Source organism: Centroberyx affinis, unplaced genomic scaffold (assembly GCF_046629955.1).
Source record: "Centroberyx affinis isolate AG114_WGS23_722 - 3 ecotype Tasmania unplaced genomic scaffold, CSIRO-AGI_Caff_v1 ptg002839l_1, whole genome shotgun sequence".
Lineage (NCBI taxonomy): Eukaryota > Metazoa > Chordata > Actinopteri > Beryciformes > Berycidae > Centroberyx > Centroberyx affinis.
In genome coordinates, this window is record NW_027280981.1 from 1 (window position 1) to 66,865 (window position 66,865).

Here is a 66,865-nt window from a genome sequence, read left to right on the forward strand (position 1 = left end):
GATATGATTTTGTCCAGAATTCCATGACTATCTGTACTGTAGGTAGAGAGATAACAGTGAAACTATGATCAAAATAGTCATTCTAAAATGACAAAATAATGAAGTTTAACAATTTATCAATTTGCTGGGGACCCCCTGGAATGCCCTCAAGGATGGTCCCTGGACCCCACGTTGAGAACCACTGGTCTAAATGCTGTTTCAGAGGCTTTTTCCATCCAAATTCTGGGGGGAAACACTGAATACTTAGCCTCTGAACTATTTAACTGTAATAGGGAAGGAAAGGAAGGAGGGGTTAGTGTTGGGAGGAAAGGAGGACTGATCTGATTGCAACTGGTAGATGCTGCCTCCTGTTGATAGATACTTACCTTTACACTTTGTTCTGTGCCATTTTCTCATGAAGTGCCAAATGCTATAAGTTTGATCCAACATTAGAATAATAAGTGCACACAAGCAAGGATGGAACATATTTCACTTTGGTCTATTTCAAGTTTTTAACACACATTCACTTACATATGTTTTCTGACTGAATACCGGCTATCCCTGGGTATCTTTACTAATGTTACTGTAAGTATCATTAGTATCATTAATGTAAGTATAGTGACTGAGCACTCTGATTTCACGGCACTGATTTCTTTCTGCGTTCTCTAGGGAGTCATCAAAAATTTTTAAAGTTCAGTGGCCAGTAATGAGGTTTGGTACTCAAGGACACATACAATTGGGTTGTATCAAGTTGTACCAAGGTGAATTGCAAAATTTTGGGCAGCAGCCATTCAATTTCTGACTACTGAGGATGATTTTGCGCTAGTTCTCAGGAAAACACTAATATCAGGTTAATATATCCAGGTCTGCATACAAACATTGTTTTATATTTGAATCAATCTCGGAACCGATCGTCTATCGGTCTGACGACGATTAGACTCTGGGGGCGACGGCCAATATTTGGGGGTTTCCGGTGTAGCCAGAGGACATCCGGGCCAAGACTTCCTCTTCCGGGCACCGGTCATTGTTTACAGTCCGATTAGCAACTTGAGACGCAAGAGTCGAACGTTTCTCCACACAATACACAAACATCGATACTTTTTGTCGGTGTTTTTTTTCGGCTAATCTCTATAATCTGTATATGAGAAGTCGTCTCTCAACTCCAACTCCATTCTCGCGTCTCAAGTTGCTAATCCATCCACCCCATTCATTAATTCAGTCATTCACTTTTGTTCAAAGACCTTCCTGCTGCTGTGAAATGGGTTTCACTCATTTTTTTCTTTATTTGGTTGCTGGTTCCTTCTTTCTTTTTTTTCCTTCCCTTCTTCCTTCCTCTGTTCCTACCACGACTGCTTAGCAGTGCTACATGTAGCATTTTTAAACATCAATATATCATTGTCAGATTTATTTTGATGCCTTGGTATAATTACCAAAAAACAAAAATTAGCAGCTGGTCGAGATGATTGGTAGTGTCCAGTATCTCACTCTAGTGGTATTGTTAGTGCTATTGTTTCTCAAAATTAAGACTATATTTCCCATAAACCCTGTTGCTTCCTGTCCTGATCCATCCAGGATCTTTGCTTCTTCAGTCAAAGGTTTTCTCTTTGTCTTTACTGAAGGATCAACATGTTGGAAGTGATTTTTCCATCTGCCTTTCACTCCCTCCACCATCTGCCATTGGCAGAAACTGAAAACTTTAGCTCTGTTCGCACTGGAAGAACTCTTCCTGTTTTGTGCCGTAAATCAAATCAGCAGATTTCCCGCCAAATCTGACCCAGTGGCTCACAATGTAAACTGCAGTGTAGAGGCCAGTAAAGACTGACAATAACTATCAGCGATGCTCTTATTTGTTTACGATCAATATACTAATGTCTATGAATGTAAATTAATGTGGTAATGACTTATTGATGTTAAAATGGATCAACTTGTTTCCCTTTATTGATTCGTGGGTAACACTTTACAATAAGGATCACTAAGTTAAGGGTTAGTTAATGCTTAATAAGCATTAACTAACCCTTAATTAACAGTTATCATTGATGTGTCTGGTAATCATTCACTAATGGTGTTCATGTTAACTAAGGTATTAATTTATACATTATTTAATAGTCATCTTTATAAACTATTAAATAATGTATAAATTAATACCTTAGTTAACATGAACACCATTAGTAAATGACACATTAGTTAACTGTTAATTAAGGGTTAGTTAATGCTTATTAAGCATTAACTAACCCTTATTAAGCATTAACTAACCCTTAACTTAGTGACCCTTATTGTAAAGTGTTACCGATTCGTGTTTGTATGTGCAAATGTATGTGCAATAAGTGTGTGTGTGTGTATGTGTGTGTGCTGGCCTGGGAAATTGTGTGTGTGTGTTTTCTTGTACCTGAGTTCATGTTTGTGTGGTTGAGTAGTTGTTTTTTTTTGTGCGTGTGTGTGTGTGTGTGTGTGTGTGTGCCTGCCTGCATTCAGCTGTGTGTGGAGGCGTGTCTGCCCACATATTGTGCACACATGTTTTTCTCTGTTGTTTGCCAGTGAATGAGAAAACCGCTAAAGCGATCGAGGCGGCGTTCCGACATGGTCCCCGAGCGTGAAGGGAGAGAAGTCATCGCTCAGGCAAAGTCAAAAACAGTGAGTGGACACACACACACACACACACACACACACACACACACACACACACACACAAGCATGGATGGACACATTGACTTCTATATGGGCAGAAATATGTCACTAGAAACTAAAACTGAATTATGTATATTTGAATTTGAATTGCTCAACTTGAATAATTGCATTAAAAAAAACTGAATTTGAATCACATCATTTGAATTTGTATTGTTTAACTTGAATAAATGCATTGGAAAACTGAATCTGAATAGCATAATTTGAAATTGAATTTATTAGCCTTTGGTCATGCTTCCACATGCTGAAAACTGATGGCGTTCAGCTCTGAGTATCATGTCCAGAGAACTGAAGGCATCTGGAATTTTCGGGCCAAAAACGTGAAAAAGGAGTTCTGTGAATCTGCACTCGATTGCTCTTCCTCAACGACCAGGATGTGTGTCTCAGTAAACTCAAATTGAATTGCAAGAACTGAATTTGAATTACGAGATCTGAATTTGAATTACGAGAACTGAATACAGTTTCAGAGCAAATGAATTCAATTTCATAATATTACATTCAGTTTAAAGTTCATTGGAATTCAGTTTCAAACTAATAAATTCAATTTCAAATTATGCTATTCAGATTCAGTTTTTCAAAGCAGTTATTCAAGTTAAACAATACAAATTCAAATTATGTGATTCAAATTCAGTTTTTTAATGCAATTATTCAAGTTGAGAAATTCAAATTCCGCAGTCTGCAGCATGAAGTGCGTACATTTATTACTGAGATTAAAACTTGCTTCATGTCACACTCTCCGTCCAGCTGCACTCTGCCATGCGCAATATTGCTTATGTAAGTAAATAATGAAGGACATGTTTTCACGTGGACAAATGATTCAGCATGCAAGAACGGATCTATCACTGTCATAGTCTCTCATTCAGTCATGTAACTCGCTCAGCCGATTTCAGACAGGGACTTCACAATAGATTATCATCGGTAATTCAAGTTAGCATGGGATTGTATCATAAAGAGAAAGTTCAACTTTGTTCAGGCAGTTTGAGCCTCATTACCAGAACTGTTTTCATTGGGCCCAAATGGATAGATCTAATTAGAAGGAGTTTGAGATGGTTTGAGGATCCGGATGCTCCACAGAAGCAGTGCTGATGCAGGATCAGAGACCAATTTGCTCTTTTCCAGATGTACTGATTCTACCTTCAAGGGCAAAACAGATTTTGAATGAGCTCTTCTATTGTGAGTTATAACTATAAGCTCTATGGACTTTCTCAGTAGATAATGGTCTTTAGAGGAACTATGGATACAGCCTCATTATCTCTATATATAGTACTCATTATAAGTCATCCGTCATCTATCTCTGTGATGTCAGTCCAGAATTTATAGTAGTAACTAATGTGTGCTATATATGGTCCCTGTAACATCTCTAAGGTCCACCAATGAACTAGGGTTTGTACGATATCTCAGGCTAATATTGCCTATTTATTAAAAATCTGATATGATAGACATGGTGCAGTGTGATTGATTACATATGTATTGTAGAATTGTTCAATACTATACTAGTTGTCTGTGGGAAGCCCTTAACCTGCACTGATTGACATTTTGATTCCATATATAGTTTAAAGTCATTTATAGATACTGAATAGCAGCACAAAATATCAGAAAGTTTACCACACTAAGGTTTTCGTTACTTTAGACTGTTGTATTCAACATAGGTGAAAATTGGTTATTATACTCTTATTAAGAAAGTAAACATTTGTGTAATTGGACTTTTGGCTCTAAAATATTTTGTTTCAGAGATAAAGCCACTGGGAAAACTTACCCAGCATGTGACAACTAGCCCCGCTCTCCCCTACTTACCAGACTGCACCCCGCTGCTTATCTTACATATTAATATTGTACTTGGTTTTGGTTCACTTTAGTACAATTATAATGACTTACAGAAGCAAAGCTCGATGGATTGTGTTAATTGTGGTTAGGGTCACTGTGGTGGTCATCTACTGTCATAGAAGGTTCTTCATTAGCCTCTTCTTCTGTAAAGTCACACAGATCTTTTTCAGCTATGAGGAAATGTAGCCTATGTATAAAAACTTCTCAGTAAACACAAAGCCTATTAAAATACACTTTGACAAACAGACGTGTATTTACATTGAAGCATTTAGGTTACATTCATTTGAAGTTACTGATAAAAACATGAATATTCCTAAAGCCCCAAATTTTACTTTTCGGTACCATTCAAGGTGGCAAATTCTAATAAAGAATATGTGTCTATGTATATGTCTGTAGATGATATTATGGTTCCATGCCCTAAAATATTTGTAGGCTATCAGTCTTCCAAAACCCATTATGGTTGAACCCTACAATGTTCCTTTGTCTATTGTCTTGTGACTTGTTGATGATTGTACAAGACACGTTTCCTGGAAGCACTGCCAGTCTTCTTTAGGTCTGTCAGCATTACAAAGTTATAATTTCTCAATAATTTAAAATACACAGGCAGCATTATAGCAGACCAGGCATAACACAAAGCAAATGTTCTGATCTGGATCACTGGCAATCTAAAAATACGTGGTTGGATGGGAATTTACAAACCTGGGAAAAGTGCTACATGCTGGTGTGTTTCCCACTCTTACCCCCACCTCTCTATGTCTATTCAAGCAGAATAGCCATGAATATTTAAGAAAACAAGTAATTTGTGATAAGATCCGGGCTGCGACCAGTTTGGTGCTTTCAGAAGGCGTGGCGGTCAGGTCACATTTTATTCATTTCAGTGTGTGGCTTCAGTGAGGAAACTGACCCCCTGGCACAATAAAAGGTTACTTTAGGCTGTATTTATAGGCACAGAGCTGAGCAATTTTCTATTCTATTTTCTATTATATAGTGACTTAGCCTATACTACCTGCTGGTCATAGCTGAAAAACTGAAATGCACACCTCAGAGGAAAAGAATGAATGTACAGTGTATCCCTAACCCATATTATCCATGCTAAAGGCCACTTCATGTTTTCAGCATGGGACGCACACACACACACACACACACACACACACACACACACACACACACTTAGCGTTAAGTTTCTTTAGAAATGTGGAACAACCGGTTTCAAATGCATGTCATCTTGTTTATGGAACATTGTAATTGGTGAGATGACAATGGAATAATGTTATTGTGATAACATCTCATTTGTTTTTTCCCCTGCTTGGAATTTAAAGTTTCAATTTGATTTCAGTTGCAATTGTTTAAGTTTTTATTTTTTTATTTTGTGTTTAGATAATGTCAGCTTGTTAGCTAGCTGGTCAGCTAACCATCACTGTCTTGTTGTTAACACATCTGATTAGCACACTAGCTAACGTATCTAGTAGCAAACCTTTCCAGATTTGTGAATCTTTTTATCTATTTGTGAACACAGAGTAAAGGCTGGTTTCACTGTTTTTTCTTTTTTTCTTGTGTGTACTGAGAAAAAACAGTGAAATCAGCCTTTACTCTGTTTTCACAAATAGATAAATAGATTCACAAATCTTGAAAGGGGTTTAAAACAATCTTTAGGCTCTCACTGACAATTTAGCCCAGGTTGGACCAGTCTAAATACAGTAGCTTTTGATCTAGACCATGTATTTTATTGTGTGTATAGAGAAAAAACAGTGAAATCAGCCTTTACTCTGTTTTCACAAATACATGAAATGTTTCACAAATATAAAATAGTGTTATACCTAGACTAAAGGCTTTCAATAATAATCTTGTCCAGGCTGGACCAGTCTAAGTAAAGTATTTTGTGATCTAAACCTTGTCTTTTGGTGTGTATAGAGAAAAAACAGTGAAATCAGCCTTTACTCTGTGTTCACAAATAGATAAAAAGATTCACAAATCTGGTTGGATTTGTGAAATCCTCTGTTTGAATTTGAATGTCAAACGAATATCAAATATCATGCTATCTTTACCGCGGTCCATTTGGCATCCTATTGACTTGAAAATGTAGATTTATCTAGGATGCTTGGGACAAGAAGCTTTGGGAACCCCTGATTCATGAAACATCTGTGACATGAAGCAGTGAGCTCATGTTGGACTTTCACCTGAAAATGGGTGACACTTACCACACACACACACACACACACACACACACACACACACACACACACACACACACACACACACACACACACACACACACACAGTGAAACACAAGTCGAGTCTCTGTTTCTTATTGACATTGTGCAGTCATCACACAACTGTCTCATTTCAGTAGTCTGGTTTCCACTACAGGATCAATCAGGGCTAGTCTGGTTTCCACTACAGCAGTGGTTCTCAACGTGGGGTCCGGGGACCACCAGGGGTCCTTGAGGGGGTTCCAGGGGGTCCCCAGAAAATGGATGAATCGTTAAACTTCACCATTTTTTAATTTACAAGAAGTTAACACAGTTAGAGAATGTAGAAGAATGACTGTTTTGATCATAGTTTCTCTGTTATGTCTCTACCTACAATACAGATAGTCATGGAATTCTGGACAAAATCATATCTAACAATAAAAATAGTCTCAGATTTGGGTCTGAGAGACAAAATCTCATCTCTAATGTGGACTGAATTTGGTATGAAAAAGGTTAAGAATCACTGCACTACATGACCAAACATGTAGCCTGCCTCAGTGTATTTATTATTCATGTTATTCACATTTACCCAAAAAACATTGCTGAATATTTTTTTTTTTTTTACTGCATTGTATGTGTCATTTTCGTGTCGCCAATTTAAAGTGGTAATCCCGGAGTTCCTTATTGTTTTTATTTTGTCTCCATCTTTGGTGCTCAGCGCTCATCGCTGTGGTGTTTTCTGCACTGCCCTCCCTAGAGATCACCTGTCAATCAAACGGTGTGGGCGGGACCGTGACGTCTTTTTCCTGTTGATGCAGTTTGAGATTCTGTTCTGAGTTTCTTTTCTTTCGTCTGCACAGCCATGGTGGCTTTTATTTATTTACATTTATTTACAGGACAGTCTCACGTAAATAAACAGTGCTTGGGATTCAGTATTGTACTCTTGGCCCTGACCCTAGCGAGCCTCACCTGGCCCTTCCAGCTCAGCCTATCAGATTACAGCGGCGGACAGGACGGCCCACAGTCGAGGCGGGCGGTGTATAAATAAGAGAGAGACGTGTGAAACGCACACCTGTCGCCTGAGACGAGCAAACACACAGACACACACACACACACACACACGCACACACACAGGAGAAGACATGAAGCTGACTGTGCTGCTCTGCTCTGTCCTGCTGCTCGCTCTGCCTGGTGAGTTCATCACTACTAATGATAATAATGATAATGAATTTTATTTGTAGAGCACCTTTCATACAAGGACAGTAGCTCAAAGCGCTTTGCAGGATGGCAAAAGAAAACAGATAAAAGTGACATAGTATCCAGTCAATGTATTGAGAAGAAAAAAAAAAAGAGAGAGAACAGAATGTACAGAGAAATCACATCGAAGAAACAATAAAATTGGCAAAGCAAAAATAGACAGTATTACTATTTGTAAGCTAAGGTAAACAAGTGTTTTCAATTTTTGTTTAAAAATATGGAGTGAGTCTGCCACTTTAATACCTAAAGGTAAACTATTCCACGGTTTCAGGGCATAGTGGGAGAAAGCAGCCTCTCCTATTTACTTGGATACTAGTAATACTTGTAGTACTAGTAATACTAGGATAAGATGAGCGATAAGAATGTATGGTAACGTTTTGATCTTAGGATAGACCGACCTAAACCTCTGTATCTGCAGAACAGTTTGCCACTTTTGCAGGCTGAACGTCTTTATGAGGTAAACTCATAGCAGAAATCATAGTCACTAGTATCAAACTGATGGAAATTATGTGACAATAAGGTCTTTAAAGGAAAAGCAAGTACAAATGAATGCTTCCTTGAAAATATCATTGATTTTTGTTAATATTGATGCGTAATTGTTTGCCTTATGATGATGACTGAAGCCATAGTTTACCCCTCTGTTTATTTAACATTATATCAGTGACAACAGTAGGGGAGAGTGGGGTAAGATGAGCCTATTATTTACTGAAGTTTATGTTGTGTCGACAAGAAATAATTATGCAGAAGTAAAACAAATAAATGTACCCATAACCATAGTGGATGGCGGTGCAGCTAATGCCTGCTAATTGGCAAATACACATTTTGATGCAAAAGAAATGGTGCATGTGATTTTTATGAGATTGATAACTTGCATTAACTGTGTCAGAAATTTGCCAGGCAATGGTGCATATTTGTATATTGCAAGACAAAGAGCGATCTGATTTGATATACAGTCCTGTGCAAAAGTCTTAGGCATGTGTCAAAGAAATCCATAAAGCGAAGATGCCTTCAAAACACTAATGAAATGAAAAGTTTCTGAATATCAAAATTTTACAATAAACAGCAGTCTACTGACACACTAATGCAGAAAACAAATAAATATCTAAGACTTCTAAGAAATTTATATAAAAAATCTAGGGTGACTTTTGCACAGTACTGTATATTTTTGAGTTGCATTTTCAACCAAGGTTATTATTGTTATAATAACGAAAACTAGGTGTGAAAAAACATTTTTGTGAACTGAAATAAAAATAAAAATGAGGCTTTACAAAAAAACGATAACTAACTGAAACTGTATTGTGTGTTTACAAAACTAACTAAAATAAACTAAAATTATAGAGAAAATGTCTTTAGTTTTCGTCTTTGTCAATTTATTTCATACATAAGCCTAGTATTTTGAATTTTTTGAATCTCGCCCCTGACAAATACCTCATATTACAAAAAAAGACTAAAACTAACACTGAAACTAATAAAAACTAAACTAAAACGAAGCATTTTCAAAAAATAAAAACTAAACTAAACTAGCAAACCCGCTTTAAAAACGAATTAAAACTAAACTGAAATCCAAAACAAGAAGCCAAAACAAAAATAAAAACTTACGAAAAATGCTAAACTATAATAACCTTGTTTTCAACACCACATGTATTTAGACTGCAGACTGTGGACTGTGACCAAAGAGTTGAAAACCACACTTTTGTCCCTGTGAAAACACACTATATGAAGGCTTTCCCAGGCTTTCTTCAGCCTTAAAACCAGGCTGGCGGGAGAAAAGGCTTTTTCTTTTTTTCCCCAGACAGAGAGAGACAAAGGAGGCTTTAACTGAAAGTAGCATCTTCAGTTTCACCGGTGTTTCACCCTCAATAACAGACGCGACCGCGACGGGCCGAAAAAAACAAGAAGAAGGACGACAATAAGAGGAAGAGCAGAGCAAGCTGAGACGCTTGCCCGGCTGCATTCCTCCGGACAAAAAAGCTTGTTACATATTTGTTCCACCCCCTCCAACAAAACAATGCTCGCTACTCACTTTATTTTGTTGGATGGGGTGTGGTCGACTTTTACGTTATAAGGCAGTGATTCTCAACCTTTTTCATGTCAAGGACCCCTAATTTAGTCCACATTAGGGCCATTTGACCCCCCATTTGATGAGATTTTGTCTCTCGGACCCCAAATCTGACGATATCTTTTATTGCTAGATATGATTTTGTCCAGAATTCCATGACTGTCTGTATTGTAGGTAGAGAGATAACACTGAAACTATGATCAAAATAGTCATTCTAAAACCTAAGCCACAGTGTGACCTACAGCGGTGATTCTCAACCTTTTTCATATCAAGGACCCTAATTTAGTCCACATTAGAGCCACGAACCCCCATTTGATGAGATTTTGTCTTTCGGACCCAAATCTGAGAATATTTTTATTGTCAGATATGATTTTGTCCAGAATTCCATGACTGTCTGTATTGTAGAGAGATAAAAGAGAAACTATGATCAAAACAGTCATTCTTCTACATTCTCTATTTGTGTTAACTTCTTGTAAATGAAATAATGCTGAAGTTTAACAATTCATCAATTTGCTGGGGACCCCCTGGAACCTCCTCAAAGACCCCACGTTGAGAACCACTGCATTAAGGAACAACTGATGATGTGTGTGTGTGTGTGTGTGTGTGTGTGAAGTCCTATCACAGGAGGAAGAGGCTGGGACTCAGTTTCCAGAGATGGATGACATGACCCTGTCTGAAGAGACAGAACCAACCGTGCAGCCTGAACCCCCAGTGGTGAGCCTGCTGAGTTTATCATCAGACTTTATTTTGAAACTTTCTATCCTGGGACTCCAATTTTGAAAAAAAAAAAAAAAAAAAAAAAAAATCAATTATCTCTTGAAAGCCATTTAGAGCCATTTGTTAGCAGCCCTGCTAACAAGGGTGATTAGGACAAAACAAAAAGCAAGAATCTCATTTTTGCATGTACAAAAATCCTAAAATCCCTGAAAAAAAATGAGTTTATTATTTATTATATTATATATTTATATTGTATATACTATGTAATATTTTGATATATTCATGAGGATTTTTTACCCTCAAATATTGTTTGCGTTTCATCTCTTTAGTGCATTTGATTTCAGTCGACCTACGCACCTGAAGAATAGAGTCCAGCTTCTCTCTTCTGCACTGTATCACAATGTAATAGATAATAATAAAGATAATATATAACCCAACAACTACAAGAAGATCAAATCAAATCCAAATGATCTAGAAATGGTCCCCAGATCTCGAAAAATCTCTTTTCTGGGAAAAGAAATGATGAAAAAAAAAAAAGATGCACATGATATCACCTGTAATCGTTCCAGCCTGGATGTGAGCAGTATGAGGAAGGAGTCTGCACCAGGGAGTATGAACCAGTCTGCGGCACCGATGGACAAACGTACCCCACCGAGTGTGTTCTCTGCATGTTGAACAGGCATGTGACACACACACACACACACACACACACACACACACACACACACACCGAGGCATGTAGATGTAATGTTATGTTCTGTTTTCTCCTACAGGAATAAGAAGCAGCAGGTGAAGGTGGGACAAAGAGGAGAATGTCCACCTCCCACCTCCACTGTGTCTTAAGCGGACCACATGGACACATCTCCCTCTCTCATTAAAGACAAATGCTGCAACTTGTCTGCTGTGTGTATGCTTCTGGATCTGGGTTTTGATGTAGTCCAGGTTGTAGCACTATAACTTTTCACAGGGATTCTCTATTTGGCCTGTTGTTGCTTGGGCTTTAAAGTATAGCCTATGTGTATATGTATGTATGGTATATATGTATAAGTCTATGGCCAAGTGATATAACACACTAATGATGAAACCTATATTCAGTTCATGAAATCCTTTACATTTGTTCTTCTTTCACATTTCAGTTTTTTCTTTGAGTAGAAATAAGCAGGTAGAGAAAATGAATGAATATTGCGAACCATAAAGCAGGACAAGTGTTTGAAAATGAATTGTCAAATGGCTTTTTCATTTAAAAAAATAAAAAATAAAAACAAATAGTCATAGAATGCAAATTACAGGAGCATGGAGATTCAAAAAGGTTTATTGAATTTTAATCTGAATTATGACTTAAATATTAATTCCGGTTGTTATAGGGTTCCAAACACGTAAGTGCTGGAATCCTATTGTATTTGCTGGAATTCTTCTTTCTTTTTCTCTGCTAAAAGTGTGTGTAGCTCAAAAACCATAAGTCATATTCATAAATTCAAATTTGATTATTGCACTGAAATTTTCATTTTGACCCAAATAGTGCATGCGTAAGTGGAAAATGAAAATTCTACTGTGGGATTGCAGTTTGATTTTCCAATATGCATTAACATTTGAATTCACTATATGCTTCAAAAGGTTGACCTAGTGATACCATTTTGAAAATACAATAAAAAACAGAAGTTAAGATATTGATTTAGTACTAAGGCAGTGGAGTAGAGAGTGGGAGAATGGTGCATACTGACAAACTGGTAAACTTAAGGCATAATGAGAACTGAAATCATCATTTCATTATGGTATTTCATATCAACGTGTTATTATTGAAAGTCCTGAGAAGTGAACCTGAAGCAAATCAAAACAAACAGTGGAAGAAAATATGGAAGAGAAATGAAATTAATGAAACTAATGATTGAAACTCATGTGATTTAAAGACACAATACAGAGGCAGGCTGATCATATGAGACAGCTAATCAACATTTAGTAGCTCATTATTTTCTTAGTCACTTCATTCTATTCAATTTTATTCTCAGATCCAATAAAGTAGAATAAATTAATAAAAAAAAAAGTATTGATTCTTTAAGGGGGGCGAGAAAGTAAAGTCAATTTAACCAGGGAAGAGGAAAAGAAAGGGAAAAAAATCATGCTTTCCTTTCAGATCATATCTTTATAAAAACCAAAATACTGACATGATTAGATCATAGTTTACAGTGTGGTTGAATCCTTGCTGTGATTGATTGATATGTGCCTCTCATATGTGATTTAAATATGTAGTCATGTGAAATATCAGGCACTTTTCTGGATAACAAGCCGAGGTTCACAGCGAGTACAAAGTGGTTCTTTAAAAAGGCAACCATTGCATTTCCTGAGCAGGGTATATAGCTTTGCAGTAAACAGAGGCATTTTAGAGTCTGTGTACATCTGTAATTCTCAGTGTTGTGACTCTTAACTTAGGAGCAAATTGACAAAGACTGAATATGCCCAGAGAGGTTTCACCTGAGCGTTCTTATTGCGTATTTCGTTTATATTCCATTTTTATTATCAGTATCTGATCTTTGTCTCTCAGGACTCTGTACTGGTAGGAAGCATGGGACCCACCCGCTGAATAGAAAATCACCTATTCTGAAGTACAATGATGAGAGATTTTCAATGTGCCAAGTGTTTTCAAAAGGCTTCTGTGAACCGGGTTTGAATTAAGAACGTCAGCAGAGGGACAGCGGTGCTTTTTCACGAGGATCAGGATGTCGGGGCAGGACATAAATGATCTAGCAGCTGTATGGACAAAGTTTAAAAAAAAAAAATGATATAGTTTAGCTGGCGTCCAAATATGGGACATCTTTTATGTCACTCTAAAGAAAAATGTAATATTCTAAAATTGTCCATTTGGTGTAGGGCTGGACGATAATCCAATATTATCGTTTATCGTCTTTCAGTGGGATTATATTGTGATGATATGGTGATTTTGGGATATCGTGATGCACAATTCTGCTCTCTGAACTGATGAGAACAAGCTCATTATATTTAGAAACTCAGACAAAATGAAGTATGGTAGGAATATTATGTGAAAATTTCAGTTTAGTTTGACACCACACCAAACATTACCATTCGGTTCAATATGATGAACATGAATTTGATTATTTAACATGATTTGGTAACACTTTATAATAACCATCATTAATAAATGGTAAATTGATAGTTAATTAAACTTTAGTTAATAGTTATTGTACTGTTAACAAACAATGAAATGATCATTAATAATGTTTACTAATTATTAGTAATGCTATAATTTATGTTATTTTATCATTCGTTTGTGTAATATAAAATAATTTGTTTATAAATGATATATTGTATCATAGCTTTTTACCCTTTTTACCGTCTTATCAGCTATGATACAATATATCATTTATAAACAAATTATTTTATATTACACAAACTAATGATAAAATAACATAAATTATAGCATTACTAATAATTAGTAAACATTATTAATGATCATTTCATTGTTTGTTAACAGTAAAATAACTATTAACTAAAGTTTAATTAACTATCAATTTACCATTTATAAATGATGGTTATTATAAAGTGTTACCCATGATTTTGCTTATGTGAGCCATATCGTCATAGATATCGATATCGAAAAAAATCCTTATGATTATCGTGATATTGATTTCAACCATATCGCCCAGCCCTAATTTGGTGGATGAAGTGCAGGTGATGGCTGACACTTTGCAATGCTCCAAGGACACATCCGATGATGGCGGACAGCTGTTGAGTCTCTACTGTCCTCCTCTAGACCGTGCCGCTCTGTTGACACCATGGGGTCCTTTGTTCTACGCCCCCCCCCCCTCTCTCTGACTCCAGCCTTCTTCCAGTCTGAGCTGCCCCCTCTACCTGCCGGCTCGACAGAAGGACTCGGGAGCCGAATCGCGTATTCGCCCACGACCCTGCGCGACCCCGCGTTGGATCATTTTATTTGGAGCTCCAGCGCGTCCAGAAGTTCCAGCATCTCTCCGTAATAGCCGTCCTCCTCTCCCAGAACCCTCTCGCCGTGGACCAGGTCCTGGTACTGGCCTCTCAGCGAGCCCAGAGAGAGCAGCAGGGAGCCGTCTGAGCGGTAGCGTTCCGAGCACACCGGGGCCATGGCCAGCAGGGCCCGCAGAGCCTGCGGCAGAACGGAGATTCAGTGAAACGTCATAGAATACAAGCGCACATGTAGAAGCTAAAAATAAGAAATAAAAATAGTATCAAAAAATAAAATAAAACAATAAAAGCAATAAACTAGACTGAACAATTTGTGGGGTTACATAAATGTAATGCTGCCGACAATTTCAACACATTAAGTAGACTGTAGAAGTGGGGAGTATGTGAAAGAAATGGATTAGGCTACTAACATTTGTTTTTTTCTCTCAATAAGAACATACTATTATAATGAATAAATATGAGCAATACAAAAATACAACAGCGAAAAGTAACAGCTGCTGTTGCCAAGGCCAGAGAGGATGGCTGGAGGGAAAAGGCAGATTGTGTAATGCAGTGTGAATGTGAAGGTAAATAGACTTATCACTGCCTGTCACATGCAATAGTAAATTTAATTCACTATTGATAACTACAGCCAACTATTGTAGGGCTGCAACTAACGATTATTTTCATTGTCGATTAATCTGTCGATTATTTTCTCGATTAATCGATTAGTTGTTTGGTCTATAAAATGTCAGAAAATGGTGAAAAATGTGGATCAGTGTTTCCCAAAGCCCAAGATGACGTCCTCAAACGTCTTGTTTTGTCCACAACCCAAAGATATTCAGTTTACTGTCATAGAGGAGGAAAGAAACCAGGAAATATTCACATTCAAGAAGCTGGAATCAGAGAATTTTGACTTATTTTTCAAAAATTACTCAAACCGATTCATCGATTATCAAAATAGTTGGCGATTAATTTAATAGTTGACAACTAATCGATTAATCGTTGCAGCTCTAAACTATTGTAAGCTACCCGCTATTTGATAGAAGCCCTCTTTTATAGCCAGAGTGGGCAAATCGCTTGGAATTATTATATCTCTAATATAATAAATCCTTATGGAAAGTGAAGGTGTTCTGCCGGTCTCTAAACACCGTTGCCCTGCAGAGTCTTCTTACCTTCTACTTCAATACAATCCCTTTGTACAGTTATTTTTTCATTTGAATGCAATGATTTTATTCATATCCGGTTTTGTTAATCTTGTTAAAGATTGTTTAAAACGATGACGCCAAATTGTCCAGGGAGCTGATTGGTGAGGAGGCTTTTTATCCGTTTCGATCCGGTCTCCTGAACATAACCTGCTAGCCGTTCAGCATGAGTTGCTATGGCGACATACTCCGGTAAAAAGTGAACCACCTTCGTGAGACCAGAAACCCTGAATTAAACCTGAAGTGACCTCGCTAACCCCAAACCCTGCTTCATAGTACAGGCCTGTGGTTCATGCTCCTATTTAACATGGTTATTTGTAAGGCAGCACCTCTTCCACTTTTCAAAATCTTCAAAGAAAGCCACACCTTCTCTCTCCAGTCATGCTCGGCAGTCTCCAGGAGCTCCGGGACCAGACCGCACCACCCCCCCTCCAACAGCTCCAGCTGCAGGGACACCTTGGCGTACTGACGCAAGCGCTCCTCGTGGGCGGAGTCCGGCGATGGGTCCGAGTCCGCCTGGGAGATTAACTCCTGGACCAGCAGAGGAGACAAGACTCAGCATCGACTCCATCCCACCAATGACATTACAGGTGTAAGGACTGTGACTTGGTGTATACAGACTCTGAACTTTATAGAGAGGAGAGGAGAGGAGAGGAGAGAGGAAAGGAGAGGAGAGGAGAGGAGAGGAGAGGAGAGGAGAGGAGAGGAGAGGAGAGGAGAAGAGAAGAGAGGAAATGAGAAGAGGAGAGGAGAAGAGAAGAGAAGAGAAGAGAAGAGAAGAGAGGAGAAGAGAGGAGAAGAAAAGAGAAGAGAAGAAGAGAAGAGAGGAGAAGAGAGGAGAGAAAAAGAGAAGAGAAGAGAGGATAAGAGAAGAGAGGAGAAGAGAGGAGAGGAGAAGAGAAGAGAGGAGAAGAGAGGAGAAGAGAAGAGAAGAGAGAAGAGAGGAGAAGAGAAGAGAGGAAATGAGAAGAGGAGAAGAGAAGAGAGGAAATGAGAAGAGAGGAGAAGATAGGAGAAGAGAAGAGAGGAGAGGAGAAGAGAAGAGAGGAGAGGAGAAAAGAGGAGAGAAGAGAAGAGAAGAGAGGAGAAGAGAGAAGAGAAGAGAAGAGAGGAGAAAAGAGGAGAAGAGAAGAGAGAAGAGAAGAGAAGAGAGGAGAAAAGAGGAGAAGAGAGAAGAGAAGAGAGAAGAGAAGAGAAGAGAGGAGAAAAGAGGAGAAGAGAAGAGAAGAGAAGAGAAAAGAGGATAGGGAGAAGAGTAAAGAGGACAGGGAGGAGAAGGGAAAACCAGGAAGTAAAGTTCATTACACTTTCACTGCTGCATCAAGAAAAAAAAAAAAAAAAAAAGAACCTGCATGGAAAACTGAATGAATAAAGTTGTTTAATCTTCTCGATGAAATAAAGCTTGGTTTGGTTTTACCTTCTCGCTAATCATGTCGTAGAGCATGGTGACGATGCGGAGGCGCAGAGCCCCGCCCCCTTCTGCTCTGAACAGCTCCGATAGGACCTGCAGCCCGCCATGTGACAGGAAGTGACTCTGAGCGTAGGGGAAGTGACGTAAGAGGGACGCCATCGCAAAGAGAGCCTGGTAGGAGGACAGCCACAGACAGGAAACGTTAACAACTGACTGACTGTGTGTGTGTGTGTGTGTGTGTGTATAAGCACCTTCTTCTCAACACTGCAGGGTTGTGTGTGTGTGTGTGTGTGTGTAAACACCTTTTTTTTGACACTGAGGGGCTGTGCAGTGGCCAGTATGGTCAACAGCCTCTGGAGGGCGCCGCTCTCTGCAGCCTCCACCTGAACCACTGGGTTGCTGCAGGACAAAAGGACGACTGTTAGAGATCTGCTGGTCAACCTAAGCCACAGTGTGACCTACAGCAGTGATTCTCAACCTTTTTCATATCATGGACCCCTAATTTAGTCCACATTAGAGCCACGAACCCCCATTTGATTAGATTTTGTCTTTCGGACCCAAATCTGAGAATATTTTTATTGTCAGATATGATTTTGTCCAGAATTCCATGACTGTCTGTATTGTAGGTAGAGCGATAAAAGAGAAACTATGATCAAAACAGTCATTCTTCTACATTCTCTAACTGTGTTAACTTCTTGTAAATTAAATAATGGTGAAGTTTAACAATTCATCAATTTGCTGGGGACCCCCCTGGAACCCCCTCAAGGACCCCTGGTGGTCCCCGGACCCCACGCTGAGAACCACTGACCTACAGTATGCACACAGACAAATACACACACTCCATCTTTGGTGCTCAGCGCTCATTGCTGTGTTTCTGCCCTGCACTGCCCAGAGATCACCTGTCAATCAAACAGTGTGTCCAGTGCTGTGACTTTGTCTTTTTCCTTGGATTTTCTGTTGATGCAGTTTGAGTTTCTCTTCTCTTTGTCTATCACTGCTCATGCTAATTATCCAGTTCTTCTTCTATTTATTCCAAACAAATCAGAAACACAAACCCATCACTAACTGGGGGACAGAGGATTTTTCCCAGGAAACACCGGGTATTTACAACAGCAAATGTAAAAGCTTCCATGAACTGGCTATAGATTGACTCACTATTGAGTTATAGCGATCAGTGATAGCGAGTAGCACAATGGACATTTATTTATATGAAAAGTTCACAGATTACTTTAATAATCAATTATATTTCAATAAAGAACAAGCATGATTTGTAGAAAATATTTTTTAGTGATGTACCACAACATGATGTAGTAGTGTAATAGTGTTCAGCTGTAGAGGAGTGATGTAGTTTGATAGTGTTAGCTATAGAGGAGTGATGTAGTTTGATAGTGTTCAGCTATAGAGCAGTGATGCAGTTTGATAGTGTTCAGCTATAGAGGAGTGATGCAGTTTGATAGTGTTCAGCTATAGAGGAGTGATGTAGTTTGATAGTGTTCAGCTATAGAGGAGTGATGCAGTTTGATAGTGTTCAGCTATAGAGGAGTGATGCAGTTTGATAGTGTTCAGCTATAGAGGAGTGATGCAGTTTGATAGTGTTCAGCTATAGAGGAGTGATGTAGTTTGATAGTGTTCAGCTATAGAGGAGTGATGCAGTTTGATAGTGTTCAGCTATAGGAGTGATGTAGTTTGATAGTGTTCAGCTATAGGAGTGATGTAGTTTGATAGCGTTCAGCTATAGAGGAGTGATGTAGTTTGATAGCGTTCAGCTATAGAGGAGTGATGTAGTTTGATAGCGTTCAACTATAGAGGAGTGATGTAGTTTGATAGCGTTCAGCTATAGAGGAGTGATGTAGTTTGATAGCGTTCAGCTATAGAGGAGTGATGCAGTTTGATAGTGTTCAGCTATAGAGGAGTGATGTAGTTTGATAGTGTTCAGCTATAGAGGAGTGATGTAGTTTGATAGTGTTCAGCTATAGAGGAGTGATGTAGTTTGATAGCGTTCAGCTATAGAGGAGTGATGTAGTTTGATAGTGTTCAGCTATAGGAGTGATGTAGTTTGATAGTGTTCAGCTATAGAGGAGTGATGTAGTTTGATAGTGTTCAGCTATAGAGGAGTGATGTAGTTTGATAGTGTTCAGCTATAGAGGAGTGATGTAGTTTGATAGTGTTCAGCTATAGAGGAGTGATGCAGTTTGATAGTGTTCAGCTATAGGAGTGATGTAGTTTGATAGTGTTCAGCTATAGAGGAGTGATGTAGTTTGATAGTGTTCAGCTATAGAGGAGTGATGTAGTTTGATAGTGTTCAGCTATAGAGGAGTGATGTAGTTTGATAGTGTTCAGCTATAGAGGAGTGATGTAGTTTGATAGTGTTCAGCTATAGGAGTGATGTAGTTTGATAGTGTTCAGCTATAGAGGAGTAATGTAGTTTGATAGTGTTCAGCTATAGAGTGATGTAGTTTGATAGTGTTCAGGTATGAAGTCAAGCCGTCAGCCTAACATTAACTAAACGTTGTTAACATGTTAACAGGTTGTTGTGAACCTTTCCCACCAAAGCCTTCCTACCTGGCCAGAGCAGATCCCAGGACAAAGGCAGAGCTTTCCTGTAATCTGGAGTCAGAGCTGTTCAGACCTGCTAGAATCATCTGAAGACCCCCCATGGAGCACAGGGTCTGGGCATTATCCACCTAACACACACACACACACACACACACACACCGAGTTAGTGGCCTAACCCCTAGGACAGAGTTATAGACTAAGGTTGTCGAAGTGGATGTATGTGTGTGTGTGTGTGTGTGTGTGTGTGTCCAGACAGTCTACCTGATGTACTAGATACTCTAGTTCCAGCAGTATGCTCAGTCTCTGCTCTGTGGTGGAGTTGGTGCTGTTGAACTGGGTCAGCAGACGCCTCATAATCTGGACAACACCACAACACAAAGCTTCATTCAGCAGAACAACAAAACAGAACCTATCAACTTCACAGGTCAGGTGGAATGAGATCTCATGGTATTGTTTAACAAAGGGCCTGTCAACATACCCCACACTGACAGTTTAGTGTAAATTTGACCAACAACCTTTGTGAAACTTTCTCTCTGGTTGTCAACAGAATCATATAGTTTTAGATATTCAATCTACTTCCAGGTGTAAATGATGTCAACTATAGCCAGATTTTGAAGAATGCTCTGATTGGTCCACAGTATACATAGCTAATGAGCAGATGTGGGATGTAACAAAGTAAAAATACTTCATTACTGTACTTAAGTAAGATTTTCAAGTATCTGTACTTTACTCAAGTTTTTTCAAAACAGACTCGTTACTCTTAGGGAAATCATCATCAGATTTTCTAAAAAAAAAAAAAAAAAAAATGTATTTTCAGCATCAGACGGCTTCCATCCCGGAAGCAGTTGATCAAGAGACCAGATGTGATCGGCTGCTTGTTCAGCAAAGTGACACCAAAAATTAGGGAAAGGGAGAGAGAGAGAAGCAACACGAAGAAGAGAGGCTTGGGTGGTATCTTAGGACAATTGTCCTTGCACCTGCTCTTTTTACCCACTGAGTCATGTTTGTGAGACAAGTGTGGCACTGACACATTTGGGCTCAAATTTTGTTGCATTTCATTACTATATTGCATTTCATTACTATATATATATATATATATATATATAAAAAAATACCAGTTTTAGGGATGCACATTTAAAAAAAAAAATTTTGACGGGCCAGAGGTCCCAGAGAAGACGCTCTGACGGGACAGAGGTCCCAGAGAAGACGCTCTGACGGGACAGAGGTCCCGGGGTGCAGAGGCACCACTGTCTTAGTGCTGTCAGCCTGGGAATCCTACCTGGTCTGCTCCCCACCAGTCCAGTGGATTCGTGTCAACTGGTGGAGGCATTTCTTGCAAGTAGCTCTCCACTTTGGTTTAATGGTCATTTGTGCATTTGGACTAACCGGCTGCTATTGCAATTTCGATAAAATTTTGATTAATTGTTCAGCCCTATTGGACATCCCTAACCAGTCAAGTCAAAAAAGTGTTTTAGTAGGGAGTTACTCTAAAAAGAAATAGTTCACCCAAAAATGAAAATTTGCCATTATGTAGTCACCCTCATGTCAGTTGAAACACTGGTGAAGTTTGTATGTCAATATAACACACAGTGAGCTAGCTGGCGCAGCTTCACTTCAGTCTTCTCCAAAACAACTGGAGAGAATGGAGACCGTTTCTTTTGAGTTCCAAAAAGGGCAAAAAATGACCAGGAAATGACTCCAAACAGCATAATCCAAGTGTCCTGAAGCCATATGATTACACTTTGGGTCTCTATTCACTCCAGTTGTTTTGGAGCCAGTTGTCCTATATTGGGATTAGACTGCCGTACCTGAACGTCCGTCTCCACCAGCAGGTCCAGCTGAGCCATGTCTCTCTTTAACTCCTCTAGGGGGCGATACCGAGATGACACCGAGTCCTACGGAGAGAATGGACAGCAGAAGATGTGGATGTCTGGAAATTGATGCCGAAGAGTGCGACTCAATGTGTGAGATCCAATATGGCATTATCAGTGTATGGGACTCAATGTGGCATTTAGCCCATAGGCGAAAGACCATCTCTTAGTCAAAGACGCCCTCTAGAGGCCATCTCACGAACTGGCATCTCACTAAGCGTTTTTGTTTGTAAGGATAGCTGGATTGCCAATTGGTGTATGTGTCAATGTTAGATTGTCTTACCTGTTGGTCTGTATCTTTGCTCTCTGGGTTCAGGTCCTCCTTCATCTTTTTCAGGGCCCGTTTCAGCTCATCAGCACTGAAGGAGGGCTGGACCTCCTCTTCCTCCTGACTGAGAAACAGACGTGAAAACAGGCAGACAGACAAAGAAAGAGAGAGAGAGAATTTTGCGTTGATATAATATAGGGCTGAACAATTAATCAAAATTTTATCGAAATCGCAATATGCCCTACTGCAATTTTCAAATTGCAGGAGGTGCAATATTTGTTAAAGGTGAAATGTGTCAAAATAGCATTTTAAAGTAAATATTGTGGTGCTGCAGAGAGGTCCTGGCCTACACATCATATTCTACAGACTTAAGAAAACATCTTTGTTTGGTACAGATCCCCGCAAAAATCACACCATAATCATTTTAATACGTTTTTCAATGAAAATGAGAATAATGATGTCAAAATTATCATTCCCTCTAATGTCGCAAATCATATCGCAATTGCAATATCAGTCAAAATAATCGCAATTACATATTTTTTCAAATTGTTCAGCCCTAATATAATATTAATACTTTGTCATGTGCCTACTACCTTGTACAATCTGCTTTGGCTATACTGTAAATTTAGTATGGTCAGGCCAATGAAGCCTCATTGAATACAATTTAGTGAGTGAGAGAGAGAGAGAGAGAGAGAGAGAGAGAGAGAGAGAGAGAGAGAGAGAGAGAGAGAGAGAGAGAGAGAGAGAGAGAGAGAGAGAGAGAGAGAGAGAGAGAGAGAGAGAGAGAGAGAGAGAGAGAGAGAGAGAGAGAGAGAGAGAGAGAGAGAGAGAGAGAGCAATCCATACACACGCACAAAGAGAAACAGATGGATAGATAGGTAGGTAGATAGAGCGGCGCAGTAATTATTCCCCCCACTCCTTAGATAGATAGATTTAGATAGATACCTACATTTACTGTCACTGTATGAGTACAATGAAATGTCGTTTGGAGCAAGCCTATAAATGCCTAATTAAGGATAAAAACTCTAAGAAAATATAAACACTATAGAGTATAAGATAAGGAAATATAAAATAGATAAGAACGAAATAATACTGTATATACACAGTAATTATTTCCCCCACTCCCTTGATAAAACTGAATGGAGAACATGAATCAGTTCCACACAGACTGAGCAAATACAATAAAATTAATTGAAATTGCCAATATTAGGAAGTAGTGCTTATACAAATTGCTGATTAGGTTGCACTGAAAATTCACTCATAGGCTAGTCATAGGCTAAGCTAAGAGTAAAACGAATGGTGGTCTCAAAATTGCGCGGCACACTTGACCTGCAGTACCTGTGTCTATGCGTCCCGTATTTCAGCTGCTCCTCTCCCAGTCTGACCTCCCTCTGGCCTGTCTGGAGGTTCAGCCTGACATGGGACCCTGCTGGCACCGCCTGGCCTGCACAAACACACAATTACATGGACAACGGACACAGACAGAGACAGAGTTCAGGGGCCGGTTGCACAAAACACCGTAAGTTAGATTTTCCTTAAAGTCCGAGTTAAGGTTTCCTTAAAATAAAATTGGTTGCACAAAACACCCTTAAGTCTTCTCCTTAAAGTTTCCTTAAAATGTTCACTTAAGTATTTAAGGTTTTCTCCTTATCTTGGTCTTATACTTAAGGAGTCCCTTAAAGTTAGTTAAACTGTTGCACAAAAGACCTTAGCAACCAAAGTAAGGAAAAAAACTTAAGGTACCTCTGACTCTATCTTAACCGCAACATGGCCGAGTTTATGGCGATAAATAAAGAAGTTGTTGTATTTTTTTTGGACCTCTTGGATGAACCTCTTCACCAGACTTCTTGAATTAATATTCGTTGCAATTTCCTCCCACATTTGTTGTTTTCTGTTTGCTGTTATTCGCGGATCAAATTTAGTTTTTAGTATGTGCTTTCTTTTATTGTATTCCTCCAGAAGTATAATCTTTTTCTCCTCTGACCAATTTGGTTTTCTTGTCTTCCGCCATTTTTTTTACTATCTATAGGCCAGCTTGAGGCAATAACAGATGAGGCGATAACAGGTATCACAGGAGCAAGTGCAAGCAAACAAACGGTCTCCATGGAAACTGTAGAATTTTACTGCTGTAAAATCTCTTTCAATGCAGTAAATGCCTTAACGTTTTTCCTTAACTAAAGAAACCTTTTAAGGGATTCTGTGCAACACCCTTAAGTAAGTCCCTCAGCTAAGGAGAAATTAAGCCTTAAGTGTCATACTTAAGGAGAAAACTTAAGGTGTTTTGTGCAACTGGCAGTCCCAGCACATCCCCAGTGTATTACCTGGTTTGAGGGTCTGCCACTGCTCCGTAGGTTGGACCACCTCTAAATCGCCTCCGTTTTCATCTTCGTCAGCCACTGTAGCCTCCTCCTCCTCACCACCTCCTCCTCCTCCTTCTGTGCTCTCCACCACAGTTAGGGCAGAGTCAGACTGCGCAGAGGCAAATGGGTTCAGGGGGAAATATTGTGTGCTTTGATTAGGGATGGGAGGATATAAGATTTTATCTTTTATCGCGATAAAAACACTCAAGATAATTTTATCTTGGTGAATTTCCATTATCGGGATAATTGTGAATATCGTCACATGAGCGTGAATATCCTCACGAGTGACTTGAAAAAGCTGTCTAGCTCACTAACGTACAGTCCTATTGATTTCCTGATTTCTTTTGAACCATGTGAATGCTTGGATATCAGGTTGATAGGTAGATTCTTTTTATTAATGGATTGTTTTTTGTCATTGTGATTACCTGCTGGGTGTTGGCGAGAGTCTGAATCTGTCTTGTTTTTCACTAAAAAGGATGTTCACAAAAAAAAGATATGTGTCCTATGATGCAATAAAAATATTTGTTTCTTAACAAAATGTAAGGTAAAGTGATTCCAGTATGTTTGAGTGCCATTTTAAGAGTTTTAAGCATATTTTGATGATTATCGGGATAATATCGTGAATCGCAATTATTGTGGCCAGGATAATCGTGACATGACATTTTCATATCGTCCCATGCCTAGCTTTGATGTCACAGTACTGTTAACAATATTAACAGGGAGAAGACCTACAGGTTCTCAAGGGCTGTGTGAAAGCAAACCATAGGAAAAACACTAAAATCCATTATAACTCACCTTTTGGCCGAGGATGGTTGCCAGCTGACAGCAATGCAGCAACAAGAGAAAAACCATGGTCAAGCAGCTGAATGAAGCTCCTCCGGTACTACTGGATATCACCACCATCATTACTAAAACACATTACAGCAATACATGAGTATTATTATCTTTGGATCCAGGTCGACCAGCTAGACAAGGCCTGGATCTGACCAATAGTTTCTAACAGGAAGGCAGTATTAGGGGGACGAGAGCAACATTTTATTACTGGAACACAGTTCGTGTGGAGAATAAACCCAAGTCAGGCCAAACTCCATTAAAAAAACTGGTATTTTAAAGTTGTCTTGCTTATGGGCAAAGTTATAGAACAGGTAGAAAATATTTTAAGACATTTTACTCATTGTTAGGGTCTTTTGGGAAATTCCCCAACATGTGACCCATCAAGTAACACTTTATTTCAGTAAAATCTTAACTTTTAGAGTAGGTTCGCTAGCTATTCCTACAATAATCATCGAGCAAATCATATGTACGCCGTTTTTTGTTTTTTTACCAGAGGCTCGTACCGATTTAGAAAAGGGCTTAAATAATGTTCTACCAGGTGTGTACGTTTGCAGCATTAAAACAGCCTAAAACCTTTGAATGGAAGTTTTTGGCATGACGTTCTGCCCATGCATATCAGGGCTAGTGGGGCATGACCTGACAGCTGTGTAGCTCCAAGCTAAAAGATGGTCTGACTAGCTAACAAAGTACAAGGAAACGTAAACATAATAACCGCAAACCTACAAATATTATAGACTAATTCGTAAAAAATGACGGCTAGCTAGGTAGACGTTTCTACCAACCGACACTGGCAACCACGCAATGTAACGTTAGTGCCAACGGATAAGCTAATTCTTGATTTCAGTTTGGTTGCTGGCAGCTGGTGTTGTCAATGTAGCTAACTATTAGTACCTTGAATCATTTTCACTCACCTGTTTCACTAAAATCAAAGTGGTGACAGAGAAAGTGTCGCTTCGCTACAGAAGTGTCTACTGTCTCCTCAACTGATATATTGTAATGGTAAATCTAGTAATAGCGTTTTATTTATATACAGTACGGTTGTATTCAGTCTTTGGCAGAAGGGACGTGGCTGGTAGCGCGCGGTAGTATAGCGTCAACATCCTGCCTGACAGCCAATGGCAGCCAAGAGAGTAGACTTTGATGATACTCGGATTGGCTGGCCGGATGGGCTTGACACGTGACGCAATATTACCACTAGTTGAACTACTAATGATGCTTTCAAAGCCTCTTGGAAAGACGGTAGATATGAGCTTCCCCACTAGAAAGTACTGTTCACCTCAGCTTTCAGATGGTAAATACTAGAAAATACAGTTCACCTCAGCTTTCAGGTGGTAAATCCTACTTGGGAACTCTGGGTTTGGTTATAGACTGATTTCTCTGACAATTCTGACATCAACAAGAAATCAAGTTGAAAGAAAGCAGCACACCAATATTATAATTCGAAAAGAATATAACAAAAAGACATAATTTTCACTAATAAATTTTTTGGCCATGACTGCTAACAGATGTGACGTCTTTTTGTTATATTCTTTTTCATAATAATTGCTGTGCTGCTTTCTTTCAACTTGAACTCTGATCATTGATGTCCAGCACCCAGCTACAAAGTAGCCTTTTGGAAGAAGCGCGCCTGTTTCTATTTTGTATTTCATCAATAAGGAAATATCTGCAGTCAAGTGCAGGTAATATATTCCTTTAAACAAAAAAAAATGATGAAATGATCAAATTTCATCACATAAATCATTTTGTAGTCACAACTTTTAACATGCCATGGCGAGACACTACATTTTCTGCAACAGTTGCACATTATTCATAGTGGCTCAATGAATCACAGCAAAACATGTAAGATGAAACTGTATGGCTGCAACAAAAACACTTCATTACAGAATGAGGTAAATTGAAGAATATTCATGCGTTTTGGAAAAAAATTACAGAATACCATGTTTTTCAATCATTTAATACTTCTTTATTCTTATTTAATAGTACATAAAAAATGCATAGACATCTGTTACAATTTTGACAGCAGGTAGACCGGTCCAATACGATGTTCCAGATGAGTCCTATTGCTGGGCACACTGGTTCTCCGCAGTGTTGGTGGAGCGAACATGGATCACCTCCACTTTCCTCTGCTTCTTCCTCCTCTCCTCTTCCCTCCTGTTGTGCTGCTGGTTCTCCTCCTCCTCCTCCTCCTCCTCCTCCTTCACTTTACAGTCAGTCACAGAGGAGCTGAAGGGAAGATCATAACAATAGATTCCAATATGATTTACGCCGTCGTACTGGGTATACTGGCAGCCGTACCAAAATAGGATCTCAGGTTTAAAATGTATCCATCAATAATATAGCTCAAATTAAGTATTACCCTAGGTTCAAATGGAACAATTTTTTTAAAAGCAGCACAAATGCATGTTTGCTCCATCATAATGGGACTATAGAAAGATATCAACCAAAACCACTGATCGTAAAGACTGGACTATAGAAAGATGTCAACCAAAACCACTGATCATAAAGACTGGACTATAGAAAGATGTCAACCAAAACCACTGATCATAAAGACTGGACTATAGAAAGATGTCAACCAAAACCACTAATCATAATGACTGGACTATAGAAAGATGTGAACCAAAACCACTGATCATAATGACTGGACTATAGAAAGATGTGAACCAAAACCACTGATCATAAAGACTGGACTATAGAAAGATATCAACCAAAACCACTGATCATAAAGACTGGACTATAGAAAGATGTGAACCAAAACCACTAATCATAATGGGACTATAAAATTTGTCAACCAAAACCACTGATCATAAAGACTGGACTATAGAAAGACGTCAGCCAAAACCACTGATCATATAGACTGGACTATAGAAAGATGTCAACCAAAACCACTAATCATAAAGACTGGACTATAGAAAGATGTGAACCAAAACCACTAATCATAAAGACTGGACTATAGAAAGATGTGAACCAAAACCACTGATCATAAAGACTGGACTATAGAAAGATGTGAACCAAAACCACTGATCATAAAGACTGGACTATAGAAAGATGTGAACCAAAACCACTGATCATAAAGACTGGACTATAGAAAGATGTGAACCAAAACCACTGATCATAAAGACTGGACTATAGAAAGATGTGAACCAAAACCACTGATCATAAAGACTGGACTATAGAAAGATGTGAACCAAAACCACTGATCATAAAGGCTGGACTATAGAAAGATGTGAACCAAAACCACTGATCATAATGACTGGACTATAGAAAGATGTGAACCAAAACCACTGATCATAAAGACTGGACTATAGAAAGATGTGAACCAAAACCACTAATCATAATGGGACTATAGAAAGATGTGAACCAAAACCACTGATCATAATGACTGGACTATAGAAAGATTAGAAAGATGTCAACCCAAACCACTAATCATAATGAGTGGACTACAGAAAGATGTCAATCAAAATGACCACTAAAAATCCACTTGGCTTCCTGTCTGACCGTACGGTTAGATCAGCCGTGAAAGAGTAAAGTCATGACACTGAACTAGGATATAGCTCAGTAACACAAAAGCAAATATGCGTTTCATGAGCCTCAAAAGCCAGGAAATTAGCTGGACAGTGTGTATACTGACCTGGGAGGGTTGGGAATTACAACAGGAAGCTCCTCATTGATTCTCACGCGCTTGGCAGGCCGGGCGTCGAGCTCGGCACCTACAGCAAATGACAAGCGGAATGAATAAGGGTGCCATCACATGGGAGACATTTCTCACTCATGACGCCAGGAGTGAATATGTTTTCACAACTATTATCCAAATGTCAAGGAGATGGAATAGAAAGCGAGAACAGCACAATTCAGTGTTTCCCGCAGGTTACTTCAGCAGTGGCGATAAGAAAATTCCATAGTACGATTATCTTGACTAAAATAAATTCGATATAAAATGATTACTAAAAATATGAAAACTTTAAAAACAGTACTGCAATATGCTATCATATCAGTCACAAGACATTTGACAAAAAAAAAATACATACATTCAAAAAATAAACTAAAATGCTGGTTTAGTTTATAGAAACTATGAGGATCCGCATCTCTACAACAGTGGCCAAAAAAATCATTTTACTTAATTGGAAAGACCGAACAAAATTATCAATAAAACACTGGTACAACTTACTAACTGAACACTCAAATTTGGAGAAACTTACATTTACCATGAAAGATAATATCAACTATTACAACAACATCTGGTCCCCATTCTTGCGATTTATCCAGAGCTGATCCCTCCATTATTTTTTTAATTTTTTTTTAATTATTATTATTTTTTTATTTTTTATTTTTTTTATTTTTTTTATTTTTAATTTATCTATTTTCTTTTCTTTCCCCTCAACAAATTCAATATCCTTCAACATGCCTGCTCAATACCCCTTATTACAATGACACCCCCTGTCCGTTGTCTTGTCTTGTCTTAGGTTGTTTGCTATGTAACTGCCCCTTATTGCATACAGTTCTGTAATTGTCAAACTACCATGTCCCATACTGTCCTGTACTTGTTTAATGTTTGTTTAATGTGTGCATAAATGTTCAATGAAAAAAAAAAAAAAAAAAGAAACTATGAGGATAGTTTTAACAACACAAAAATCCAAATAACAGCATCTAAAATAAAGTTCCAATTCAGAGACCTTGTATAGAGCTGACAGCCGCAGTCGTGGGATGGGAGCCGGCCTCAGGTTCTGCTGTCCTGCTATTTGTCACATCCATCTCCAAGGCAACAACAGGCTCCACCTTGGTAACCGTGGTAACTTGGACGGGAGGCGCGATGTCGACCGGAAGCTTCTCTTTCCTTCTCTTCTGGATGGGGTTCCTTTTCACCTCTGGAGACAAAAGACAGCAGCAAGTAGCGGTAACGTGTTCATACTGTGGAATTTGAAAAAGTTTGGGTATACCTCTAGTTACCTTCGGGTTCGTATTTGTGTTGGAGCTCCTCGACTCGCAGCTGCAGTACGATCTTGTCACTCTGAGCCTGTGGGAGAGAACAGGAACATGAAGCTGTGCTGCAAATATCACACACTGTTAACCATGACTGTCATATAGAGGGCCGAGGTTCAAAATCTAACACTGCTAGTGTGCTTCAGGTCAAAAAGATGCAACTTGGCCATTCATATTTTTAGAATGTATCACAAAAACAATAGCTTCTGAAGTAGGGCTGAACAATTAATCGAAATCGCAATATGGCCTACTGCAATTTTCAAATCGCAGGAGGTGCAATATTTGTTAAAGGTGAAATGTGTCAAAATACCATTTTACATGAAATATTATCGTGCTGCAGAGATGTCCTGGCCTACACATCATATTCTACAGGCTTAAGAAAACATCTTTGTTTGGTACAGATCCCCGCAAAAATCATACCATAATCATTTTAATACGTTTTTCAATGAAAATGAGAATAATGATGTAAAAATTATCATTCCCTCTATGATCGCAAATCATATCGCAACTGCAATATCAGTCAAAATAATCGCAATTAGATATTTTTTCAAAATCGTTCAGCCCTATTCTGAAGTCTTATATAATCAAACAACTTAATGTACCTAATTATGTATAATAAATAAATAAAAACAGAAAAGAAAAAATTGCTGGTGAATATTTTAGCTACAACTAGATTGAGCTAGGAAAGCTTTTTTTTTTTTTTTGATGATGTTTGGAATTTATTAAGTTTGCCCAATGCTAATGAAATGGTGCTTTCTCACTGCATCTTGAATACCAGTGTTTGTATCACAATGTGTGTTTGTAACTGCTGTGGCAAAAAAAAACAAGCACTTTTGCTAAACAGATGTGGAGTTTGGGCAACTAACGAAACATTTTGGCTAACAGGCTACTAAAAAAAAAAACAGCTAACCTACTGGAGCGTAGCTGTACAGTAGAGTGAGGCAGTCCTCTAAGCTTACTCTATAGACGTTTTTCAACTTTCAAACCCACCAGTGCATGGACTTGCATTTTTTTTTATGCAAGAACACAATGGTGGTCTTCTTTCTTTCTTTCCCCAGTTCCAACTCTGGGTGATAATGGTCTAAATGCTGTTTTCAGTTGCATTTCCACTTCCACCAAGAGATATTTATGGAGGAAACACTGGGAATAAGAGCTGCCTTTTACCTGTTTGAGCAGCCCTTGAGATGAGAAGAGTTTCCTCTCCAACTCCAGTGCTCTCTGGCTCTCCGAAAAAGCCTTCATCCTCTGGAGGGAAAGCTCACCTCCTAGATGCTCTGCATCCTTACTGAACACACACACAATTTAAGTGAGTCAGATTACAAAATTCAATCTCTCCGATTCACTTAATTGAATTTCTGCTACTTCACTAATAATTACACCAAATGACTAACTGACTAACTTGTTAACTGACTAAGTGAGGTAGCGGCCAACTGATGAACTACCTGAACAACTGACAAACTGACCAAACAAATAAACTCACACAGAGTTGTTGAGCTTCATTTTGAGCAGGTCAATGTAGTAGGTTTCATCTTGGACGTCTTCACTGTCTGGACAAGATGGCTGGGACTTGAACGTCATCTACACACACAACCAGATGAAGAGAGTTGTTCAAAGGCAAAATTAACAATTTGCATCTTTCTTCTAAAGTTTATATATAGTCTGTGTGATGTTCTGTTATGTACATTTCTTTCAACAGGCGACAATGTTCTTATTTACTTTCCTTCACCTCAAACTGAAATGTCATCAGACTCCAAACTTAAATTTTAATGGACAGTATGAAAGGTACTGGTACTACAGAATACAGGTGACCTATATCAGGTTGCACTGTAACAGACTACAAATCATCACTGTAATCAAACTAAAGCATGTGATAGTAAAAAATAACACCTCTAGAGTATGTTCTGTATTCTCTCATCTCCACCTTCTCCAGTCTGTTTGGACAACAGATACCACCAGAATCCTATTCTTATCATTATAAGAAGTCAATTTCCCATTCATTTTCCCCATAGGAAATTGTATTTTTAGCCATAACGTTTTTACGGTGTAAGATTGACCTACTGTCATCATCATCAGATTTTGAAACGATTATATATGTTCCTGTAGAAGCCATCAGTCAATTTGATTTGAACTTCATTGTCAAGAAATTATGTTTTATCGTAGAGCTCCTTGTGAAGTACTACACTACCCACAAGCATTAGCGGGTTCCCGCCAAAATAATTCTATGAATATAGTGATATTCATTTTGTCCACATCGCCAAGCCCTAGTACAAAGTCTCACCATTTTTGTTATCTATATATATATGTTCTGAATCTATTGCTATGATTTATCTGGTACCTGGTCAGTTTGGTTCAAAGCTTAAAACCAGGGTTCCTACATAGTTTCAATTAAAAAATTCCATACTTTTTCCAGACCTTGATTTGTTTTGAAGATTTTGTCTGGTGTTCAATATGATTTATACAGATAGACATCTCACCCCTGCTAACTAGGTCATATCACTGTATAGATGAAGATTGTTCTTCACAGCGACAAATATCAGAATATGTGAGATGATTGGCAGGGTTCCTACACGGTTTCCATTTTAAAATTCCATATGTTTCCCAGACCCTATGTTCTTGACTGGATTTGATTTTGGTGGGTATTTGATATAATGCATGCTGACAGCGGCTGGGTAATAAGAGCGTCCCTCTATCTGAACATTATTCTTCACATCAACAAAAACTGTGGACTCAAAGTGGCTCTACAACAACATAAAAGCTAGAATGATGTGTGTATCGGACCTGAACCGCAACATTTTCCATACTTTTCCAGACATTTTTTTCAAATTCCCAAACTATTCAAGACCTGGAAATGATCAAATTCATTTTTAATACTTTTCCAGACTTTCCAGACCTGCGTAGGAACCCTGTAAAACTCTTTGTATTGTGATTTTCTGTGGAGAAAATGAATGGGAAAATGTACTTTGGGTGTCCCGGCTCTGTAGCTCACCTCCATCTTCTCCAGTCTCTGTAGTTTGGTCATGAGATTTTGGATCTCTCCATTCTTCTCCGACAGCATGCACTGGAGTCTCTCCAGCTGGGCAGGGTCAGCCCTCGAACCCTGAAGCTGCATCAGAGTGGCTATCTGCATCTGCAGCACACACACACACACACACAATCAGAACTAGTTTGGGAACAATTACAATTTTCTGTGAGTCGCTACTTTATTTTTTTTTTACCGCACTGTTGTGGTAAAGGTAAATCTAGATATTTTTTTATATTATAGGACCTTAAATAAAACACACTTCACCCATGTACCCTTGCAACAATGTAAACTCATCACCAACAATTAATACCATGTAATAAACAAACACACAATGACAAAGATCTTTTCCTATGTATTGATGTTAAGAGTCTTCATTCAGTTTCAGTATGGTTGTGAGTGTGTGTGAGTATGTATGCGGTTCTGTTCTGTTCAGTGAACACAAAAAAAAGAAACAAAAAGTAATCCAAATTCCTCATTCTTTCAGTAGAAATACCAGTGTTTACTTGTTGTTTTTGATCCAACCAACATCAAAACCAATTGATGGCTTTTCATTTTTGCTGTGGTATTGTAGTAAAATCAGATTTTGAGATATTAAAATTAGTACTTAAGTGGAAATTCTGGTATTGCGACAACACTAGTGGTATGGTTGGCTGGTTACATATTGTATGGTACCTTCATGCGGTGTAGTTGTTGTTTGCTGAAGGCATGTTGTTTCTGCAGAGACTGGTGCTGGACCTTCATACTGATCAGCTGCCTTTCCATCGCAGCCCGCTTGTCCTCCAACTACAATACAAAAAACAAAGAAGTAAAAAACAAAACATATTTTCACACACAAATCAAATATATCCAGTATATGTTATCACGTATGGCAAAACATAAAGATTCATTAAAATGTTTAGTGAGTCTTCTAGTAGATTATTTTAAGACAGAATGAATGTGTGGGATCACTAGGACTGAACAATTAATCAAAATTTTGTCAAAATCGCAATATGGCCTACTGCAATTTTCAAAGCGCAGGAGGCGCAATATTTGTTAAAGGTGAAATGTGTCAAAATACCATTTTAAAGTAAATATTGTGGTGCTGCAGAGATGTCCTGGCCTACACATCATATTCTACAGACTTAAGAAAACATCTTTGTTTGGTACAGATCCCCGAAAAAAAATCACACCATAATCATTTTAATACGTTTTTCAATGAAAATGAGAATAATGATGTAAAAATGATCATTCCCTCTAATGTCGTAAATGATATCGCAATTGCAATATCAGTCAAAATAATCGCAATTAGATATTTTTCCAAAATCGTTCAGCCCTAACCAAGTCTGAAAATAACAAACTTCCAAATTTAATAGTTCTTGATTGCATAATTTACCAGTCAAAGACACTCATTGCCAATATGGAGCTTCCGTTAGTTTACCTCATCCAGTTAGAACACGATGAAGTCCAGCTGTGATTTGTGGAAGTAAAGAAGTCATGGCTCACATGGGACTAGTCTTGAGAGTTTAGGTAGGTTTTTTACCTCACCTTGCGGTTTGGGTCCTGTAGTGAGTTTACTTAGTTTAGTTCAGTTTTCTACCTCAGCAAACAGGGAGTTGCCTTTGCTGTTGGGGTCCTGGGCCTGCTGTAGAACCTGGTCCAACTGGATCTGTAGGTCCTGGTTCACCTCACGAGATTTCTATGGCAGCACAGAGAGAGATACACACAGATACAAACACACACACACAGACACTAGGATTAGTAAGGACATATTAACAATTGGATATCAGTCAGTTAGTGTTATGCACCACTGATAGGATGCAATTTAACTGCTATAGTAGAATCAATCAATCAATATGCAAGTCCAAAGGCAATAGCTCCCTCTAGTGGCTCCAATTAGAAAGCTAAAAAAAATTAAAAAAATAATTTTTAAAAAGAGACCTAAAAGATGAGACTGAACCTTCTAACCTAATCTCCACAGCTAGGTCATTCCAAAGTCTAGGGGGAATTTTCCGTTTTCCATTAAGTAAACGTAATGACATTTTGATGTAGGAATGCAAGAAAATACATATACATGCACACACTCAAAAATTACCCAACTTAAAGGATAAGGCTGGTGTTTTTTAATGCATTGCTTACCGTCAACAAATCATATGAAAATAACAAAATCAACAATGTGTTTGCTCTACTCCCGTTACTTTCTGACTTCCCACGCATCAATCAATCAATCCATTGTATTAAAAAAACGATTAAAAAACACGTCAAAGAGCCATGCCGTTGCTCTGGGCAGCATATTTCATCATCACGAAGCATGACTTTTTCCTCAAACAACTTAATAAGCCGGCCGTTAACACTTTGCGATCTCAGGAAAGTAGTTCCGTAGCACCGAAAATAGTCCCCGGCGTAATGAAGAATTTGTTCCCATTTGAATTTGATTTGGTAATAACTACAACAGCCTGAATTTGGTAACAGTGGTAACAGTTAGCAATTTTTAAAATGGAAACTATGTCTTTGTGAGCTGTATTTAAAGGTTTTTAGCTTACAAGTGGAGCCAATGACTTCCGGGTTGAAGGCTAAAAACGGTACGTGGGAAGTCAGAAAGTAACGGGAGTAGAGCAAATGCATTGTTGATTTTGTTATTTTCATAGGATTTGTTGACGGTAAGCAATGCATTAAAAAACACCGGCCTTATCCTTTAAATGGAAATGTGGCAATTGAATAGATTATTTCCAGTATCAATACAGTAGTTGTTACTGTGCTTACCTCTAGGGAATTGAAGCAGGACACAGCTTCTCTCTCTCTCTCCTCCTTCTCCTCTGTGATTCGCTGAAGCTGGCGCTGCAGGCTGCTATTGGTCAGTTCCAGCTGCTGCTCTCTATACTGCGCTTCCTGTAGTGAACGCTCCAACTCCACCTGGTAGACACGACGGGTTTGATATGACACTTTGTCTGGTCGTGGTCAAAGAAACCACTCCAGACATGCTTGGTGTGAAGTCATGTTATGGCCTAGTCCCCCCCCCCCTTCCTTTACCTTGGCATTCTCCAGCTCCATTCTCTTCATCTGTGCCTCCATCATCTCAGACGACATGGAGTCCTGGGTTTGTTCGCTCAGAGCCCGCAGCTCTTCCGTCTTGTGGTTCAGAGTCTCGGTCTGGACTTCTAGCTTGTGTTTCAGCTGTTTTTCATTCAGCTGCGATTCCTCCAGATCTGACTGCAGCGTCAACACCTGGAAGAACAGATAGATATGGTTAGAGATGCTCCGATACCATTTTTTCCTTCCCGATACCGATTCCTGAACTTGCGTATCGGCCGATACCGAGTACCGATCCGATACCAGTGTGTTAAAAAATATATATATTATTATTTTTTTAACAGCTGTATACTACTAACCCTGTATGGATGTGATATGAATGCTATCATTGTTGTATGGCCTGGCTCAGGTTAAACCCTTTGTAAAACATGAGCAAATACATACAGAGAATGAATGCCATAGAACTTTATTATCTAGTTTGACAGTCAGTCATAACTGAAAAAGAACATAAATAAATCTAGGAATAAATAACAATTCCTTTAAAAAAACTGTTAGTGCAGCCACAATTTAGTAAAATAAAAGACAATAGTACAGTAACAGTATAAATTTAGTATATAAATCTAGATTTCCGGGAAAACAGCTGTTTTATCCGGGTATTGGTATCACAACAACTCTAGATATGGTACAGTTTATGTGGGAAACCAGTCAATGTGCACATGTCCCGGTCAATTTGTGAATTACACTCAAACACACCAAGATCTTTAGTCTAGGTTGTGTTTTAGCATTCAGACAGCTGGGATTTCTCCTCCACACATGTAATACATTAGGCAGGGAAACAGAAAAACAGACAAACACAAAAATGTCACAATAAATTCAAAATGGCTGACTTCCTGTCGGGTTTAGGTCATGCCACCAAGAGACTTTTTTTTAAGTCTTGGGATGTTACATGTGCCTACCAAATTCCGTACGTCTAGGTGAAACAGAAATGTGGGGGCTTTTATTTTGAAATTTTGTATGGGGGGGGCGCTATTGAGCCATTTTGCCACACCCATGTCCAAGACCCATAAAATATATAATTTTTCACTGTGGAAAAGCGCCATATAGACAGACCCCGCCAAATTCACCGACATGTTGCGGTTTCTCCGGCCGTTCCCGCTCCGAGACCAGAAAGCAGACCAGTACCTTCTTGTTCAGCTCATTGACCTCCATGCTGTGGTTCCTCCCTAGATGTTCCAGTTGCTGCCGCAGCTGCTGGCTCTGCTGGCTCTTTACGCAGTCGTAGTCTGACTGCAGTGACTCCAGCATCCGACTCTTCAGAGCCACCTCCTTCTGCAGGGAGTACTTGTCTTGCTCTACAGCCTAAGACACAGAGGAAAGAAGCATTACCCAGCCCATGGTCTCCATGTTAGCCGGCTGTACTCTAGGTTGCGGTGCTTGACTGATATATGGGCCGATACTGTCCTTTTATTATATTTCTTATATGGTCCACCTCTGATATGAAATACGAAGCCGGTTGACTGATGACATATTTATTGTAGAATTGATCAATACTACACTGGTTGTCTATGGGAAGACCTTCACCTGAATTGATTCTAATGCCACACTTTGATCAGATTCCACACAACTATGCATGGAAATTGATATATATTTTTGTATTATTAGATGGTATCTAGTATCTATTTTCTCCAGCTGAGCAGGTTGATCAGTAGGGCTGCAACAATTAATCGATTAATCGATTAGTTGTCAACTATTAAATTAATCGCCAACTATTTTGATAATCGATTAATCGGTTTGAGTAATTTTTTAAGAAAAATAAGTCAAAATTCTCTGATTCCAGCTTCTTAAATGTGAATATTTTCTGGTTTCTTTCCTCCTCTATGACAGTAAACTGAATATCTTTGGGTTGTGGACAAAACAAGACATTTGAGGACGTCATCTTGGGCTTTGGGAAACACTGATCCACATTTTTCACCATTTTCTGACATTTTATAGACCAAACAACTAATCCATTAATCGAGAAAATAATCGACAGATTAATCGACAATGAAAATAATCGTTAGTTGCAGCCCTATTGATCAGTATTATCTGATGTTAACGTGCAGCGTCATACCTCCAGAGCATTGGTCATCTCCACTCTCTGCTCCTCCAGCCTGTTCTGCAGCTCCACCTGCTGGTTGAGGAGATCCAGGCCGGCCTGGGCCGCCTGCTGGACCTGCTCCTCCCTCTCCTTCAGCTGGCTCCTCAGCCGCTGCACCTGCTCCGCTGATGCTAACTCACACATCTGGAAGGGAGGGAGGGAGGAGGAGAGAGGGAGGGAGGGAGGGAGGGAGGAGGAGAGAGACGTTAGCAGTGGGCTAGGGAAGAAAAGACAAGCCGAGTAACATCATCAAGCAAATCCACATCTTTCACACCCTACCTGTAATTTATGGAGAATACCTTTTTGAATTTTCCATTCCATTTTTTTTTTTTTTGGAACTTTTACTCATGCCAAAATGTGATCAGAAAAAGCCCCGCACACTGACCAAAACTACTGAGGCTCATTGGATGCAAAAATAGATGATTTATTTTATTTTTCATAGTGAAAAAAGGGACTAAGTGAGAAAAAAGGTGAACGTTTCAGTCCTCAGACCATCATCAGCACTACTTCCATGTTTTTCATGTTGGCTCAGTGGTCTAAGGCGTGTACCATGTAAACGGGACGTCCTGGGTTTGAATCCGGCCCAGGACCTGTTCTGTCTTTTCAACATGCTGTCTTGTGCTTTATTTGCTTCCTTGTGTTTTATTTTGTTGCATACTGTATTACATAATTTTGTTTTGTGATTATTAGTTAGTTATAGGTAGGCTTGTTCTCAGTAAAATCCTTTGAGATATGTTTGTGATGAAGGAATATATTAATAAACATAACTTGACACCCTGTTCCATCGTAAGACTTGACCCTTCTTGTCGTCTGACCTAGGCTTAATGGACGTTCACAGTACAATTGACGCTTAAGTAAATTCTACTGTGAAAATAATTAAATATTTGAAATGCCGTATGTCAAATTCAATTGCAAATGGAAACTATAAGCCAAGGGTTTAACACGGAGGTCTCTCCCTGTCTCTGCACCCGCTCACAGAGATCAGCTCCCTTATCCACATAACTTAATGAGTCTGATGAAATATATATATAAATATGCTTACTGTTGACCAATGGAAGAAGTCATTCAAACCTGGGTATATTTGACATTATTTATACCAGGAGGTAACTAGATAAAACAGATTCTGCTGATAGCCAGATGCAGTGGTGGAAAGTAACTATACATTTACTCAAGTACTGTACTTAAGTACAATTTTGAGATACTTGTACTTTACTTGAGTATTTCCATTTGATGCTACTTAATACTTCCACTCCACTACATTTCAGAGGGAAATATTGTACTTTCTACTCCACTACATTTGACAGCTTTAGTTACTTTTCAGATGGAGATTTGACACAATGGATAATATAACAAGCTTTTAAAATACAACACATTGTTAAAGATGAAACCAGTGGTTTCCAACTTTTTTGGCTTTTGACGTCTTCCAAAAAGCAGTGTGTAGTCGGGTCACATTTCAGATGTCTATGAGTTGTTAACAGCTCCACCAAATAGTGATTTTTCCCTCTAAACCTCACATGGTTTCATTTCAATAAATGTTCAAATGATCCAATATTTCAGCAAAAATCAAAGATTAGAGAAAAAGTCCAAAAACTGAAAACAGATTTGTGTATCAGAACTTTGTTTTTTCTTCTTTCCTCTCCCATTAATCATCTCACGACCCCTCAGATTTATTTAGAGACCCTTTGGAGGGGCCCGACCCTAGGTTGGGAACCACTGGACTAAACTAGCTAACTATATAAAGTAGTTCAAACTAGCTCCACCTCCAGCAGCTACAACAGTAACATGCTGCTTACACACAGATGCTTCAGTATTAATAATCTAATGATGTCATATATAATAAAATATCAGAGGGACCAAACCACTACTTTTACTTTAATACTTTAACTACATTTTGCTGCTAATACTTATGTACTTTTACTTAAGTAGTATTTTTCATACAGGACTTTTACTTGTAATGGAGTATTTTTACATTGCTGTATTGGTACTTTTACTTAAGTAAAGGATCAGAGTACTTCTTCCACCACTGGCCAGATGTTTCTCAAAATTCCACAACACTGACAGTTATAATATTTGGGGTTAGCCCCACAGTAAAAGGCCCTTTCTTAAATGGTACCATGATACTGGGAAATGCCATTGTCATGGCACTGGAACTTAGACCAATCATTTTGCCAATCAAAGAAAAAAAAATGCAAGGTACTGATTGGCAAGTAAGAAGGAGGTTGTCAGCCTTAACAAATTAATCTTGTTTTGGGATGTGAGTTATTGAAATTAAAATGTTGTCATGAATAAAACATCCTGTTAAAAAGAGAAAGAATACCAGACACATAAGGAGGAAGGGCGTCTAAAAGAAGACCAGGTCACATGGGAAATTAGGTATTGGAATTGGAATGTGATAGGTTTGAACATAGTGAAAACGAAAACAAATAACTGGGTGTACATTGTCCTCCATCTTCCCGTGATAACTTTATCCATCTTGATCCTTTGTTCTTGCGTGTTTCATTTGCAAGTTACTGAGGTAGAAAAACGAATATGGACTACATCTCCAGCTTGTAATATCAAAACAAAACACTTCTAAATCTTGACACCAACTGCTTGGTAAATCGTATTTGCCGAATTTACCAATGGAAGCCTCTTAATTAATGTTTTATGAGCTTTATAACGATAACGTTAGCATATTATGTTTGGTGATAAGCAAGTATGTATTAAACAATAAAGGTTTGGTAACATTAATGGCGCATGACCTGTTCTCTCCTAAATCTATCCATGAGAAACGTTAACGTTAGCATTTGCCTTCACTCGACCGCTTTTGTCACTATAAATCGGATTCATTGAATATTTATAGGCAAACACATGTGCAGAAACCCGTAATAATCTAATAAGTAATATAAATAATGAGTTTGTTTACCTTTTTCGCCAACAATTGTCAAACCGCTCTACCGTTTGAATTCAACAACCAGGAATCGCTTTGAACAGCGAGGTATCGCGACGACGAGATCTTGCCTCAACGGGAGGTGTGCCTGATTGGCCAGACTTGCGCAGGCGCAAAGTCGACAGACGAGGGAGACGGAACAACAATGCTAAAGTAACACAACCTCCTTGAACACAACAGCCATAACACCGGTGTTTATTAAGTGTGTTATGGTTGAACAACGACTCATTCTTCTGCAGTAAGCGAGGAGCGAACAGCTGAAAAGGTCGTTAAGTTTAATAACTATATAGCGTCTGGATAGGAGTTGTTAGAGTATTTGTTGTCATTGTGTTGTTGTTAGGCTACTTGATGGCGATACAGTAACGTTATGTAGACCCTTTCTACCGTTTTGACGTTTAGAGCGTGAATATAAAAGTTACTCATAAACGTTTCCCCTGTAATGGAGATTAACGTTACCCAGAGAAACAGATTCTATAACGGCCTTGTTTCGTACTGTAGGTTTACACTGAGAGTACAAAACAAGCTTCAACAATCACCCAGTAACAGCTTTCTTACTTATTATATTACATATTATTATTATATTATTCTAAATTATATTGAGTTGCACTTCCCTTTTCATGGTCCATTCCTCGTGTCTCTACATCTCTACATGTCTCCTTCATTGGTGTAACTCAGTGGTTCTCAACGTGGGGTCCGGGGACCACCAGGGGTCCTTGAGGTGGTCCAGGTGGTCCCCAGTGAATTGATGAAGTGTTAAACTTCACCATTATTTCATTTACAAGAAGTGAACACAATTAGAGAATGTAGAAAAAATATTATTTTGATCATAGTTTCAGTGTTATCTCTACCTACAATACAGATAGTCAAGGAATTCTGGACAAAATCATATCTAACAATACAAATATTCTCAGATTTGGGTTCAAGAGACGAAATCTCATCAAATGGGGGTCTGTGGCTCTAATGTAGGGCTGGGCGATATGGTTGAAATCAATATGATAATCATAAGAATTTTTCTCGATATCAACATATATCACGTTACATAATCAAATGAATGTTCATCTCATTGAACCGAATGGTGATGTTAGGTGTGATGTCAAACAAAACAGAAATATTCAAATAATATTCCTACCATACCTCATTTTATGAGAGTTTTTAAGTAAAATTTGCTTGTCATCATCAATTCAGACAGCAGAAATGTGTGTCACGATATTAAAATATCTTCATATCATTACGATATGATTCCACCGAAAGAAGATAATCGATAATATTGAATTATCACCCAGCCCTGCTCTAATGTGTCCTCCATTAGGGGTCCTTGATATGAAAAAGGTTGAGAATCACTGGTGTAACTGACTGTAGTTTTCACCAAGATTCACCTGCTCTTTCTGTTTAATGTTGCTTTGAATATTTTAGTGTACTGTTGTCTGCTCTGCTACTGATGATGACCACAGTCCCCTCTTCCTCCACAGGTTTCTATGTGATTCACAATGGAGCTGGCCCAAAGGGACAGGCTGTCCGAGCTGGTGGAGGAGCTGACCACATCGGGACAGCCACAGCTCAACCAGGACAAGATGAAGGAAGTCAAGAGGATCTGCAAGTAGGTTTAATACTGAGACAGCTCCTTCTTTTCACTGTTTCCCCCAGTGTTCTTTCATGAGGCCACACACATACACACACACACACACACACACACACACACACACACACACAGAGCTATATGAAAACACTTACATTTGGGGTTCGATTGATTTGGGTTTTGGTAAGCCAATACTGATGTTATGGAATTGAAACTTGCCAATAGCCAATAGTCAATATCTTTAAATTTGACCAGTTCCACGCCAAAAATTCCGGTGTTTCTCCAGAATTTTATTCCTGTCAGGATGAAAAAAAGCCTCCGAAACAGCATTTAGATTCGTGTTAACGCTATGACACTTTATGACACTTTATGTCACTTTATGTCACTTTGCACTACAGTATAATGTTCTTGTGTTTTTTTTTTATTTCTTTCATCCTAACTTAGGGCTGGGCGATAATTCAATATTATTGTTTATCGTCTTTCAGTGGAATCATATCGTGATGATAAGAAGATATTTTAATATCGTGACACACATTTCTGCTGTCTAAATTGATGATGACAAGCAAATTTTACTTAAAAACTCTCATAAAATGAGGTATGGTAGGAATATTATTTGAATATTTCTGTTTTGTTTGACATCACACCTAACATCACCATTCGGTTCAATGAGATGAACATTCATTTGATTATTTAACATGGTTTTGCATACATGAACCATATCGTGATATATATTGATATCGAGAAAAATCCTTATGATTGTCATGATATTGATTTCAACCATATCGCCCAGCCCTATCCTAACTTGTGTTTTTCCATTTTTAATTGATTCTTATTTTTATTTGAATTCTCTATTTATCTCTGTGAATATATACTTGACAAAAATATAAGCGCAACATGCAACAATTTTACTTTGAAGATTTGACGTAGTTACAGTTCATATAAGAAATTCTCGTCCAAGGAGAAGTGCTCGCTAACATGGATGTAAACAAATTTGTATTTGTAATTTGTATTTGAAAAAAGAGGCTTTTTTTGTGGGAAAAAATATGTGATATTTTATTTTAGCTCATGAAAATATTTTCAAATGTTTTAAATGTTGCATTTATATTTTTGTTCAGTATATGTTACTATTCGTTTTATTGTTACTATTCTTTTTATACTGAGAGGAGCCAGCACACAAGCATTCCATTGCACTGTTTACCCTGTGTATGCTGTGTATATGACACTAAAACTCTCCACTGAAACCGAGGATCAATAATAAGGATGATAATAACAAGAAAAATGTATTCATGCATATTCATCAAAATGTCTAATAGAATCACTTCAGGTATTCCCACAGATAGCCAGTGTAGTATTGACCAATTCACTGCATCATATTCATCATATATGACTGGATCAGATCCCATTTTTAAAAAAGGACTGTATTGGCATCATATAATCTCTGTCTAATCTCTGTCCATTCTTGGTCCTCCATACTTGTCAGAGTATCTACTGACTGTGTAGACCATGTGTACCACTCGGTGATGTCCCAGCTCAACCAGGAGCATGCTGAGATCAGACTGTCGGCCTTCCAGATAGCCAGCGAGCTCTTCTCCAGGTCGCACCACTTCAGAACCCTACTGGTGGACAACTTCCAGGTACTGGAGAGCTGTAGGCCTGCAGCTTTTCATTCCAACCAAACACTACAGCAGCCCATCCAACTAGTCATACTCTGGTTAAGGTCTTATTCAGGTTATTTTCTTTCCATGAACCTTTCAGTCTCCCTGTTGCCATGAATAAACCAGTTAACAGAATGTTCCTCCTCCTCCTTTGACTGAGCAGTAGTACTTCTAATTAGGGCTGGGCGATAATTCAATATTATCGTATGGTATGAAGATATTTTAATATCGTGACACACATTTCTGCTGTCTGAATTGATGATGACAAGCAAATTTTACTTAAAAACTCTCATAAAATGAGGTATGGTAGGAATATTATTTGAATATTTCTGTTTAGTTTGACACCACACCTAACATTACCGTTCGGTTCAATGAGATGGACACTAATTTGATTATTTAACGTGATTTTGTATACATGAACCATATCGTGATGTATATTGATATCGAGAAAAATCCTTATGATTATCGTGATATTGATGTCAACCATATCGCCCGGCCCTACTTCTAATACGGGGGAAGCAAATGATGATGCCGTGATGAGTTTGACACATGCTGAAAGCCAAAAGTGTGAGTGCAATGCCACAGTAACCAGTTTAATATGAGAGGAAGCCATGGAGATACATTTCTGTCCAAACAAACTGTTTGTGAACTGAACATTTTGAAATGTCTCCATTGTAAAATCTGTATTTGCAAACCTAAATTCTGCTTTTGCAAGAAATGTACTGTCATGTATCTCCTCTTCTGCTCTTTCTCCTCCTCTTCCTCCTCCTCCTGCTCTCCCTCCTGCAGGAGTTCTTGGAGCTGACGGTAGAGACGGACTCGGAGCAGCCCCTCCCTCCTCCTAAAGAGGTAGCCAAGAAGCTGAAGTCCTCGGCCATCCAGACGGTCCAATCGTGGCAGGCCTCCTACGGGTCAGCCTATAAGAAGCTGGCGCTGGGCTACCACTTCCTCAAGCAGGTCAAGAAGGTGAGTGAGACAGCTATCAAACTATGGATTGCTTTCACCCACCACATGTTGCACTGCAAACTAAAAAAACTAAAAAACCTAAAACCTAAAAAACTAAAAATACCCGCTAAACCCCAAGTGCCATTAGTTTCTTTGATGGGTGAATCACATGTAAGGGTGTATGATTCTGCTCTGTTTTTCTGAGATAATTATCTCGTTAATTCAGAAAAACAGAGCAGAATTATTTTTTTTCCATGAAAACTTTTCTCAGAATTCTGAGATAATTATTTCATTAATTCAGAAAAACAGGGCAAATTTTTTTTTCTCAAGTGAATGCATTACGCTTCCGTAGGGGTGGGCCGATATTCGATAATATTGACTATCACGATATTTTCCAAGGTATCGAATATCACGATATTCACACCCCCAGATCACAGTTGTGCAAACTTTTACATTTCTAAACCTATAATCTACTATAATCCTACTGGTCGGATAGTAAAAAACAAAAATAATCATAGACAAATGTGTCATTTTATTTCAAGTGGTTTCCCTTTTCCACAATCAGCCCGTTTTCCTGGAAATAGTAGGAATGAGCAAAATTGCACCAAATGGCCATTGTTTCCTCCAATGCTGGAATAGTAAGATCAAATTTCAAGGCTATTAGGCTGTTATTAATAGCCTAGAAATGTGATATAATTTAGAATAAATAAGATAAAATAAAAAAAACAAACCCCAAAAACATAACCTACCCTCGCTCCCTCCCCACGATAATATCGTATATCGTGATATTTTGGAGGTACAGCATCGCGATGACGATATCATATAAATGTCTTAGTCCCTGCTGGCCACTCTGACCGTGAGCCAATCAAATATGTCCTATTATTATTTGCTGCTTCAACAACCCAATTTCCCCCGCAGGGATTCATCTAATTTTATTTTATGGTATCTTACCCTATTTTGTAAAAAAGACACTAAAACTACATGGATTTTATTGGTGTGAAACTACACAGACTGGGATAGCCTGTCTATGAAATACTTACTACAGCTTTCTCACTTTCCGACCTCTCTGGATTGCAGCATTAATTCTATAGTTATAAGTAAGCTTGGGGCTATATTCTATAATACTGAATATAAAGGGAAAACCCCCCACCCCCGCGATAATATTGTGTATATTGCGATATTTTGGTGGGACAGCATCGCGATATACAATTTTAGATATCGCCCAAGCCTAGTTATGAGACACAGACAGTACGTTGAGTCAGTCTATTTCACCATTAATTATGAACAACAGTATTTCTATCATACTGTGCTGTTGATCCACTGTTCTCCACATCCACCAGTCGCGTCCCTGCTGGGGGAAATATTGCCTGTCTACTTTCACTCAGTGTTTCCTATGCTAATCCACGCGTCCCGTGCGCTAATCCCCATGTTATTGATCCAAGGCGTCCGTGTTGTCGATTACCAAACCTGTCCGTCTGTCAGGTGGACTTCCGGGACATGGAGGCCAGGACGGTCGCAGAGAGGAGGAGGGAGGAGGACAGGCAGAGGAGAATGGAGAGGATCTACAGGGAGCGAGCGGAGGTCGCCGCCAGGGACATGGAGGGTAACCACCGCATTGTTCAACTGGGCTGATACTGGACTGTCCATTCTCGTGAATGCGATATCTCAGGAACGCCTTGAGGGAATTTTTTTTCAAATTTGGCACAAACGTCCACTTGGACTCGAGGATGAACTGATTAGAATTTGGTGGTCAAAGGTCAAGGTCACTGTGATCTCAGAAAAGACGTTTTTGGCCGTAACTCAAGAATTCATACGCTAATGATGACAAAATTTCACACAAATGTCTAATAGGATAAAATGATGACATTTTATATCCAAAAGTTCAAAGGTCAACTTCACTGTGACATCATAATGTTTTTGCTTACCACTGTAGCTGAGAAAACGATCTTGGGTCATTCTACCAAAACGGTGGAAGTGCTGTCACTTACTTTTGCAGACACCAAAATCCTTTAAGTTGACCTAATAATCACATGAATTATATATGTTCAATAAATAAAGACTGTCCTTGCAATGATAAAACAAAGTTTATTGGCGGAGGCATACAACCGTGAGGCGGTTATTTCTAGTTCTCCTCATTATGGCACAATTCTGTGTTATTACATTCATCCGCTCATTCAGCACACAGTCATGTAATAGCATTATGAATACACCCTACCTATCACCCTGCAACACTGTTGGTACCACTGGAGCATTCAGCAATGCGGTTGCTCACCATAATGCTGCATTCACTTCCTGTGGCAAAGATGGTCAATACAAACTTTCTATTTGAAAATACATATACATACAATACATACAATAGTTCACCTCCGCTTTCAGATGGTAAATACTACTAGAAAATACTGTTCACCTCAGCTTTCAGATGGTAAATACTACTAGAAAATACTGTTCAGTCAGCTTTCAGATGGTAAATACTACTAGAAAATACTGTTCACCTCAGCTTTCAGATGGTAAATACTACAAGAAAATACTGTTCACTCAGCTTTCAGATGGTAAATACTACTAGAAAATACTGTTCAGTAAGGCTGGGTATTGGCAAGGACCTCACGATATGATACATATCACGATACATTGCGATACGATACATATTGCGATACATTGCAATACTCTACATAATTTACTGAAAATGTAAAAAATAGAGCTGAAAATACAACTTGCTGTGTACCACCTGGGTAGTCTAATATATACATCACATTATATTGATAACTCAGCGGACAAATTGAGTCAAAACCATTTAATTCAAAGGGATTTGAGAGAAATTTAAAGACATTTTAAATCCGTTTAAAACATGAATATTTTTTTTTAATGTATCGATACGAGGGGCTGGAAAATCGATACAGTATCATGGAAAAAAATATTGCAATACTCAGCTGTATCGATTTTTTTGCACAGCCCTACTGTTCAGTCAGCTTTCAGATGGTACTACTTGGGAATTTGGGGTTTGTTGATGGATTCTGATTTCTCTGACTTAATTTCAGATAAAACCAGCAAAAAAAAAAAAGTGTATTTTAAGGTGTCTGTTAACAATGATTTATTATCTCTTTGTCAGAGTCCTATGAGGAAATTGAGGCAACGCTGACAGAGATGGAATCCTGTCTGAAGCTGCTACTTCCTGATGACTTCTCCGACATCCAGACAACCAATAGCAACCCTCCGAAATCCCAACCAGCCAATGACTGTGCATCTGAGGAGGAACAGCCCTGCTGCAGTAGAGGCCTGAAGGAGGAAAGGGGGAGAGAAGAGAAGAGGAGAGAGGGGGATAGCAGGGAGGAGGAGAAGAGGAACGACGGGGAGGAGAAGAAAGGCAAAGAGGAGAGGAAGGAGAAGAGGAGTGAAAGGGAGGGGAAGAAAGGGGAAGATCCAGAGAAGAATCAAAATGGAAGCAAAGCTGCAAAGGAGGGGGAGGAGGAGAAGGAGCAGGAGGAGGGGAGGAGGATGGATGGGAAGGAGAGGGAGGAGAACATAACAAAGGAGAAGAGGAATGAGGTAGACGAGAAGAAGGGAGATAGGGAGGAAGGGAGCAGTGAGGGAGAGATGGAGGAGGAAGAGGAGGACGGGAGTAATGAAGGAGAGGAGGAAGAGGTTCTTGATGAAGACTCGTTCATTCGTAACTCTGGGCTGATCTCGCACTCGTACAGTCTGGACCTCAACCTGGATCCTGGTGGGTAAAATTCCTCCAAAGTAGACTTACTGGCAATCGAGGATTTTCATCGTCAGTCACTCTTCTTTCTGTTTGACTCTCCTCTCCTCTCCTCTCCTCTCCTCTCCTCTCCTCTCCTCTCCTCTCCTCTCCTCTCCTCTCCTCTCCTCTCCTCTCCTCTCCTCTCCCCTCCTCTCCTCTCCTCTCCTCTCCTCTCCTCCTCTCCTCTCCTCTGCCCTCAGATCTCAATGTTAAGGAGACAGAGGATAATGAGGCGGTGGTTTCCACGGTGATAGACCTTGATAGACTGATAACAAATAAACATCTACCAGCCGTACAGAGCTGGATTCAGGTTAGTACACACACACACACACACACACACACACACACACACACAGAGCAGACAAATACTAACACATGTTAAATTCAGTGCCATGCCATATTAAAGAACATGGAATGTGTGAGATAAAAAACAAAAACTAAGGAGATACCACTACCATTACTGCTACTGCTACTACTACTACTGTTTCTACTGCTACTGTTACTACTGCTGCTACTACTACTACTACTACTACTACTACTGTTACTACTGCTGCTACTACTACTACTACTACTATTACTACTACTACTGTCAATGTTTATTTGAATAGGGACAGATACATAGACAGAACATTTAAACAAAAGTAGTCTGATGTCACATATCATAACATATATAGGCTAAGCTAATTTACAATGTTTGTCCCTAGATGGGCTTTTGTAAAAACACTGTTAAAAACAGATATACAATACAACAAAGATAGAATACACACACAAAAAAACATTGTCAACATAAGACAGATAGTACCAACAAAAAAGAAAGAAAGAACATAGCCTGGTATAAGAAAAGAAAACAAAGAGAGAGAGAGAGACTACTGCTACTACTACTGCTACTACTACTACTGCTAGTACTACTACTACTACCGCTACTACTACTGCTGCTACTGCTACTAATGCTACTACTACTACTACCGCTACTACTACTATTACTGCTGCTGCTACTACTACTACTAATTGTACTGCTGCTACTACTACTAATGCTACTGCTACTATTACTATTACTACTGCTACTACTACTAATGCTACTGCTGCTACTACTACTACTACTACTACTACTACTACTACTGCTACTATTATTCTCAGTTCAATTCATGAACGGCCCGTACCCTGGACAGGACACAGGCAAGGGAGTTTCTTAAAGAGACCGTAATGATTATGTTCCAGGAAATTTCAGGGGCTCCTCACCTCAACATATGTGATTCAAAATAAAAGGTGTTCATTACCTGCTCAGTTCATGAGTTGGCATTACTGAAAACATGCTGTAACTAGATGGAGTATTGTGTTACAGTGCTTGACATCTAGACATCATCCTCCGCTAAAGACTGGGGCACTTGACAATGCTATGCCCCATCATGTGACATATATATGTTAGAAACAACACGTATGATATTCTAATGCACCAGCTAATGGTCATACAGCCATGACGGAGACTTATAGAGGTTATAGTGGAGAGATATTTTACACACATTTCAGAACATCCAAAGCTACTTTTCAACGGTCAAGGAAAATGTACTGAATTTTGATGTTTCCATTCAGCTTTTCCAATTCAAGACATCATATTTCAAAAAAAGCATACATACAGCATAGCTATCTGGCTAACCTGTCTGTCTATCTGACCTGTATGTGTGTAGGTCTTCACCAAGTCAGGCGCTGAGCAGCAGTTGTTGAGGAGAGCGTTGGATCTGAAGAAGTCTTTAGAAGCTGCTCTGCAGAAACACAAAGAGCTTCACATCAACTACAAGACCAGGGTCCGCCGAGTGGTGAGTTACACAACATATGACTTTATAACTCTTGGTTGGTCAGATTCAAGATATTAATCATCCACTCATCTGTCTTAGCATTGTCCTCACTAAAACATGAGGATTTCTAGATGGCACACAGTAGAGCCCACACCTCCGCCAACACTATGCCAATAATATAATTGTCAATATATGCCGATTCCACATGTCGGATTTTCACCAAAAATTGCAAATTTTATAAAAATATACATGTTCAAGTTCTAGTCACTTTTAAGCATTTTAGCCGATTATCACAACACCGCATGGTCAATCAGCTCTATAACTGTTCAGTGGCCATTAGTGCTGCCCTTCTACCACTGGACCAAGTTTTGGAGAAATTAGCAGGACGGTTATGTCTAAACAGGAAATGGGCTCTCCAGTGACCCCAGGTTATTGATTGGGCCAATAATAGAGGGTTTGCCTTATGTGATCTGATAGGCCACAAAGTTTGATGGTGTTACATGAATCCGTTTGTACGTTATATGCCTTTCTGTGAGAAGCCATGCCCTCCACCACGCCCCTCTTTGGCCAATTGGTATGACAAGTTAATCACTTCTTCCTTGCCCCATGAACAGTCTTTCCACAAAGTTCTGCGCAAATCCATTGATAACTTTTTGAGAGATCTTTCCAACAGACAAACAAAGAAACAGACAAACAGTTGGAATGGGGCAAAATTTTATAGACCAATTTTTATAGACCAAAAATAGTTCCAAATCAAGGAGCAAAAACAAAACAATAATCAGTAAAAACAAGACTATGAATGGCCTCAATCAATTGCAAAGACGTCAAGTCAGACAGCAATCAGCATAGGGTGTGCTCACATCATATCATATCATATCATATCATATCATATCATATCATATCATATCATATCATATCATATCATATCATATCATATCACTAATGTTACTCCCCTAAACTTTGAAAAGAAGAAGAGTGTGAAAGACAAACTGAAATCGGTGTCATAAAATTGCTTATATTGACTCTTCTAAAGTTTGTCATGTGTTCATGAAGGGAATTCATGAATATAGTTTAATTTAGACTATAGAATAGATTTTTAATTTTATTTTTAATAGATTTTAGACTACAATAGTACACATTTTACCCATTCTAACAATCCATGCCTCATTTCAATTTTGTGCACCTCATAAGCAAAATCAATCATGGATATATACATGGATTTCTTATGAACTCTTTGGGGGGAAAAGTATTTTAACAAACCTAAAGAGAAGAAAATGTACACAGACTTTGAACGTTCCATTGAATTACAGAGTGCTTACTGGTTAGATTGTGGGTTTCTGTTTTGGTTGTTCATGGTTTTACTGGTCAGATTGTGGGTTTCTGGTTTGGTTGTTTGCTGGTTTTACTGGTCAGATTGTGGGTTTCGGTTTTGGTTGTTTGCTGGTTTTACTGGTTAGATTGTTGTTTTCTGGTTTGGTTGTTTGCTGGTTTTACTGATCAGATTGTGGGTTTCTGGTTTGGTTGTTTGCTAGTTTTACTGGTCAGATAGTGGGTTTCTGTTTTGGTTGTTGGCTGGTTTAACTGGTTAGATTGTTGGTTTCTCTTTAAATAGTAGTAACTGTATCCAGATTTTTACCCATGTTTACACACACACACACACAAAGACCAGAGCACAGGTTGATGATTAGCACAGCTACTGCTGGTATGTAGACTGGCCAGCAGATGACAGCATTCTACTACAAATTAGCTGGAGGACAGCAATGTTTTATGCATAGTGAAAATAAAAAAAATAAAAAATGAAGATTTCATAGGAAATGTCTTTGCATCTTCCTCTGAGAAACATACATATAGACATTTCAGCAGAGCAACAGAGTACAGGGAGCAGGTAGGGGATCTGTGTCTTGCTCAAAGACACTTTGACAGCGATGCAGGTATCAAACCTGCAACCTTCCACTTATGGGATAATTTCTCTAACCAGCAGAGCATCCTGCCCTGTAGTTTTGATGTGACATTAGTTACAGTGCAAATCAATAGAAGTCCAGGGCGTGATATGAGGGAGAATGGGAGGTGATGGCATCTCCCTTGTCAACACAAGAGGATATGATGAGACATCTTATAAGATATATAGCATGCCTCATTCTAAAAGCCTTAGCATTGGAAAGGAAACAGTAGAAAGAGATGTTCATTTATGTGGAGACAGGATCCTGGCACTGCCTGTGTTGCAGGTATAGATTTTTACCAGCAGGGGGCAACGTTATAAAGCATTTGAACTTGCAGATTCAAACCGTAGAGCTGGCTTTCCCTGTTGAACGAGGCCGGTAACCATCTAGGAAGGTATAGCACAGCTTAACACCGTCTGGTCACAGGTCAAATAGAGTCCAGAGAACTCAATGGGGTCCTTAACACTGTGCCTGGGTGTCACCGGAAAATTGGAAAACTGAAAAATGACTATCCGCTGCTTTCACCAGCTGCCACAGCTCCCATCAGTGACCATTTTACAGTGCATATGTTGTGCCCTTCATAGTCAGTGTTCAAAAACAGTCAATTGGAGATGCAACGGAAAACTGGTTGTGGCTGGAAGAGGCTACTAGCTCACTATCATACTACTTCATTGCTGTAATCAGTATGAAACAGTATGAACAGTGGCAGCTGGTCACACTTTATTGAGGTTCAGAATGGCATCACATATGAAAATGAACCAATACAACATCTTTAGTGTGTGGTACACATGTAGAGACAAATCAGATTCTTTTATACACCATGAAACAAAATAAGATTGGTCTAGATAACTGTATGAATAAATTGAGATAACGGTCTAGTATCATAATTAGTGGTGGAGACCTATTAGATACAGTCTACATCATATAGATATAGACTGATATAGTTTTGTCATTTATTCCCTAAAATGTACTAGTCACTAAAAAATAGCCACTAGTACTTAATCTTTAGTTACTAGACAATATTCTGCCAGCTACTAGTCATTATATAATGGATACTAGTTCTCCGATCTAAGCTATCTACAACATTTATTTTTGCTGGTATTTTTTTCATTATACACTAGTCACTATTTTAATTAGCACTAGTCTCTAATCCAATTCTACTAGTTATTATCCATTAGTTACCAGTAACTATTAAAGACTAGTTGCTATTCCACTCTTCACTAGTGAATGTATTGTTCTAAAAATATCTCTAGTAAAAACCAAAATGTCTATCTTCATTTGGAATAAAACCTAGAAGTTATCAGAATACTACTAGTCACTGCCTAAAAAAATGCTTAAAAAAAAAAAGTTAAAATTAGAAAAGAAACTAGTGGTTAATAAAAGGTTACTAGTAACTAATGTATAATAAGTAGAATTGTGTTAGAGACTAATACTAATTGAAATAGTGATGCACCAACATGTTTTTTTGAGGCCGATACCGATATATCGGCCGATAACGATATGCATTCTTGTAAGAATCTTAGTACAAAAGCAGGTGCAAAACAAGCTAAGCTTTTCAGACAGGCCTATCTTAAAATATTTAAGTGTTTGTTAAACAAAGGACCATGTTAGTTTTATTCTGTTGCTGATTTGACAGTTGTATTAACTGACACACTCTTACAAAAAAAGGTCATAAAAATTGCAATTCCACAATTGGTCATATATCGTCAGTAAAAATAATATGAGTCTGATACCAATATTGCAGGGCTTTGGTTTCATTGATGGTGAAAGCTGAAAGACCATCATCTAGACTGCTTCCAATAGTGATGGTTTGATAGTGTTCAGCTGTAGAGGAGTGATGTAGTTTTATAGTGTTCAGCTATAGGAGTGATGTAGTTTGATAGTGTTCAGCTATAGAGGAGTGATGTAGTTTGATAGTGTTCAGCTATAGAGGAGTGATGTAGTTTGATAGCGTTCAGCTATAGAGGAGTGATGTAGTTTGATAGCGTTCAGCTATAGAGGAGTGATGTAGTTTGATAGCGTTCAGCTATAGAGGAGTGATGTAGTTTGATAGCGTTCAGCCATAGAGGAGTGATGTAGTTTGATAGTGTTCAGCTATAGGAGTGATGTAGTTTGATAGTGTTCAGTTATAGAGTGATGTAGTTTGATAGTGTTCAGCTATAGAGGAGTGATGTAGTTTGATAGTGTTCAGCTATAGAGGAGTGATGTAGTTTGATAGTGTTCAGCCATAGAGGAGTGATGTAGTTTGATAGTGTTCAGCTATAGGAGTGATGTAGTTTGATAGTGTTCAGCCATAGAGGAGTGATGTAGTTTGATAGTGTTCAGCTATAGGAGTGATGTAGTTTGATAGTGTTCAGCTATAGGAGTGATGTAGTTTGATAGTGTTCAGTATAGAGGAGTGATGTAGTTTGATAGCGTTCAGCTATAGAGGAGTGATGTAGTTTGATAGCGTTCAGCTATAGAGGAGTGATGTAGTTTGATAGTGTTCAGCTATAGAGGAGTGATGTAGTTTGATAGTGTTCAGCTAGAGGAGTGATGTAGTTTGATAGTGTTCAGCTATAGAGGAGTGATGTAGTTTGATAGCGTTCAGCTATAGAGGAGTGATGTAGTTTGATAGCGTTCAGCTATAGAGGAGTGATGTAGTTTGATAGCGTTCAGCTATAGAGGAGTGATGTAGTTTGATAGCGTTCAGCTATAGAGGAGTGATGTAGTTTGATAGTGTTCAGCTATAGAGGAGTGATGTAGTTTGATAGTGTTCAGCTATAGGAGTGATGTAGTTTGATAGTGTTCAGCTGTAGAGGAGTGATGTAGTTTGATAGCGTTCAGCTATAGAGGAGTGATGTAGTTTGATAGTGTTCAGCTATAGAGGAGTGATGTAGTTTGATAGTGTTCAGCTAGAGGAGTGATGTAGTGTGATAGTGTTCAGCTATAGAGGAGTGATGTAGTTTGATAATGTTCAGCTATAGAGGAGTGATGTAGTTTGATAGTGTTCAGCTAGAGGAGTGATGTAGTTTGATAGTGTTCAGCTAATGTGGGGGCCAAAACTGTCACCTTTGATTTGTTGATGTTTGGCTGGATTTTTATTTTATATTTTAATATGACCAAGATGCAACCAATCAGTATCAAAAAGAACAATAATATGACAGATTACAGCAACCAACAACCAGACTGATATGTTCAAATGGACCATGGCCGCCTTTGATTGTGTTGGTTATGTTTAGTTGGCTGATGGTGGGGTGAAACTCTGAAGGTAATGGGGATAAACCAGTGTCACTATTAACCGTGCCTTAAAACGAAGCCTTAAAACAAGCTATCTCTATCCTCGGCTCTGTGCTCTAACTTGCTGCAGCATCTTCCAGGTCACCATGCAGCCTTGCATGATTAAGACAAGCTAATGAAAGAAAGTTGAAGCGTCTTTAGCTTGGTGGTAAATTGCTTAATGAAACATAAAGCTGGTAGGGCATTAAATATGAAATTGTCACTTATAATCAACAGAGTAACAGTAAGTTAAGAGTCAGGCTTTCAATGTAACATAAGCCAACATCAACAAAGCAGGAGTATTGCGCAATCCATCGTTTACTTTGCTGTTATAAACACTTACCAAAATGGCTATCACAGTATTCCCATCATTTCACAGGCTAGGTGTGAAAGACTAACTTATTACAGTTTCAAATCCAATCCATTATTTTTTTTATTTTCAAAAGGCAGCTACTGTGAACTCTAAAACGCAAAAACATACTTTGTCCCACCATATTTATATGTGTTTTCAATATAAGTACATTTTTAAAAGAAACCGCGACAGATATGGGACAAGACTAGGATTATCCCCCCAAGCACCACATCTGCAGAAACCTACAGAGCTCAGCTGTGTAACTAGACCATAAAAAAGGTGTGGGATAGGCAACCTGTACATGGAGCAGCAAGTGACTTTCCACAAAATACTTGTGATGACCAAAGAAGTCATGAAAAATAACGAAAAGTAATGGAATCGGTTTTTTTTAGAAAATCGTTTGCTCAACGCGTGTAAGATCATAACCCTCCAAGGCTTTAATGTTAATGAATTTCTGAGCGGACTTAAACTCAAACTTAAACACTTCTGGATGACTTCATGGAGCAAAGGGCAGGGGAACTGCCAGTAACTTTTTAATTCACACATTTATCTATTCTAAAACTAATGCATTCTACGCACTGTCTAGCTATATTAAATTCAATTAAAAATTATTTTAAAGTACGTTTTAAGAAACAAGTCCCTGCTGGATGCCACCATAGACCTGCCTCCATTGATATGAAGGGCTTTGTAGGCAATTCTTTGTAAGAGTAGGTGGGTAAGAGTAGGGCTGAACAATTAATCAAAATTTTATCGAAATCGCAATATGGCTTACAGCAATTTTCAAATCACAGGAGGCGCAATATTTGTTAAAGGCGAAATGTGTGTCAAAATACCATTTTAAAGTAAATATTGTGGTGCTGCAGAGATGTCCTGGCCTACACATCATATTCTACAGACTTAAGAAAACATCTTTGCTTGGTACAGATCCCCGCAAAAATCACACCATAATCATTTTAATACATTTTTCAATGAAAATGAGAATAATGATGTAAAAATTATCATTCCCTCTAATATCGCAAATCATATCACGATTGCAATATCAGTCAAAACAATCACAATTAGATATTTTTTCAAAATCGTTCAGCCCTAGGTAAGAGTAGTAAGTTCTCAAAGTAAATCTCTTTTGCTGAACATTTGGTCCTGTGACGGTTTTCTGGGTCACTTAATTTAAAAAGTATTATGCTACTAAAATAGAAGCATTGCGTTGGGAGTTGAATATTTAATTCATAATTTCAGCACATTTATGGATCTGGTGTCTCTTTGTTTGTGCTCTTAAAACCGTCTCTTTGGGTTTGACTGAACAGTTCAGCTGAAACACAGCTGAGGATTATGCTGGAATAAAACGACAACAACAACAACAACAACAACCTTTATTTATATAGCACTTTAGTTACAAAGTACTTCACAATCAAAAGAAGTAGAACATGAAACAAATAGACACAGATCTCCAGTTCCATCACGTTTCCTCTTTTAAACTGTCTCTACTGAATTGTTCTTTAACTCCACCGTTGGCATTAGAATGGGCCTACAGCAGGGTTTTTTTCTTTCTTTTTTTTTCTTTCACTTTTTCAACCAGGGTACATTTAGTCTTGCCCTATGGGCCCCAGGCTCACTGAAACATCCTAGCGCACATCCTAGCACGGATGGCCCTTTAAAAAGTTCTCTGTCTTTGTCCTATCTCCTCCTAAAACGTCTCTGTTCATTTCTTGCGGGCTCCCAAAGGAAAGTAGGGTAATAGAGACAGAGAGAGAATATGGAAATATTAATAGTGAAGGCATTTGGGAGAGGAGAGATAGCAAGGCACTGCCATAATGCATAATGCATCAGAGACAGTGAGGGAAGGAATCGGGGAGCAAGGGGGAGGATGTAGCGATTCAATCACCTCACTACCATTAATGTGCCCCATAGCTTGACGGCTGATATGTCTGTCTGGCTGCCTCTCTATCTAGCTTAGCATCATTAGCCTGCTGCTCTATAGAGCTAGCTAGCCCAAGATGGAGGCACATTATGCAAGCTAACTACTGCAGTGTTGTCCTTCCAGCTAAACATGCTCAATGAGAGCCACTGAACGAATATCATTATTTCCAAATTCAATTTTAGTAGTGTATAAATGAATATTCCCCCTTATATTAAGTCATATTGCTCAGTTGAATCTACGCTGCATTTTCACTAGGGCTGGGCGATAATTCAATATTATCGTTTATCGTCTTTCAGTGGAATCATATCGTGATGATATGAAGATATTTTGATATCATGACACACATTTCTGCTGTCTAAATTGATGATGACAAGCAAATTTTACTTAAAAACTCTCATAAAATGAGGTATGGTAGGAATATTATTTGAATATTTCTGTTTAGTTTGACATCACACCTAACATTACCATTCGGTTCAATGAGATGAACATTAATTTGATTATTTAATGTGATTTTGCATACATGAACCATATCGTGATATATATTGATATCGAGAAAAATCCTTATGATTATCGTGATATTGATTTCAACCATATCGCCCAGCCCTAATTTTCACCCACATTTTCCTGATTTCCTTGGGGACACAGTGTAAGTGGAGCAAAATTTTCTTTTTCTTTTTTTTTTTTTTTTTTTTGGAGGGGGGGTGGGGGGGGGTAGTACATGCCACATACTTGCAGTGCTGAGAAACAGAAAATAAAAACATAAAAAAAACAAATAGAGAAAGGAAGAGAAAATCCAGCTTCGGGGGTTTTTAAAGGAGCAATGAATCCAAAACTGCTTTATGTGTTTAAAAAAAAAAAAAAAAGCATAAAAGTTGTAGCGTGTGAATCCATCTTTAGCCGAACAGAGAGGCAGAGTGACAGTGACAGAGCGCCGGGCGTCTCGCTCTGCCTGGTTATCACTGTCAGGGACCAGTCTGCTGCACCAGCAGGCCCAGCACTGCGATAACCACACAACTTACAGCCCCTTTATCATAATTAGCTTTTCCTTTTTAGCCTTAAAAGGCCTTCCATTACCGGGTCCCTCTCTATCGGCCCGCTGACACACCACGCGATTGGTTTCTCTCTCAACCTCCTCTCAATATAGTCCTCCGCGAAGGAGGGTGGGGGGGGGGGGGGGGGGTGGAGAGAGAGAGACAGGAGAGGAGAGAAAGACAGAGGAGGAGTGTTGTGGAGGCAGATAGAGCGGGGTGTATATCGAATGAGAGAATTCGAGAGGGAGGGTCGAGCTGAAAGGAGCGTTTACATGAAGCTGGGTGAATATTGAGAATAGGGATGTACACAAGGCCGTTTTCTCACGGCTGGCTGTTCGGCGCGTGGTCGAAATGAATAGCCGTACCGATTGGTTGCATAATGGTTATCGATGACGGTGTCAAGTGAGGGCAGAGATTGTCGCAGTTCAAATGTTGTCATGCTTGTTTGGCGAGTTCCATCTTCCCGGCTGGTAGGAAAGGCCGGATGGAGCCGCGCTGCCTTCATCGACCCAGACGGTGTAGCGCGGTGATTCTCAACCTTTTTCATATCGAGGACCCCACATTTAGTCCACATTAAAGCCACAGACCCCCATTTGATGAGATTTTGTCTCTCCAACCCAAATCTGAGAATATTTTTATTAGTTAGATATGATTTTGTCCAGAATTCCATGACTATCTGTGTTGTAGGTAGAGAGATAACAGTGAAACTACCCACTGAGCAAAAGACGTGATTTCAACGTCACGTCTATGCTTTATCTCTCATATAGCCCAGGATCATTACGGCTATGTATAGACCTATTTTAGACCAAGCAGTAAATACATTATTACAATGAATAAACATCTGTAAATACCAAGTATTCAAGTCCTGTAGACTAGCCTACAAGATAATTATCTGAGCACAAGAAGTAATTTCAACATTGCGTCTATGCGTAGCTCTCATATAGTCCAGGATAATATTGTCTATGTATAGACATCTAATAAACTTTCACTTTTCAACCCCATTTAAACTTAATTTAGCCTAGATGGCTATGGGCCATTTAGACGTGTTTTAAACGTCTAATCAACGTAAAATTGCTCAGTGGGTATGATCAAAATAGTAATTCTTCTACATTTCTAATTGTGTTAACATTTTGTAAATTAAATAATGGTGAAGTTTAACAATTCATCAATTTGCTGGGGACCCCCTGGAACCCCCTCAAGGACCCCTGGTGGTCCCCGGACCCCACGTTGAGAACCACTGGTGTAGCAGGGTCAGTTGACTTTAAAAGGAGCGTTCACTTGATGGTTGATGCCCGATGGCAATGCTCAGTTGTTAGAGCTCTACTTAGTTCACTTAGAATTATCTTTTTTTTTTATTATTATTATTTTTTTATTAATAGAATACAATTAGGCACAAAATACACAGAACTGACCCAGAAACATAAACATGTAGAAACATCAGAAAAGAGAAGAAAAATACTGTAAACGTAGCAACTGTACAACAAAGTATATTAACTAGACAGAAATCTATCAATCAAAGCCCAGTTATAAACAAAAAACAAGCAAAAAAACTAAGAAAAAGTTACAGAAATTATGACATCATAATCATACATGCATAAACATATATTAACATACATAAAGTTACATAAAAGAACAGAAAATAATAAAATATAGTATATTATATATTATACACTCCATTTACAATCTGTATAAATAAAGGCCAATAAAAAAGAGTGTGGAAGTTCCAAGTGGAAAACAGGAAAAGAAGAATACAAAAACAAATAGGACATATCTCATCAAAGCTCAATATCCCAATTATCTTAATGACGTATGTCAATATTTAAAACAACAAACATGTTAATGGCCAAATTAGAAAAGTCAATGTTCATCCCCATGACCAAATACTCAAATGTTCGGTTTCTGTTACCCATTCTTAACTGTGATGGTGATGGTGAAGCTATTGTAGGTGTACCAAAGGTGATTAACACAGTCCACCAGGAAGCACCCTTTCTATCTATTGTAGTTCTATGGCTGTCTCAACAGAGCTCATATAGTTGGAAATGACACAACATGTGTTAATAGCAACACATCATTAATGCTGTGTTTCGACCTGGAAAATCTCTTCACAGTGCTGGCTGGATTGGATTACCAAGTGCTAGTGTTGAGTAGTTTTACTACACTGAATGCAATTATTAGTTTAATTAGTTTAACTGTTAGTCAGTGGTGGAAAGTAACTAAGTACATTTACTCCAGTACTGTACTTAAGTACAATTTTGAGATACTTGTACTTTACTTGAGTATTTCCATTTTATGCTACTTTGTACTTATACTCTACTACATTTTAGAGGGAAATATTGTACTTTTTACTCCATTACATTTATTTCACAGCTATAGTTACTGATTACCTTTCAGATCAATATTTTATATTTAAAACATTTGATCATCTTTAAAAAATAACTATAAAATAGCATTGTTATAGATTAGACTACTCAAAAGTATAGCTAAATTGTTAAGATTAGCTTCACGTTGACAACTTTAAAATGCTGCTTACATGTACATGTATGTCAATAAATCAGTATTAATATTCCAATAATGTATGAAAAATATAACTCTCTAAATGGGGACAGTTTGCATAATGAGTATGTTTATTTTGATACTCTAAGTACATTTTGCTGCCAATACTTATGTACTTTTACTTAAGTAAGATTTTGAATGCAGGACTTTTACTTGTAATGGAGTATCTTTACATTGTTGTATTGCTACTTTTACTGAAGTAAAAGATCTCAGTACTTCTTCCACCACCGCTGTTAGTAATGTTTTACTTTTTCCATTTTGAAGCACAGTTAACGTTGACCCCTCCTCCCTGCGGTTGCCAGAAAAGTAAAAAAGTACAGCGAGGTGAAACACCAAGCAGACAAGTTCCAGAACAGAGTGAATCTGGTGTTGGCGAGTATTGAAGGAGAGGATGGGGAAGAAAAGCGACACGGAGTTGGCCTGTTTTCTGTTCGACAGGCAGGTGCCGGTTAGCTTAGCTAGCTATATCAGCTTTTCACAAAGAAAAGCTGCTACAAAGAAGCTACGCTAACGACGGTAGCTAGCTGCCAGCTCAACACACACACTATCTCTGACCAGAGCTCCAGTTATTCTGTATTAGAGTTCAGGATCGCTACTGTAGCCAGCGTGGATTTTAGATATTAAATGATTCAGCAGTGGTTTTGGTTGCAGGTGGACACACCCACTGCCAAAAGGTTGACGCCCAGAAACTGCCCAGAAATTCAGAAATAAGAAAATCCAGGCAGAAGGCAGAGTCTCTGAAGACACACACACTGTCACACACGACCAATGGGCCATAAGTAATGATTGAGCAGGTTCATTTTTGGATGAGTTTATGCTATTTCGAGGGGGAAAATCCTGCTCAGTATTAGGGCTGAACAATTAATCGAAATTTTATCGAAATCGCAATATGGCCTACTGCAATTTTCAAATCGCAGGAGGCACAATATTTGTTAAAGGTGAAATATGTGTCAAAATACCATTTTAAATGAAATATTGTCGTGCTGCAGAGATGTCCTGGCCTACACATCATATTCTACAGACTTAAAGAGTAACTAAACCCCAAACCCAAATCTTTGGTGAACCCTGACACCTAATGGTGAAAAGTAAGGTACTGAACCGGCCTTCTCCTATTGGCTGGTCTTTGTGCAGGTGATGTCACCACCTGTTGTACTCTATAGAGGGTGACATCACAGGGCACAGAGACCAGCCAATAGCAGATGACCAGTTCAGTACCCTACTTTTCACCATTAGGTGTCAGGCTTCACCACAGATTTAGGCGGGGTTTAGTTACTCTTTAAGAAAATATCTTTGTTTGGTACAGATCCTCGCAAAATGAAAAACGAGAATAATGATGTAAAAATTATCATTCCCTCTAATATCGCGAATCATATCGCAATTGCAATATCAGTCAAAATAATCGCAATTAGATATTTTTTCAAAATCGTTCAGCCCTACTGAGTATGCCTTTAAGTTAAAGGTCCTGTAAACGTAGGAGTTATAGACATTACGTTAACATTGTGATGAAACTAGATAGGCTTTATTTGGTTTGGACTCTAGTTTCTGGCTGGTGGCTTAGGACCACAGTCAACATTCCTTCACTTTATCTCACATAAAATGCTGTTTCTGTTAGCATCCTAATTAGTGGTATTTTTGTATTAGATGACACTGCAGCTGGCTTTTTCTGAGTCACTTTTTCCCTCGAGGGAAGCCTTGCCGTAGTTCAGCTTCTTCCAATGTGAAGTAACTGGCATCTTTCACAGTACCGGAGACCGGAGCCTCCTATATGCATCCGCTGAGCACCGCTAGCTGAAAACATGGGCTTGTGTTTAGTTAGGGATAAGACATGCAGAGTTATTTGAACACATCTGTTTTTAAGAGTGTATTCAGTCACTCTGGGTTCCATTCATACAGGCCTAGGCCTTGTTTACTGCTGATAACACATCTTATCACCGCACAATGGATGTGGCCGCCTGTTTCTCATTGGAGATAAACATAGAGAGACTATCCCTCTATTTCTCTCATCTCCCATTCCCCCCTTTTTGTTTGTACATTCATTCTCTCTTTGTGTGTCCATTTCTCTCTCGGTTGTGCGTTCCTTCTCTGTCTCTCTCTCTCTGCCTCTATTTCTCTGGTTCTCTCTAATCATGCATAGTGTACATAGTGAGTCTCAGTGCTGCGTTGCTTTCACGGAGGTGTGTTGGAGATCAGTTATTCTTTCGTGGATGGGACCGAGGAAGGAAGGATAGAAATATAGATGGAGTGAATGGAACGCGAAGGTGAACGGGGTGGAATAAAGGGTCAAATGAAAGAATGACAGAAGGAGGAGAATAATTCGACAAAGAAAGATGGGGGAAGGAAGGATGGATGGAAAGTGGGTAGGAAAGATGAGGAAGGGAAAAAGAAAGAAAGATTTAGGTTGAAGAAGGGGAAGAAATAAAGACAGGAGGGCAGAAGGGAAGCAATATATTGTCAGATATATTTATTTTATTAAAATGGGATGTGGTCCCGTCATTGTGGTCCACCCCTGATATGATGGATATGATCGATTACATATTGATTGTAGAATTGATCAATACTACACTGGTTGCCCATGGAAAGCCCTTAACCTGAACTGATTCTAATGAGAAATTTTGATTTGACACAAGTATGAATACATAGTAGTGCTAGTAGTATCATCACCTTGGGTTTCAGTCATAAACATTCATAAACTTAAATGGTTATGACGGTGTTACGTTAACCTTATACATCCCTTCAAATAAGGTGTTGTATTAAAGATGAAGACATTTTGCTTACTGACCTCACCTTACAGGATTTCTGGGTAATGAAGTCCTTCAAACTTTCAAAAATTCAAACAGTAATCTCCCTCTACCACTTTGGGCTGCCAAATTGTGAAGTTACCAGCTTTAATGGAAAATTGGCCATTGGAGGTGATTGATGGCAATCACACTATAAAGATTTTTTTTTTTTTTTTTTTCAATAAAAAATAGTTTTCAGAATTTTTCAAATATTTTGAATATTTATTGTAGCCCTAATAAGAGGTATAAATAATGAACTGATTAACTAACTAATGAAATGATGTTTTATGAAAGTAAGAAAGTGGACAGTTTTGGTGGTACACCATTCATGAACTCATATAGTTATGTACATTAAAAACAAAAAAGTGTAATTGTTCTACCAGGTTCAAATGTTATTCTGAAAGCCTGATAGAGGCCCACATGTTTAGATGGCTCCAGAAAAAACCCATAGCCGCATAAATGAGATTGGAGGCATTGTTCAATCTGAATCAAACTTTAGTTATGAGGAATGCGGTAAATATCGCCATCTATCTGCCAGCCCGCCTCACGATTTTAATGAAGCATCTGTCGGAATGCGTGTGTGTGTGTCGGATCGGAGATGAAAGGAGATGTCTTAATCACACTAGAGGACCTGTGTCACTAACCAGGGAGCTGAGAGGGACGGAGGGAGGGAGGGAGGGATGGAGGGATTTAGATGGAGAGACATAGACGGGAAGTGAGAAAGAGCTATCATTAAGTGTGGAGCTAAACCAGTGATGACAACACCAGTCTGACTCCATTATGAGAGAGTCTCCATCCCACAGAGAGGAAGCCTGGTAGTGACAGCAGCCGTCTGATTCTATTAGGCTCTGACACACTCTTCTTATGTGCACTCTTTCATATCTATATATAATGCTATAATTCTAATTTTTTGTCACTATTTTCTTTTTCCATGTGCTTAATATGTTCCCGGCACCTTGAATTGTTTGTTGCGTTATATTTGATACTCCCTGTTTGCTCTGTTCTTATTTTCTATTGTCCTTTGCTGTAGCCTATATGTATTTGCTGCTGCAATAGGCTCTAAAATTTAATATCATATCATCTTTTGGGGGGGGGGTATTTTATTTTTTGTTTCTTCCAAATTACATAAAATGTCTAAGCTATAATAATAATAAATATTATTAACAGCCTAGAAATTTGATCTTACTGTTGAAGCATTGGAGGAAACCGACATGTGGGACTTCAAAGTGAGGGGGGGGGGGGGGGGGGTTGGACCTGCTGGTAATGAGTCCACACTGGAGATCTCTGGACCAGTCCGATATCAGTGACCACAGAGGCAAACTGGGCTCCAGGGACCTCCAGGGGTCCTTGAGGGACTTGCAGGTGTTCTTGTGGAGGCTCTTGTGGTCCTTGAGGGGGTTCCAGGTGTTCCTGAGGAGGCCGTGGGGGTCCCTGAGGGGGCCCCAGGGGTTCTTTGGCTGGGTAAACCTTTACCAAACAGAGGTCTATACGGTCTGAAGTCTCTATCTAGGGGTCCTTGACATTAAAAGGTTTGGGCTAGCTAATAGACCTGCCAGGCTAGGTTAGTAGAATAAAGATGTCACCTTATGCATCATACAAGCTGACTGCTCCCCAGAGACAAAGGGTGTGTGTGTGTGTGTGTGTGTGTGGGTGTGTGTGCAAGAGGGGGCTGGGGGGGTATAATGGGGTAAAGGGGCGGAGAAGAGGATATGGAGAGAGAGAGACAGAGGGAGGAGTAGAGAAGCTTTTTTCTCATTAGGGTGGGATCCCATGGGAGCCTTGCTAGGTGGTAATAAATAGGAGGGTAGTATGTGTGTGTGTGTGTGTGTGTGTGTGTGTGTGTGTGTGTGCACCGTACCAGTAGCCAGGTGGTAACAGAGATGTGGGATGTTCGCCAATCAAACCATGAATAGGTCAGACTCCACTGGAAGCTTTAGGACTAATTAGTTGGTAAATGTGTTGAATTCAATCAGTGGATGTCCAGTCCCCTCATCAGAGGAAGTGACAGAGCTGAATAAATAGCAATAACATAAATAATACTAATAAAAATAATAATGAACGTTATTATAGAGCACTTTGCAAAACACGGTATCTTCAAAGTGCTTTAGAAGA

The 66,865-nt window shown here is 38.8% G+C and overlaps 4 protein-coding genes across 4 annotated transcripts; 2 read left to right on the plus strand and 2 right to left on the minus strand.

The window, feature by feature from the left end:
* The first annotated feature begins 7,753 nt into the window (after positions 1-7,753).
* On the plus strand, positions 7,754-11,600 carry LOC139658138 (serine protease inhibitor Kazal-type 1-like). Its single transcript, XM_071536183.1, has 4 exons — positions 7,754-7,865; positions 10,604-10,704; positions 11,277-11,386; positions 11,481-11,600. Exons 1-4 carry the CDS (start codon positions 7,817-7,819, stop codon positions 11,548-11,550), a joined length of 330 nt encoding a protein of 109 aa, XP_071392284.1. The 5' UTR covers positions 7,754-7,816; the 3' UTR covers positions 11,551-11,600.
* A 2,675-nt stretch (positions 11,601-14,275) lies between these two features.
* On the minus strand, positions 14,276-26,194 carry sil1 (SIL1 nucleotide exchange factor). Its single transcript, XM_071536185.1, has 12 exons — positions 26,057-26,194; positions 25,107-25,219; positions 24,273-24,420; positions 23,290-23,395; positions 21,967-22,075; positions 21,621-21,707; positions 20,074-20,169; positions 19,819-19,940; positions 17,559-17,655; positions 17,263-17,427; positions 16,212-16,376; positions 14,276-14,842 (listed from the first exon to the last, which is right to left on the minus strand). Exons 2-12 carry the CDS (start codon positions 25,215-25,217, stop codon positions 14,645-14,647), a joined length of 1,404 nt encoding a protein of 467 aa, XP_071392286.1. The 5' UTR covers positions 25,218-25,219; positions 26,057-26,194; the 3' UTR covers positions 14,276-14,644.
* A 933-nt stretch (positions 26,195-27,127) lies between these two features.
* spdl1 (spindle apparatus coiled-coil protein 1) lies at positions 27,128-41,241 on the minus strand. The gene is made up of 14 exons (XM_071536184.1): positions 41,193-41,241; positions 38,261-38,431; positions 37,333-37,509; positions 36,151-36,345; positions 35,884-36,033; positions 34,721-34,819; positions 33,817-33,927; positions 33,109-33,249; positions 31,603-31,700; positions 31,287-31,407; positions 30,090-30,156; positions 29,816-30,007; positions 28,774-28,852; positions 27,128-27,368 (listed from the first exon to the last, which is right to left on the minus strand). Exons 2-14 carry the CDS (start codon positions 38,429-38,431, stop codon positions 27,203-27,205), a joined length of 1,767 nt encoding a protein of 588 aa, XP_071392285.1. The 5' UTR covers positions 41,193-41,241; the 3' UTR covers positions 27,128-27,202.
* A 106-nt stretch (positions 41,242-41,347) lies between these two features.
* Positions 41,348-50,945, plus strand: LOC139658137 (UV-stimulated scaffold protein A-like; the record flags this gene model as incomplete). Its single annotated transcript, XM_071536182.1, has 9 exons — positions 41,348-41,481; positions 42,686-42,813; positions 44,273-44,426; positions 45,237-45,413; positions 46,875-46,995; positions 48,499-48,780; positions 48,955-49,110; positions 49,332-49,441; positions 50,817-50,945. Coding segments are annotated over exons 2-9 (1,239 nt in total), but the record flags the coding sequence as incomplete, so codon positions are not given.
* Between the last annotated feature and the right edge of the window lie 15,920 nt (positions 50,946-66,865).

Bases quoted from the DNA above. Each gene is read 5' to 3' on its own strand.
- LOC139658138 (XM_071536183.1), top strand. From the start codon at position 7,817: ATGAAGCTGACTGTGCTGCTCTGCTCTGTCCTGCTGCTCGCTCTGCCT. The intron at 7,866-10,603 runs GTGAGTTCATCA...GTGTGTGTGAAG, and splicing joins CCTGCTGCTCGCTCTGCCTG to TCCTATCACAGGAGGAAGAG. The intron at 10,705-11,276 runs GTGAGCCTGCTG...TAATCGTTCCAG, and splicing joins TGCAGCCTGAACCCCCAGTG to CCTGGATGTGAGCAGTATGA.
- sil1 (XM_071536185.1), bottom strand. From the start codon at position 25,217: ATGATGGTGGTGATATCCAGTAGTACCGGAGGAGCTTCATTCAGCTGC. The intron at 23,396-24,272 runs GTAATACACTGG...GTGTTTGTGCAG, and splicing joins GTGGCAGACCCTCAAACCAG to GCCAGGCGGTGCCAGCAGGG. The intron at 16,377-17,262 runs GTAAAACCAAAC...CTGCTGGTCCAG, and splicing joins ACGACATGATTAGCGAGAAG to GAGTTAATCTCCCAGGCGGA.
- spdl1 (XM_071536184.1), bottom strand. From the start codon at position 38,431: ATGTGTGAGTTAGCATCAGCGGAGCAGGTGCAGCGGCTGAGGAGCCAG. The intron at 36,346-37,332 runs GTACTGGTCTGC...CTGTTCTTCCAG, and splicing joins TCAATGAGCTGAACAAGAAG to GTGTTGACGCTGCAGTCAGA. The intron at 30,008-30,089 runs GTAACTAGAGGT...TTTTGTCTCCAG, and splicing joins ACACAAATACGAACCCGAAG to AGGTGAAAAGGAACCCCATC.